Source organism: Rattus norvegicus, chromosome 8 (genome assembly GCF_021556685.1).
Source record: "Rattus norvegicus strain SHRSP/BbbUtx chromosome 8, alternate assembly SHRSP_T2T, whole genome shotgun sequence".
In the NCBI taxonomy this organism is placed as follows: Eukaryota; Metazoa; Chordata; class Mammalia; order Rodentia; family Muridae; genus Rattus; species Rattus norvegicus.
The window spans coordinates 70518599-70587500 of NC_141541.1; the positions used below are offsets into that span (position 1 = coordinate 70518599).

The 68902-nt window shown below is 48.4% G+C and overlaps 1 protein-coding gene, 1 long non-coding RNA gene and 1 pseudogene across 7 annotated transcripts; 1 reads left to right on the top strand and 2 right to left on the bottom strand.

The window, feature by feature from the left end:
* The first annotated feature begins 23065 nt into the window (after positions 1 to 23065).
* On the top strand, positions 23066 to 60178 carry Anp32a (acidic nuclear phosphoprotein 32 family member A). Of its 5 annotated transcripts, none has more exons than XM_087560546.1 (7): positions 23066 to 23326; positions 52732 to 52881; positions 53039 to 53161; positions 55031 to 55223; positions 56203 to 56300; positions 58713 to 58776; positions 58963 to 60178. In XM_087560546.1, the coding sequence occupies exons 1-7, from the start codon at positions 23246 to 23248 to the stop codon at positions 59022 to 59024; spliced, it is 771 nt and encodes a 256-aa protein (XP_087416672.1). In that variant the 5' UTR covers positions 23066 to 23245; the 3' UTR covers positions 59025 to 60178.
* Positions 23477 to 26513, bottom strand: LOC148004192 (uncharacterized; annotated as a pseudogene). Its single transcript, XR_015627759.1, has 2 exons — positions 25902 to 26513; positions 23477 to 23953 (listed from the first exon to the last, which is right to left on the bottom strand). The product of XR_015627759.1 is annotated as an uncharacterized LOC148004192, transcript variant X6 (transcript).
* On the bottom strand, positions 37177 to 41647 carry LOC148004193 (uncharacterized). Its single transcript, XR_015627760.1, has 2 exons — positions 38977 to 41647; positions 37177 to 38528 (listed from the first exon to the last, which is right to left on the bottom strand). It is a non-coding gene; the product is annotated as an uncharacterized LOC148004193 (long non-coding RNA).
* Positions 60179 to 68902: the final 8724 nt, after the last annotated feature.

Sequence of the window (68902 nt, forward strand, 5' to 3'; positions counted from 1 at the left end):
TCCTCTCTCCTCTCTCTTCTTTCTTTCTCTCTCCTCTCTCTTCTCTCCTCTCTTCTCTCTCTTCTCTCCTCTCTTCTCTCTCTTCTTTCTCTCTCCTCTCTCTTCTCTTCCTCTCTCTCCTCTCTCTTCTCTCCTCTCTTCTCTCTCTTCTCTCCTCTCTTCTCTCTCTTCTTTCTCTCTCCTCTCTCTTCTCTTCCCCTCTCTTCTCTCTCTTGCTCACTCTCTCACTCTCAAAGTTTATATATTTACATTTACGTGTATGTTAATGCACAGAACGCTGTGGTTCCAGTATGGTGTCCTCCCAAATGCTCTTGCGCTGACTGAACACTTGATCTCCATCTAGTGGTGCTATTAGGAGGAAGCTTCACTCACGATCAACCCACTGATGAGTTCCCAGCCGGCGGACTATTAGGAGGTAGGCCCCGACTGGAGAAGATGCCGTGCTGAGGGTGTGTTCGGAAGGGTGGACCTTGTCACTGACCCTTCCCTGTCTGTGTCTCTCCAGGTCTATGACGCCACCTGGTGGGAGGACAGAGCCAACCCCTGCACGCTGTCCTCACATCTGTGTACCACAAATAAGTGAGTGAAGTCCAGGTGTACTTTCTGTACCCAGGTTGCTCAGTGGCTTGTATTTCTGCTCTTTTCCTGCCTCTAGCTCTTTTTCCTCTTGTCTCATTTGTTCCTCCTCCCCTCCTCCCCTCCTCCCTTCCTCCCTTCCTCCCTCCCTCCCCTCCTCCCCACCTTCCTCCTCTCCTCCCCTCCTCCCCTCCCTTCTTCCATCCTTTATTCAACTCTAGAATCCACTCCCTTAAGCTGGCCCATGTTATTTTTGTGACTCTCCCTAATTCTGGTTCTGTTTAACTTTGTGTATTTTATTATACACTTTAACATTCTCACATAACACATATATACTCCTTTCTAGTTCCCACATAGCTTTGAAAATCTCTTCGGCATCTGAAATCTGGTAAATATTATTAACCTTTCTACTTTCAATTACTTATGACTTGATTTAGAATGTATGGTTTGATTTTTTGTATTAATTCTTTGATTTATATTTTTTTCTTTTCTTTTTTTTTTTTTTTCGGAGCTGGGGACCGAACCCAGGGCCTTGCGCTTGCTAGGCAGGCACTCTACCACTGAGCTAAATCCCCAGCCCCTTTGATTTATATATTAATTTTTTGATATGCCCTCTCATATTGGGGCATGTTAAAAGAGGATCTAACTCTATCCTATCTCAGCCTTCCAAAGATATAGTTGCTCAATGTTATGTGTGATTGGTAGAAACTTTCTGTTCCAGGAAACAAGGTTCTGAGGAGCTGTGGGGCTGAGTCTTCTATCTGCAGAACTTCCACCAAGGGCTCCAGAGAGACAAACAAAACCCAGGGCTAGCAAGATGGCTCAACAGGTAAAAGTGCTTGCACTAGCCTTGGTCCCCTGAAGCCACTTAAAAAGCCAGACTCAATGGCAACCGTAACCCCAGTATTACCACAGTGAGGTGGGAGATGGAGCAGGAGTTCATGGACAAGCTCACCTGGGACACAGAAGAAATGGCCAGAGAGGGCTGGAGAGCACTGGCTGCTCTTCCAGAGGTCCTGAGTTCAATTCCCAGCAACCACATGGTGGCTCACAACCATCTGTAATGAGATCTGATGCCCTCTTCTGGTGTGAATGAAGACAGCTACAGTGTACTCATATATAATAAATAAATATATCTTAAAAAGAAAAAAAAAGGAAAGAAATGGCTAGAGAGACTCTGACTCAAGGAGATAGAAGGAGAGAATGAACTCCTGAAAGTTGACCTCTGACCTCTACATACATTTCTGTGGCTCTGTGACACACTCTTGCATGCACACACACTCACATTAATAATAGTAATACCAATAATAATAAACACTACTGATTATTTGATGTATTTCACATTTTTAGCTTTTTTTCAATTTAGACACATTTTATAAATATAGCATGCATACATTTTTAAGGGAATAATTTCATCTTTTGATAAATATACACTACCACTTAATGATAAGTTATTTCTCCTCCAGCGAAATGAGCCAATTCAAGTCAGTTCAGAGTATATAAAGGCAGGACATTGGGAAGCTGTTCTCGGGTGGGTTCACTGGTCCCAAGGCCAGGGAAATTGCCATGGAGAGGGAGAGAGAAAGAGCGGACATATGCAGGAAGAGAGAAAATGGGGAGAGAAGAGAGGAGAGGTAGCTCAAAATGACTGGATTATATAGAAAAATCCTCTGGAGGAGGAGAAGCCCAGCCCCTGGACTGGAAAGTTCAGGACAGAGGGTAGGGTGTGCCAGGAAAGGACTGAGGGATTTTGGGAGGATGTGGAGGCCAGGTCCACTTCGGTCTGAATTCCAACAACTCTTAAGATGTAAAGCAGTCGGGGCTGGGGATTTAGCTCAGTGGTAGAGCACTTACCTAGGAAGCGCAAGGCCCTGGGTTCGGTCCCCAGCTCCGAAAAAAAGAACCAAAAAAAAAAAAAAAAAAAAGTAAAGCAGTCCTGCATCTGACAAAGTTGTGCCTGCCTTTCCCAGTGGGTCCCACGCCTGCTCAGCCACAACTACACAATGCTCATTACTATAGTTGAGCTTTGAGGGAACTCAACTTCGTACAAATGGAATCATAACACAACTCGCTTGTGCTTGGCGCCCGCTACTCAGAGCTTTTCAGATTCACCCGTATCAAAAGTTTATTTCTATTTACTGCTGAGTAGAAAACCGGTGTGCGGATAAGCTACAGGTTTTTTTTTAAATCTGCTTCCTTTATAAAAAACTTTATTTTTATTTTATGCATAAAGTTGTTTTGTCTGTGGCATGTATGTCTGTGTACCATGTGCATGCAATGCTCACCAAGGCCAGAAGAGGGCTTCAGATCCCCTGGGACTGGAGTTAACAGATGTCGAGAAGCTGCCATGTGGGTGCTGGGAATTGAACCCACGTTCTCTGACGGAAGAGTCAGGGCTCCTAACCTCTGAGCGCCCTCTCCAGCCTCTGCCTAGATTCTTAATAATGAACACGCAGACTCTTGAGGTTAGCACTATGCTAAGTAAATCTGCTAAGAACACACAAGCCCTTCGAGGATGTTTCTGGGGAGTGGAAAGGGTGGGCCAGAGGATAGATGTCACTTTGAGATTAGCACACACCATTTCTGGAATCTGTGCAGTTTATCCACCAACAGCTCAGGACACCTGCTCTGCACCTCTACAAGGGCTTGGTGTTAAATATTATTTTAATTTAGGCACAGACACACATTTACAAAAAATGTTTTTGTTTTGTTTTTTTGTTTTTGTTTTTGAGAAAGGGTCTCTTTGTATAGATAGTCCTTGCTGTCCTGGAACTCCCTCTGTAGACCAGGCTAGCCTTAATCTCTCAGAGATCTGCCTGCCTCTGCCTCCCACCTGCTGGGATTAAAGCCATTCTCCACCACCACATGGCCTTACAGAAAGTTTCAATGAGCTCCCATTGTTTTCTGGGGTCATTTGAAAGTAAGTTGCAACCCTGATGCTCAAATAATTCCTTAGTGTGTCTTTCATATGAACAGGGACATTATCATATATAACCATAAATACAGCCATCAAAATCCAGAAATTAGAGCTGGACAGGCACAGGGTACCTGAGCTCTGCTGAGCTATTGGTCAAGAAGTCTTCAGAAGCCTCCCAAAGACACAAGCTATTATTTTAAAAAGATTTATTTGTGGGCTGGGGATTTAGCTCAGTGGTAGAGCGCTTACCTAGGAAGCGCAAGGCCCTGGGTTCGGTCCCCAGCTCCGAAAAAAAGAACCAAAAAAAAAAAAAAAAGATTTATTTGTTATATATAAGTACACTGTCTTCAAACACACCAAGAAAAAGGCTTCAGATTTCATTACAGATGGTTGTGAGCCACTCTGTGGTTGCTGGGATTTGAACTCAAGACCTCTGGAAGAGCAGTCAGTGCTCTTAACCACTGAACCATCTCTCTGCCCCAAGACACAAGCTATTGTCAATGTTCTTGGTTGCCCACCATAACTAGACGGTAAGACTTTGGTTAAAGCACATGAGAAATCGAGTTGAAATCGAGCGTCCTTGCCTATGGCTAGCTGTCATGGTGCCTGAAGGTACTCTGTAGGTTGCAAGGGGAGGAAGAAAAGACATCATTATTCTGGACCTTATATGACACAGACCTGCACTGCAAGATGTACCCTGCACTGCAAGATAGCAGAAAGACTGTTACTGGGCTAATCGACCCCATTCTTCTTGGATTTGAGACCAAGAATTCAAGCTTGGCTCTCTGAATCTCATCAAGCCCATTGTTACGGAAGCTATGGGCCCCAAGGGGGAGCCTGCCAGTACTCACTACTGTGGTTATACTAAATAGTCATGTCAAAGGAATTGGCCTGACACCCTCTCCTGGCCTTCTCAGGAATGCAGGCATATGCACCTGCACATGCACATGCACAGAAACAAGCAAACAGGCAAGTAAGTAAATAAAGCTCTTGTGATTGTTTTCCTGGGACAGGGTTTCTCAGTGTAGACCTGGCTGTCCTGGAACTTGATCTGTGTAGACCAGACTGGCCTCAAACTCAGAGATCTGTCTCTACTGGGATTAAAGGAGAGCACCACTACACATAGTCAATGAAACTTAAAAGGAGGAAAGGAAAAAAGAGAAAAAAAGATGAGAGAGAGAGAGAGCGAGAGAGAGAGAGAGAGACAGAGAGAGAGAGACACAGAGAGAGAGAGAGACAGAGAGAGAGAGACAGAGAGAGAGAGACAGAGAGAGAGAGACAGAGAGAGAGAGAATGAGAATAAATTAAGAGCTGGGGAGGTGGCTCAGTGGATAAGAGCACTTACTGCATACACAAGCAGAGCTGAGGTCTAATTCCCAGCACCCACATGAAAAGATGGGGTTAGCTGAGTGGTTCCATCACTGTGGGGGGCAGAGACAGGAGGATTGCTGGGACTTGCTACCTGCCAGCCTAGCTCTAGTACAATGTAAAAGCTTGTCTCAATGACAGAGGCAGAGTGACAGAGTAGGCTGCCAGATGTCCTCCCTGGCCTCTCTGAACAATGGAATGGATACGATCACTTTCACATCCACGTCAACTACACACACACATTCCAGGGGCACACACTACATGCATATGGCGCACACACACACACACACACACACACACACACGTACACACACATGTACACACACACAGGCACACACATGCATGCACGCATGCACACACACAGGCACACGCATGCACACACACACATGCACGCACACACACACATACAACTAACATTGTTGCACATAAACATTGAGTGATTAGATCCCACTGAAGCTTTAGAATTATCCCAGTGAAGTTCCCAACAGCTTGTAGCCACTACGTCTCCTTAACTCAGGCTCCAGCATTCTAAGCTTTCCCTGAATATTAGTTTCTTGGTTGTTTTGAAACTCGTAAGAAAAGCATTTGGTAGAACAGTTCTATTTCAGATTTAAGTTTGTGAAATCTTTCAAATATACAATATATATTATGTATAATTTTGTGTGCAATTTATGTATATGAATTTTGTGCCTGCATACACGTTTGTGTACCGTGTGCACTACTGACGCTCATAGGAAGACAGAAAATGGTGTCATATCCCCCGGAACTGCAGTTAGAGAAGGTTGGGGGACACCATGTGGGTGCTGGGAGCTGAACCCAAGTCCACTAGAAAGACAACCAGTGTTCTTAACCACTGAGCCATCTCTCCAGCCCTGCGTAAGCTTTTTTAATAATTGCATTCTGGTTGTAAAATGTGAAGGAGAATTTCTGAAATGAAGCTGAGTCTGCAAAGGCTGATTGACAGAAGCTTCAGTGGTGTAGAGAGCATGGACTATGGCAAGCCGAGAGCCTGATTACAATTTATCCTGGGCTATCTTTAGCTTACTAATATAACCATTCCCTGTCCTCCTCTTTGTGAGACTTGTCACTGTCAGATAAAGACAGACCTAACACCCCAAGAGATTTAAAAACAAAGAAGCAAACAACAACAACCTGAAAACCCTCTTGGAATGTATTCATGAGCCCTAGTTTTCCACCAATCAAAGAGCTAAGAATGCTATCAGATAATATGTAAGGCTGATAGCAAGTTCTCTCCTTCTGGCTTTGCCTGCCTTCTTGATACACCCCTTCCCTTCACTGTATTTGATGAGTACCTTAGTTTATGATTTTTATTTATTTATTTATTTATTTATTTATTTATTTATTTATTTATTTATTTTTGCTTTTTTTGTGGTGTTTTGTTTTGCTGTTTTAAAAACAGGGTTTCTCTGGGTAATCCTGGCTGTCCTGGAACTTGCTCTATAGACTAGGCTGGCCTTGAACTCAGAGATCCAACTGCCTCTGCTTCCTGAGTACTAGGATTAGAGGTGTGGGCCACCCCTGCCTGGCTGACTTGTGTTTGTTATTACTATAAAAACATCATGAAACTCTTTTCTTACTGGAGCACGCCATTTGAGATAACCTAAATCTGTATTCTGTGCTGCATTCACTCACATTCGGCTCCAGAATAAATGATCTCTTCTTCCCTTTGAGGTGAGAGCTGTGTTTTTGTGCTGTTAGAAGCTTTGGTGTAGTTGTCGAAGAGAGCATGTGGCATGTGACTTTAATCTGTCTCTTTTCTGGTGCAGGTTGTAAACATGTGGGCTGAATTCGGAACTTTGTTCTTTATGTCTGCTGGGGTCTTTTTTGTTTTTTTGGATTTTTTTGTTTGTTTTTGTTTTTGAAGAGAGAGAGAGAGAGAGAGAGAGAGAGAGAGAGAGAACCTGCTGGTAACAGGAGACTGTTAAGAGCTAGTTTATGTTTAGACAACTTGGTACTGGTATGGATATCTGATAAGAATCAGCTAAACCGTGGCTGACACTGGACGTGAGTGTCTACACCATGGACACAATATCCAGAGACACAAAGGCAAACGGGGATGCACCCTGTTGTATAGCAGAATGACACTCTTGTGTGATTCTGTATATATCTGACCTCGTATGTGTTTGCTTGTAGGTCTATACTCATGGGGGTCTGTGCACCAGCCTACTACACACACTCTCTTGGCATGTGCCTGGGTCACTGCTGATGGCTGCCTGACTGGGGGTCCTTGCACTGGTAAATAAAACATAGCTTCTCTGCCTGGGGCTCTTCACAATCTCTTCAACCTCCTTACCCTGTGGCCCTCTCCTTTTCTCACAATGTGAAGGGCAGAGGACAACTTTCTGGAGTTGGTTCCATCATTGTGGGTCTCTAGGATTGAACTCAGGATCTCAGGCTTGGCAGCAAGTGCCTCTACCCACTGAGGCATCTCTAGGGCCTGGAGAATCTGTTTTTGTTCGGTTTTGGTTCGGTTTGGTTTGGTGCATACTATACCGTTTTGATCACTGTGTTTTTATAGTCCTGTTCCTTTTGCTCACGATCACTTTGGCTATTCGGGGTCTTTCATGTTTCAGGGTCTTTTGTGCTTCCACATGAATCCTAGAACTGTGTGTTTTTTCTAGATCTGTAAAGAATGTCTTTGACATTTGTATTTGTTGGATGGTTTAATTGAAGGATAGTGTGGCTCCGTATCGCTGCCTGACCTGGGACTCGCCATTTAGACCAGGTTATCCTCAAAGCCACATCGATCCTTCTCCTCTGCCTTCCCAGCACTGGGGTCACCATGTGTGCCTAGCAAACCCAGCTTGTCATTGGTATTGTCACCTGTTTTCTATAGAGTCTGTGGATTACTTTGGGTGATGGACATTTTAATAATCTTAATCAGGAAAAACACCTGAACTTCTACCTTGGAAAAAATATTACCTGTGTTTATATGTATGTGTGAGGACACATGCCACAGAGTGAGTGCAGAGGCCAGATTTAAATTACAACTCTGAAAACGTGGTTTTCTCCTTTCATTCTTTAAGTAGTTTCTGGGAATGAGAAGTCGGCTCACAAAGCCTTATTTCTTTTGTGTTCTCCAATTTCTTTCACTAATGCGTTGCGAGTGGCAAATCTGGGTGGTTTTGACTGCGGCAATGAAAAGATTTCACACTGAGGGTCAGCTATGACCCAAGCCCAGATTTAGGCTTCTCTGGCTTCTTAGGTAGAAACTTCTGTAGTTCCTTCCCCATGCCCTGAAAACCTTCCAGGGAGTCTGGACAGCACTAGCTCATTTGCGTTCCTCCACCAACCGGCTACTAAAGCTGGTATCTCTGGGATGGGGAGACATGTGTTTGTAGTATTTTTAATGGAGTCTTTGTAAACCCTGGTATATCTGATCATAGCCTTCATATTCTACAATCTGAGTGTTCCCTCCGGAAGGGCCTGAGTTTTTATGTATGGGGGCTGCAAAGATGGCTTACCAGTTAAGAAAGATTCCTACTCTTGCAGAGAACCAGGGTTTGGTTTCAAGCATCCACATCTGGGGTTCACAATCACCTGTAACCTAACTGGAAGGAGTACAGACCCTCATTGGGTCTCCATGGTCATTGGCACAGACATACCTAGGCACACAAATAAAACAAAAGTGTTATTTTTAAAAAGATAATTGTTCAGCTGGAGAGATGGTTCAGCAGTTGAGAGCACTGGCTGTTCCTCCTAGAGGTCCTGAGTTCAATTCCCAACAGTCACATGGTGGCTCACAGCCATCTATAATGAGTTCTGATGCCCTCTTCTGGCATGCAGGTATACAGGCAGATAGAACACTCATACATAAAACAAATTAATAAATCTTAAGAAAAAAAAAAGATAATTGCTTGAACAGTGGTGGCATGTCTTTGATCCCAACACTTGGGAGACAGAGGCAGGCAAGATCTCTGAGTTTGAAGCCAGCCTAGTCTACAGAGTGAGTTACAGGACAGTCAAGGCTGTACAGAAGAACCCTGTGTCTTAGTTAGGGTATCCATTGCTGTGAAGAGCTGACATGATCAAGACCTACTCCAACAAGGCCACACCTCCTAATAGTGCCACTTCCTGGCCAAACATATTCAAACCACCACATTCCACTTCTTGTCCTCCATAGGCTTGCTTGTTCAAACACATGAGTCTATGGGGGACATACCTAGCCATAACATAATGCAAAATACATTTAGTCCAACTTCCAAAGTCCCCACAGTCTATAGCAGTCTCAACAATGTTAAAAGTCCAAAGTGCAAAGTCTCCTATGAGTGTCATGCAATCTCTTAACTGTAATCCCGTATAAAGTCAAAATTAAAAAAAAAACATATCACATACTTCCAACATCACAGGATATACATTAGCATTCTAAAACATTGTAGTGAAGAAATATTGGACCAAAGCAAGACAGGAAAACAGCCGGGCAGGCTCCAAACACTGCATCTCCACGTTTGACATCAAAGCACTCTTCAGATCAACAACTCCCTTCAACTTAGTTGGCTGCAGCAGCTTCTTCTCCTGGGCTGGTTCCACTCCCTGTTAGCAGCTTTTCCTCAGCAGGTGCCACAAGGCTGCCACCTTTTTCACTAAAATAATAAGGAGCAGTCTCTAGGCCACATGCTAAAATTCTTCTCTAAACCTCTTGAGCTAGAACCCCACAGTTCAGAACATCTTCCGTGCTTCTATCAGTATGGCCCATTAAGGCCCACTTAAAACATTCAACTTCTCGGGGGTTGGGGATTTAGCTCAGTGGTAGAGCGCTTGCCTAGGAAGCGCAAGGCCCTGGGTTCGGTCCCCAGCTCCGAAAAAAAGAACCAAACAAAAACAAAAACAAAAACAACAACAACAAAAAAAAAAAACATTCAACTTCTCCCCAAATCTAAAATCCCAAAATACACATTTCCCCAAAACAAAACCATGGTCAGAACTATGGACTACCACAGCAATACCCCAGTGCCTGGGACCAATTTCTGTCTTAGCTAGGGTTTCCATTGCTGTGAAAAGAGACCATGACCAAGGCAACTCTTATCAAGGACAACATCTAATTGGGTCTGATTTATAGGTTCAGAGATTCAGTCCAGTATCCTCAAGCCGGGAACATGGTGGTATCCAGGCAGGCTTGGCACAAGAGGAACTGAGAGTTCTACATCTTATTCTAAAGGGAACCAGGAGAAGACTGTCTTCCAAGCAGCTAGAAAGAGGGTCTCATAGCCCACATCCGCAGTGACACATCTACCCCAACAAGGCTGTATTTATTCTACTAAGGCCACACCCCCTACTACTGCTACTCCCCAAGCCAACCATATTCAAACCACCGCTGAAGTGGAAATTTCTGGTTTCTTTGGAGACTCAGTTGTGTCATGTGATGTTTTTTTTCTGGAAACTGTCTTATGAGAGGATGTTTTTTTTTTTTTGTTTTGTTTTGTTTTTTTGTTCTTTTTTTCGGAGCTGGGGACCGAACCCAGGGCCTTGCGCTTCCTAGGCAAGCGCTCTACCACTGAGCTAAATCCCCAACCCCGAGAGGATGTTTTTGCTGAAGCAGACACACTGGGAGGATGTTTTACTGAGAACAGACATGTGGTGTATTTCTGGAAGCTGCTTGGAAAAGGGGCATGTGGTGGTTTGCTAGAGCAGATGCTTGAGAGAACACGTGATGTTTGGAAAGGGTATAAATATAGCCCAACAGACAGTGGATGATGCTGTGTGGTATTTACTGGTTTGCCTTACACTTCTTTGCTGGTCATTGTTTGTTGTGACTTCATAGAGAGAAACGCACCAAAAAATGTCTGTGGGGTTCCAGCAGCTTCTTGTGGTTTCCTCAGACTCAGGACGGCTGTCCTTGCAGTTTCTGCTGGGTTGACCTGCCGTTGTTGATTTGTGAATGGTGTTTGTGAGTGGATCGGGCTGCTGCTGCTGATTCGTGTGAGCTGACCTGCTGATATCCTGACAACACAGATTGGATTCCCTCCAAACAACTATTTCTAAACAGGCCCACATTCTCCTTTGACCCATTAACCTTTCCTTTCCACTACCTCTGGTGGGTGTGGGCTAGAAGGGAGGTAAAGATTTAAGAACCCTTATTAAAGGTAGCGTTTGAAAAATCTAAGCCCACACCCTCTGGGTGTGTGTGTGTGTGTGTGTGTGTGTGTGTGTGTGTGTAAAAGATAATTGTTTTTATATATTATAGGTATTAATTTCAGGCAGGTGGTGGTGAAACATGCCTTTAATCCCAGCACTTGGGAGGCAGAGGCAAGCAGATCTATTCAAGGGCAGTCTAGTCTACAGTGCTATTTCCAGTACAGCCAGGGCTACATAGAGAAACCTTGTCTGGAAAAACAAAGCAAACAAAGCAAAAAGGTTTTTTTGCAGTAACCCTTATTTTAGAGCTTTTTTTTAAATTAAAATTTATTTTATTGAATTATTTATTTTTTTAATTTATTTTTAATTACTTATTTTTGCTTTGGAGTTTTGGGTTGGTTTTTTTTTTTTTTTAAATAGGGTTTCTCTGTGTAACAGCCCTACATGTCCTGGAACCTGCTTTGTAGATAAGGCTGGTCTTGAACTCACAGAGATCTGCCTGCTTCCAGAGTGCTGGGACTAGAGGCATGCACTACCATGTCCAGCGAATTTTTAAAACTTTTAATTTATAAATGTCATTGAATATATTACTTTATTAGATTACATGTATATGTGTGGGTTTGTGCACACAAGTGTAAGTGCCCTCAAGAGTCTAGATGTGTTGGCTCCATTGGAGATGGCCGACTGCCCAGTGTGCATGCTGGGAGCCAACCTAAGTCCTCTAGAAGAGCTGCAAGTGGTCTTCACCAGTGAGTCATCTCTCTAAGCCCCTAATTTACTTTATTAGTGGTAGTGGTGGTGGGGTTGATGCATGTGTGCAATTGTGCGTGCCTGTGTGTTTTTGTATGTGTGTAAGTATGTGGTGTGTGTGCAGGTGTGTTTGTGTATGTGTGTAAGTATATGGTGTGTGTGCATGTGTGTTTGTGTATGTGTGTAAGTATATGGTGTGTGTGCATGTGTGTTTGTGTATGTAAGTATGTGGTGTGTGTGCATGTGTGTACGTATGAGTGTCGGGGGGGTGTATACAGTGGGGTATGTGTGGTCAGAGGACAAGTTTTCCAAGTGGGTTTCCTGCTGCCCTGTTGGGGGCGTACCCAGGGGGTCAGGCTTTTGTGGCAGGTGCTCCTACACACTGAGAATTCTTGCTGCCCCTGGAGCTGTTCTTCCTTGTGTGTGGATGGAACCTAGGGCTTCCCACAAGCTAGGCAAGTGCTATCCCAACTAGTTAAGGCTTCAGTCCCACGCTGAGTTTAATCTTTGCTAAATTCCTTATTCCTCATATAATCAGCATAAAACTGAAAATTTACACATTGATTTTCATATTGATAGGCCGTTTGGGGGAAGAAGAAAAATGCCAGTTCAGAGACAGATGGATGTGGAAGTGCTGTGCTTTCAAATGAGACTGTGAGACGGCCCATTTCTGTAATCATAGCACCCAGCAGGCAGAGAGAGACAAGTGAGTTCAAGACCAGCCTACTCTACAGGCAAGGGCTACATAGTGAGATCCTGTCAAAACAAAGCAATATCGAAAAGATTTCCTTCAAATGTTAATAAAGGGTGAATAGGTGTCACAAGATGGTTCACACCTCTAGTCTCAATACAAGAGCGCCTAAGGCAGCAGTGTTCAAAGTCAGCCTGGGCACCATATTCAGACTAAATATGCAAAATAAAATAAATGGAAGCGAACAGGGATCCCTATCAATGGCTCATCGGAGAAGGGCACTTGCTGTTTTTGTGGAGGACTGCAGGTCAGTTCCTGGAGACCACCAAACTCAGCTCCATGGGGACCAAAACCTTCTGGTTTCCAGGGATACTTGTACACATGTACACACACACACACACACACACACACACACACACACACACACACTACATCTAAAAGAAAGCCCATACTCAAAGGTAGTGTTTCCCAACTGTAATCTCAGCATTTGAGATACTGAAGCAGGAGGACAGTGAGGTTAAGGCCAGCCTGAGAGCTGCAGACTAAACTCTATGTAAAAATAAGTAAATAAGTAAATTGTGGGGGTGGTGAAGCCTTTAATTCCAGCACTTGGGAGACAGAGAAAGGCAAATCTCTGGGTTTGGGGTCAGTCTGGTCTAGAGAGTGAGTACCTGGACAGCCGGGGCTACACAGAGAAACCCTGTCTCAAAAAACAAAACAAAGATAGACAATCGATAGGTAGGTAGATGAGTGGATGGATGGATAGATAGATAGATAGATAGATAGATAGATAGATAGATAGATAGATAGATAGATAGATAGATAGAGTAAACGACAAAGAGGCTGGGGAGATGTTTCCGTCAGTAAGAGCCCCTTGACCTAAAGCATAGGACCTGGGTTCAGGCCCCTAGCATTCACAGGCACGCACTTCCGTAGCAGTCAGATGAGCTGTGGAGACGAGAGGAATGGGAGCTGTGCACCTGACGCTGGCACAGCAGAGCAAACAGAGCGAAGAGCCCTGCAATCTCCATTTCTTCTACAAGCTCTCAAGACAATTCAAATCCTGAGTAGAGCCTGAAATAAAGACAATTCTGGAGGTGCCTAAAATAAAACTCTCATAGTAGGAAGGCCTCTGTATTACAGTCCTAGAAACCAGAATTTATTTTTGTTCCCCTTGTGTTAGAGCTATTTAGCAATCCTTTCCCTCCAGTACCCTGATGCTGTATAACTGGAATTGATAATTCTCTCATCCAAATGTTAACCAGGCTTGACCCTGCTTAGCTTTCAAGTACAGGGATGTGGCCACATATGAACAAAGTTACTTCACTAGGGTCTTTACTCGTCTCTGTGTGGGTTGTTTTTGTTTGTTTTGTTTTGTTTTGTTTGAGATAGGTTTTCTCTGTGTAAACCTGGTTATTCTGTAGACCAGGCTGGCCACACATGTGCCACTGCTGCCCAGCTGTGTGTGTGTGTGTGTGTGTGTGTGTGTGTGTGTGTGTGTGTCTGTTTAAGAGAGTCTCAGCTGGAGAGATGGCTCAGTGGTTAAGAGCACTGACTGCTCTTCCTAAGGTCCTAAGTTCAAATCCCAGCAACCACATGGTGGCTCACAACCATCTGTAATGAGATCTGATGCCCTCCTCTGGTGTGTCTGAAGACAGCTACAGTGTAATATATAACAAGTAAATCAATCTTAAAAAAGACAGAGTCTCCTTAGGTAGTAATATAGGCTGACGTAGAAATTGAAATCCTCTTGTCTCCCCCTCTCCCTCTGCCGCAGGTCCGGGATGGCAGGTAAGAGCCATCTTGCCATGCTATTAGGTACTCACTGTGCTCTGCTCACACCGTTGGGTATCTTGATATTTTATATGGGCGTTGAGGATTTGAACACTGGTTCTGACTGCCCAGTAAGACAAACCATCCCCTACTTCTGTGCCTGTCATTTCTTGAGCCTCCTTATAGCTCTTCATTCAGAGTTCATTGGCATATAGTGTATGCTTTAAGGCACCTTCAACCTCAAGTTCAAAGATTCATTGTAAGTATAACATTATTCAAATTCATAGTTGATCTATAGGATCAGAAGTGGCTACATCACTAGGATTGAAGTTAATGAATTAGTGAGAACAGGCTGCAGTAACGAATCAAATGCATTACGACACACCACTATAGCTTGTCTTGGAACTGGTCCTGATAGTACACGCCTGTAATCATAGCTCCTCAGGAGGCTGAAGGAGGATCCCAGGTTCCAAGCTCTGCCTGGGCTACAGAATGAGTTCAGAGATACCCAGGGCTACTTAGAGAGACTGTCTAAAAATGACTACTACAAAAAAAGGGTACTTTTGGGGGTAGCTCAGTAGGAGAATACTTGCCTAGCATGTGTGAAGCCCTGGTTTCAATCCCAATGCATAAAGAAAAAAAAATCCCACAACTTTATGTATTTACCATAGTTTCTCCCCCTACCCTTGGTTTTGTCTTAAATTTATTTATTTACCTGCTTGTCTAGCATGTGGAGGTCATTGGACAACTCTTGGTTCTCTTCTTCCACCATGTGGCTTCCAGAACCATTCTGCTTGATGACAAGCACTTTTACCCAGTGTGTTACCAGGCTGATTCCCCAGTTTATCTCTTGATAGATAGATGAGTGAGTTGTTGGAATGGCTCTAGAGGACACAGGCTGCAGAAGGTTCTACCTCATAATACACGGTTGCTTGGGCCATTCTGTGGCCTCCATCCTGACATGCGCTGATCTCAGGCCCTGAAACGGCAGCCTCATTACCATATAGACTCTACTGGTTAGAACTCAATAACGTGATCCCATCTAGCTACAGGGGTAGCTGGGAAGCATGGTCAAGCTTCCTCTACTCAGGAAGAAGAGAAAATGGATTTCAGTGAGTAATTAACACTCTGTCGTGATTTGTATTCAATCATCCAAGGAGAGCTAAGTCCTAACACACTGAGTTCTTGGTTGTAAAGAACATTTTGTATTATCAGTAAGCAGGATCATTAGTGCCACGTCTCTGAAAAGAAGTTATTGGCACTGACAAAGAATAGCATTCATGCAATAGTTATGCCACTGTGGTGTCTTGAAAGAAATGTCCCCCATAGGCTCCGGTATTTGAACACTTGGTCTCCAGCTGGTGGTGCTGTTAAGGAACCTTAGAGCATGGAGCCCCCCTGAGGAAGTTTGTCCCAGGGGCAGGCTTTGGGAATTTATAGCTTTGCATAGCTTCTGTTTCTGGCTGTCTGCTTCCTGTGTGCAATTTAGATGTGATCCCTTAGCCTCCTGCTCTGGCCTCCCCTGCTGTTATGAACTCTGCTTCTGGAATCAGTAAGCTGGAATAAACTTTATCTACAAATCGGTTCAGTCCTGGTGTTCTATCACAGCAACCAAACATAATCAAAACAACCACACTTCAACAAATACAAAAATACTGAATTTCTACAACACCTTTTTAACCTTAAAAAATTTATTTAGGCCCTCCATGTATGAATGTGTGTGTGTGTGTGTGTGTGTGTGTGTGTGTGTGTGTTTTCTAGCTGAAATACAATGTAATATAACTGATTTGAAACGGTGTGTGAAGGGGTATATTTCAGCCTTGATATTGATTTATTTTTCAATTGTGGGGTTCAGGCAAATACTCTACCACTGATCTATAGCCCTAGATTCCTTGAAGCCCCAGCAAACTTTGAATTTTTTTATCCTCTTTTCTCAGCCTCCCAAAAAGCTGAGAGCACAGGCCTGGAGTTCGAGCTAGTATCCATTTCTACCAAGCACAAGCTCAATTAACTTTTTGTCCACAGGAATACCAGTCTTGTTGATGTGTCTGTGGGTTTTGCATTCATTTTGCCATCAATATTTCTGTTTTCCCCATAACAGTCTTTAAAGTGACAACATCCTTCCAAGCCTAGGGACCACTTGCCTACTTCTGGACATTACAACGTTCATACCCTTCTGCTTTGGTCTTTACCTAAGTCTGAACCCTGCTTACAGCAGCAGACTGAAACTTTTTATCTGTGCCATCTCATATCCACAGGTCTCTGCGGTCGGACAGGAAATGCCATAGGTTGATTACTCTTGTCTTTAGATTACCCTTTAGGAGTACATTACAAATTAAGACTAACTGATGGGTTGCTGATAGTGACTAATCCCAGCACTCGGGAGGCAGAAGCATGTAGATCTCTGGGAGTCAGAGGCCAGTCTAGTCTACAAAGCAAGTTCTAGAACAGCCAGGGCTCAACACAGAGAAAACCCGTCTTGAAAACTCAGAACAAACAATAACAAAGAAGATCAACTCTGGGGACTGGACTGGAGATGGTTTCTTGCAAAGTCTTAAGGTTCTCCCTGGCTCTGCCTTCGTAAAAACTCACTGCCAATAGCTGTGATGCTTTGTTTACTCTGAGGTAGGAAAGAGGGACTCAGATGTTAACTCTGTTTCAGGTCATGCTAAACACGTAATGAGGTCACTTTTCCAGTAAGTGCAGCAAACAGGAGAGACAGGGATACATTGAGTCACATGGATCTCAACCTTCCAGACAGGCTGGGAAGGTGGAGAGGCAGGATGATCTGAGCCTTAAGGTCATGTCAGATACTCAGTGACTGAACAAGGCCAGCCTGTTCTGCATGACCCTCCTGACCTTTACTCTGGAGACAGGGCATTCCTTTTTCGTTTGGTTTCCTTTAGCCATTAACAAAGTGCCTGGACAGCATATCCACGTGCTGGGCCCACATCTTGTCCCACACATTTCCCAGTCATGCATGATCTGCTTTGACTACAGCAGCACTGGGCCACACTGATCTAGACACAGATTCCATTCAGCCAAGTGTGATGTATTTATTACCTTTGCTAAGTTTACCTTTACTACAAGGGCAAGTAACACAATCCTAAAACACAAGAGGTGTGTAAGTTGCATTCAGATCACTTAGCCAGTCTAGCAGAGACTAGGTGTCCTTCTGCTGGGCGAGAGTCCTCAAAGTCCTAACAAGGTCATCTCATCTGGTCATATGCAAATGATTTCAACAATTTTCTATTTGGGTCGGCGAGATCGCTCAGTGAGCAGAATTGTCACCAGGTTTGATGACCTGAGATCCATCCCCAGGAAGGAGCCGCATGGTAGAGGGAGAAAACTGCCCCCTGACATCCACACACAAAATATACATTTTAAAAGATTTAAAAAAAACTTTATATTCAGGTTACAATCATCTAGAGTCCCCAGAGAAGGCTTAAGGCACTTGCAATACTCCTTTAGGATGGCCCAACATTTCAAATGAAAATATAGTACAAATTTATTAATCTATCCAAGTGTATTCAGCAGGCTTCCAACTCCAGGAGAGCAGTGCAGTGTACGCCTCTGGGTATTTGTAAGTTCAAATGATAGTTGCTATTAGAGCAGAGACTCTGAGGGGGCAGATAAGCTATGGATGCTAACGAAGAGGACTTGCAAATAAAAATGTGCTAAAAGCTCATAAAGTTTTATTTGGATCCCTTTCATTTATTACTGAGACTAGGTCTGGAACTATGTAGACCAGAAATTTTTCTATAGAGATGTAGTTCAACTCCATATCGATTAAAAATGACTCAAAATTAGTTTATATATATATATGTGTGTATATATATATATATTTTGTTTGTTTGTCATGATAGGGTTTCTCTGTGTAATAACCCTGGCTGTCCTGGAACTCATTTTGTAGACCATGCTGGTTTCAAACACTCAGAGATCCTCCTGTCTTCCAAGTGATGAGATTAAAGTCCAATTTTTCTATATTCTTTATCTGAACTGCCTTTAGTCACATTGCTAATTGACTTCACATTCCACTGTCTTTTTTCATAATTATTTCACATATGAATGTGCACTCTTATCTAGGAATTAGATAGTTGTGAGTCATTGTGTTGGGGCTAGGGTGGAACTCAGTCCTTTATAAGAGCAATCAACACTCTTAACCACTTAGCCATCTCTGCAGTCCCTCCATTGTCTTTTTGCTATTGTTTTCTTGAATGTTTCATGTAGCATGTAGCCCAGGCTAGCCTCAAACTCACTAGGTAGCAAAGGATGACCCTGAACTTTTTTTTAAAGATTTATTTATTATATATAAGTACATTGTAAAAAAAAAAAAAAAAGTACATTGTAGCTGTCTTCAGTCACACCAGAAGAGGGCATCGGATCTCATTATAGATGGTTGTGAGGCACCATGTGGTTGCTGGGATTTGAACTCAGGACCTCTGGAAGAACAGTCAGTGCTCTTGACCACTGAGCCATCTCTCCAGCCCGACCCTGAACTTCTGACCATCCTGCTCATATGTTCTGAGTACTGGATTGTAGGTACGTATCACTTTGCCCACTTTCTAAGATCTATTCATGTAGTAGTTGTCTTCATGTATGTATACGCACCACATGTGCCTGGTACTCAGAGAAATTAGAACGGGGCATCAAATCCCCTGCAACTGGAGCTTCAGACGGTTGTGAGCCACCACGTAAGTGCTGACAACTTGGCTCAGGTTCTATGCAAGAATAACAGTTGCTGAGCTGTTGAGCCATGCCTCCTGTCTTACTTTTTTTAATAGCCATATTTTATTTTAAAGTTTTGTATATGTATGGGTGTTTTACATGGATGTTTGTGTACCATGTGTGTTCCTGATGCCCTTGGAGGCCAGCCTTAGATCCCCTGGAAGTGGAGTTCTAACAGTTATAACTGCCACATGGGTGCTGGGAACTGAGCCCAAGTTCCCTGGAAGAGCGACCTGAGTTCTCAATTGCTGAGCCACTTCTCCAGCCCTACTTAACTTAATAAACAGTCTTAGGGAGCCCAGTCTGCTCCTACTTCCATGGACCGACAGGCATAGGCTATCATGCTTGACTTACTGAAACAGTTACCCAATAGCCCAGGGTGCTTCAAACTCATTGCGATTACAGGCATGAGTCACCATGTTATTTTTTTAAGTGACCTGTAATAACTATTTTTGGTTAGTACTTTTTCTCCATGACCAACTCGTTAACAAGATAACTATTCAATCATTAAAGCATTTTTTAAAAATGTCACCCAGGCTAGACAGATGGTCCAATGGGTAAAGGTGCCAAGTCTGATGACCTGATTTCAATCTCTGGGCCCCACCAGGTAGGAAGGCTGACTCCTGAATGTTGTCCTTTGATCTTCAGACATGTGAAGTAGCACATGCCCCCAGCAGCACACAAAAATAAATGTAATACACACTTTAAAAAAAGTCCAATGCTTCATTAAGCAATAGAAAACTATGAGTAGCTTTTTAGATTTTGGACTTGAACATTCCTTTGCTATTCAAATCAAAATGCAGACATCCTCACATTGTTACCATGGGTTTCAAAAGAATAATCTACATTTCTAAAAGCTATTTATATGTAAGGACAGAAGAGCACACAGGCAAGCTGGAGCCTTTCCATGTCATTGTCTCTGGGACCCAGGCAGCCAAGCTCTAGTGTAAGCGGAAGAGGGTTATGGCTGGGTTCCAGTCTAGATGCTTCAAGCTGAAGAATGAAGTTGAACTGTGCATTCATTAGCTTGACCAATAAAAACCAAAGGGCCACCATCTTCAGAGACTGAACCAAGGACTCCCGAGCTAAAACAGCAGTGATGGTGTGGTTATTTCTAAAAACAAGACTTCTCACCATGTTGGGCATGGTCGAGATGGCTCAGTAGGTAAGAACACTTGCTGCTCTTGCAGAGGACAAGAGCTCAGGTCCCAACACCTATGTCTGTTCACAAGTTCCTGGAACTCCAGAAGGACCCAACATTCTCGTCTAGCTTCCTTGGGCAACTGCACTTTTGTGCACACAATACACATAAATAAAAATAAAGCCTTCAAGACACACGGAGGCTAAAGACACCCATGGCTCTTATCTTTGGGAACAGGCTGCTCATTAGTTTGGGATGGATACTGAAGGTGCCCTTCTTACTTGAAGCCCACCCCTTTCTCAAATCAAGGCTCAAAACTTGATTTGCATCTCATTAATTCCCAGCTGGAATCAAACCCTGCCGCAGACTGTCTATTCCTCGCCATCTAAAGTCTGTTGTGGGTTCAGTCTGCAGTAAGGAACTGCACCTGTTCCAGGCCATATAAAAATTCTTCCAGGAGAGTTAGGGCTTCTCTGACTACTTCTCCGAAATGCAGATCAATTGGGAGCAGTGCCTAACTACTAAGATATACAATAAAACATAATTTAATATCCCTGTAAATAATAATTACACACACACACATATAGTCTTATAGGGCAAATAGCTGAGCTGTCTTCCTGTTTCCTAATAAAACCACCAAAGTCCTATTAAAACTTTCTTAGACAAACTACAAGAGGAACTTTCTTCCTCTAGCAATTGGGCAATACTCAAAGTCCTTTCATAGTTCAGCTTCTATACTGACCGACATCCAGTGAAAGCATCTTTCAGTTTTGTGGCACTAAATGCAAAAGCTGTTATTCAAAATTTGTAAAAGGAAGATGCTCCACAAACAAGTTATACAGAATACTGTCAGTGATTGGGTCACTGTTTTTTTTTTTTTCTTCTTTCTTTCTTCTTCTTTTTTTCCTATTCTAATTAGTCTCTAGTACTCTGGTTTCTCTTCACATGAAACTTCTGCTTTTTAAGAAAAGATTTATTTATTTTATTTATATGAGTACACTATCTTCAGACACACTAGAAGAGGGCATTAGATTCCATTACAGATGGTTGTGAGGCACCATGTGGTTGCTGGGATTTGAACTCAGGACCTCTGGAAGAGCAGTCAGTGCTCTTAGCCACTGAGCCATCTCTCTAGCTCAACTTCTGGATTTTTTTTTTTTTTTTTTTTTGGTTCTTTTTCGGAGCTGGGGACCGAACCCAGGGCCTTGCGCTTCCTAGGCAAGCGCTCTACCACTGAGCTAAATCCCCAACCCCAACTTCTGGATTTTTATAATTTTATTTCTGTATATTCTCTGTTAAGGGGAGGTGTATGTGGGGTTGGGATTCCAAGTAATTTTCTTCTGTTCCTGTCACTTGAGCTATTGGCTTCTACTTAGCAGAGGTAGTAGAATGGACACCTCTTTGCTTCAATGGATTTTGAGTTACTCCTTGAAAAGGACTCTCTCACAGCACTGACAGCAGGGACCTCAGCTATGATTCAGTGTTTAAGAAACAAATTAGTGGGCTGGGGATTTAGCTCAGTGGTAGAGCGCTTACCTAGGAAGCACAAGGCCCTGGGTTCGGTCCCCAGCTCCGAAAAAAAAAAAAAACCAAAAAAAAAAAAAAAAGAAACAAATTAGTGGGGCTGGGGATTTAGCTCAGAGGTAGAGCGCTTGCCTAGGAAGCGCAAGGCCCTGGGTTTGGTCCCCAGCTCCAAAAAAAAAGAACCAAAAAAAAAAAGAAACAAATTAGCATTTACCATCCAAAAGAACATGAACTTCAAGACTCCTGCTATACAGATTTTGTACACTACACCCTCTTAAAATATTTGTGATGAAAAGCTATTATTGCTTTAAAAACGTTATCATATCCAGAAACATGAACTGACACATTGGCAAAGAGGTAATTTGGGGTTCTTTGTGTTTTTAAAAGGAACCAACACAATTGAAAAATTCCAGTTACACAGCCTTTGTAAAAATTAACAAAAATCTAAGGATACGAAATGTTAGATGAACAACCTATAGAAATTACATAGTTACCCGATGACATGTTTTAATTTTGTACTCCCAGCTACTTAGAATAAACATTTATCAGCTTTCAAATCCATTTATTGTTTGATCTAAAGAACTAACTGAATAAAATGTTCAGTTCTAATGTATCCAAAATGATAGAATTATTTTGGGGATGTTTGCGTGAGAGTGTAGACGAAGAGAAAAAAGACACTATGATAAAGTTGTGTGGATGAAATTAAACATGTATCCCGTGATTTGTCCACAGCTACAGACATCCACGTAGTAATGAGGTCCTAGGGCTGCTTACAAGAAGCTGGAAACCCAGTGGGAACCAGGGTTGTAAAGGTTTCTTTAAAAACGTAACGTAGTCGAACAAAAACAAAACCCAAAGCAACTGGAAGACCTGGACTAAGTGCCCCAGTTAGCGACTCCTTGGCAACTCAGATCCAACCAAACGACTCTGGTGGACGATTAGAATGAAACGTGCAAAGCTCTATCTCAAAAAAACCTATAAAGCCCGTCAATTATGTTGGGCTCTGAGAATCAGCAGTTCCCAGCACCTTCCTTTTCCACTTTTTAAATATTTTATACAGTTCTGCATCTGCGGTCTTTCCATTCATTAATCGCCCTACACAAGATATCCCGGTGGCTCTCGGGGAATTGCTTCTTTTAAGGCAGGACACCAGACCGCCAAGCTTCTGGGGTCGAGATCGCGCCCTCGCTCCTCCGGAGGTGGGAGCGTCACGCACTTAGACTTGATTATTTAATTGCGGGGATGGGAGTAGACCCGGAGTGAGGGGTTGTGCCAAGGTGGGCACCCCGGGGTATGTGTGTGTGTGGGGGGGTGGGATTTGTCCTTCGTGCGCTCCAAAAATGCGCGCCCTCCTTGGGCCTGCCTTGCGCCCGCGCGCCCCAGGCCTCGTCCGCCCGCCCAGCACCCAGAGGATGCCCCCGCAAGGACCCCGCCCCTCCCGTGTCCACGCACCTGCGGCCCCGCCCCCGGCCACGAACCTTCAGGTCCACGCACCTGCCCTGCCTTCCCTCCCGCCCCCCGTGCGCAACCACCAAGGTGCAGCCGCGCTCCTCTTCGGCTGCTCGGGTATCTAAGGGGGTCCGTCTCCGGCACCACAGCCAAATGGCTGAGCCTCCCTGGCCCGCTGCGCAGGCCGCCCATTGGACCCTGCCCCCCGCCGCTACCACCACTATTGGCTGGCATGCGGAGCCTCGCCACTCGATTGGCTCCTGTTGCCGCCGCTCCACGCAGGAGCCGCAGGTCCCGCCTCTACGGCGATCAGGTTAGTGTGCGCCGCGGGTGCTGGGGGCTCGAGAACCGAGCGGAGCTGGTTGAGCCTTCAAAGTCCTAAAACGCGCGGCCGTGGGTTCGGGGTTTATTGATTGAATTCCGCTGGCGCAGGATCCTCTGCAGAAAGAGAGAGCGCGAGAGATGGAGATGGACAAACGGATTTATTTAGAGCTGCGGAACAGGACGCCCTCTGATGTGAGCATTTGCCAAAAATATCTCTGTCGGTCCATTCTCCTACTTTGTGTTATGTGTGCGTGTGTGTTTTGGGGGAAGGCACTTTTTTATGGAGTGGGGCTCGGGGGAGATGTGGGGTTTGGGGTCTGAATGCAAATGAATTGCAAGGTTGGATGGCGGGGGGGGGGGGTGTGCAATGCCATCGGAGCATGTTTCGTCCGCCGTCGCTGCTGCCCTTGGTGTGTGACTGACTACCTGTGCGTGTGCTCCCGCGTGTGCGGGTATGGGTGCGAGGGTGTGCGTGCGAGTGTGCACCCAGCGGGGGGCCGGCGGGGCGCACGCGTTCGGGTCGGAGGGAAGACGGCGATCTCACCCTCGTCCGAGCTCCCACGACGCGCATCTGGATGGAAAAGATGATCGAGGGGAGGAGAAGATGGGCTGCCTCCTGGATTAAACAACAAAAAGGGGGTGTTATATTTTAGAAGCGTAACCCCCTTTCCGCCCCCTCCCGCGCCTGCCCCCTCCCTTTGCCGTCTCTTTCGCTCGCTCGCACACAATAAGTTTTGGGCTTCGCGAGTCCGGTATAGTTTCTGATCAATGTAGCCCGAGGCCCCCGGGGAGAGCGCGTGGGGACCCGACTGCTGCGGAGTTGGGAGATGGCTCGAGTTTAAAGCGCGTCTTCGTTTCTCTGCGGGGATGAGGCGAGAGGTGGGGAGCCATATTTGTAACTTTGTCGTGTTCGTGAACGCGCCCTTTCTCTCCCTCCCTCCCTTTCTCTGCCTGCCTTCCTTCTCCTTTCTCTCTCACTCTTTCCACCCCACCTTTGGGCCAGATGCTGTCTTTTCTCCCTTCTTCCTCGCGGAAAGGGAGGGGGGTACCTTAGAAAAGGGGGAGGGATTGTGGAGTGTGCAAATGCTCAGATAATCCTCGCGCCTCCCCAACCACGAGCGTCGCTAATGTAAGTTGCCCGGAGGCTGCGTCCCATTCTGGCCCCCGGCTCACAACCCAGATGCCAGCCTTGGCACCCTGACGCCTCATCGGCACCAGACACCCCACCTTCTCGGTCCCTTCTTCTCTTGGGGTGGGCTCCCTGGCAGCCATTCGGCGCTTGGTTAATAAATGGGCACGGGAAACTTTATCAGAACCCGAGCTGCCCAGAGCTGGTGCCGCTGTGGGGACCGACCCAGTCTACATTCTTGCGGGCACGGCTGGCACGCAGCTCTGGGATGGGCAGTTCGTCTGACCGTAGCCGTTATGGATTGGGCAGCGGCGGGAGTATGGCAGGAGGAAACTTACACCGGTGGGAACGGGGAGGCTGGGCGCTAGCCCACTGCAAGGGGAAGTGAGGGTGGGTGGGTGACTCGAAAGCTACTGTTTATTTTTGTCTCCCTCCCGCTTTCACACTCATGTCTGCGAGTTGACCCATTCGAGAGACCCTAGGGTCTGGGGTGGAAACCCTAGCCGACTTCCCCTTTAGGCCCGGTCGTAGGCAGCAGGGGCTCGCGGGCGGGAAGATCTCGGGTCTAGCCTGAGGGTCCGGGGCTCGGGCGAGTTGGGGGCTCGCGCAGCACGTTGTGCTGACCTGTCGCCCCTCCAGCCACTTGGCCCCTCGAATCCTGACAAAGGCAGGCCTCGTTTCCTCTTTTCTCCTAATTCCTCCTTCTAAACCTGAGTAAGACTTTTGAAAACAAGCTCCTTTCTGCCCTCCGCCCATCCTCACGCAGCTGTGCACCCGAGACGTGCTACAGCCTTATGGCGCGCAGGGCGGGAGGAGGGGGCACCCCTAGCAGCAGGACTTGCCGCGGGGCTGCCCGGTTCGGCCGGTGGCATCCCGAACTAGCCAGGGTGCCGGATCCGGGGGGTGGAGGGGACTGGGTGTGGTGCTGGGGGAGGGGGCCGAACGCGACTTCCCGCGTACTTTCCGGGAAGACCCCTGTACATAGTTGGGGGGCTTCAGGGTCGCGGCAAGTAGGTGCGTAGCAGCGCAGGACCGGACCGAGCGGGCCACAGTACTAGCTGACCCGGAGCGAAACGGAAAGCGGGTCGAACCGGCTCTTTAAACTTCCCCGAGTGTGTGCGCTGGGGGAGGGGCGGGCGCTCTGGGCTGGGCGCGATTTCTCACGCTTCGCCCCCTCGCCGTGAGTCCGCTGCCCACTCGCCGGCCTCCGGGCTTATGGCGGGGTGGGGCGCGCGGGTGGCGGGGGAGGGGGCACTTGCTGCGCATGGGGGAGGGGAGGGCAGAAAGCTCTCGAAAGAGGGACAAAAGGGGTGGGGGAGGAGGAACTGGCTTTTTGTTGTTGTTTTGCTGGTTTTTTGTTTTTTTCAAATAAACGTTTTTGGAAAACAGATCGTTCTGGGGAACCTCCCTCCCCAGAGTCCCCCCACGCACCCACCTTCTGCAACCTCTCTCCCAAGTCGCTTCTCGAGGACTGGTGGCCGCGACGCCGCCGTACTAGGACGAGCAGCCATGTTTCCCGGGGCGCCCGAGGCCCACCCCTCCCCCACGGCGGCGGCGGACCGGGCTCCGCGGGGACCGTGGCGCCCAGCGGTGGGGGCTCGGGCGCGCACCGGCACAGCCTAAGCTCCGAGGCGCGGGCCTGGGGAGCGGGTCTGGAGAGGGCACGGCGGGCGGGGGACCATCGACCCGCTAGGATCTGCGGACCAGTCTGCTCTCGCCATTTGCACTGTTAGGCCATTGGGAGACCTAGCCCTAGGGTGCCCTGACATTCTCGGGGTGCAGGGGCGGCAGTCCCCGGCTATGTGCCGGTTGCTCGCCAGTCGGACGCCGAGCTGCCATTTTGTCACCGTGGCTGTTGTCGCGCTTGGGGGGGGGGAGCGAGAAGCTTGCGCCATCGCCCCGACGGCCGCCCTCTAGCGAGGTGGCTGCTGGGGGAGCTGGCCCCTGGGACACCCCCCCACCCCACTTACTCATTCGGCCTTATAGGAGCTCCCACCCAGGGTCCAAGGATCCCGAAGCTGTCGTAGCCCCGAAAAGGTGACAGTCTACCTTATCGAGCGCCCCCCCCCCCGCCCTAACTCCCTGCCCCCCCTGTTCGGTTTTCCGCCGTGGCTCCTGCTGCGCTCGGCACGTAGTGAAAGGTGGCCTTGAAGGCGAAATGATCGCGCTGGTGTTTGCGCCTTCAGCGGAAATGATAGGGTGGTGTATGGGGGTGGGGGTGAAACTGGAGGACGGGAGGGGCTCAGGCTCGCTAGTCTGGTGGCCCTCACTAAAGCCGAGGGCGTCAGCCTTCTACCCAGGAGGGACAAATTGTCCGGATGCACTGGGGAAACGCCCTCCGGGGCTGGGCCCTCTAGAAAGGTTGGGCGAGTTTCAGGTGGGTGTCGCAGCACCCTGCAAGCTGGGGGAGCTCTCTCGTTCTTTTTCCAATCCCCCACCCCGCGCCTTTTTTTTTTTTTTTTCTTTTTCCGTTTTTGTTTTGGCGGGGAAGATAGGTAACTACATAGTAGTAAACGCTACTCTAAACCGAAAGAGAAAAGGATTTTCTTTAAAAAAAAAAAAAGGAAAGAAAAAGTAAACTGTCTTTTTGTGTTGGCTTAAGACTCAGGCAGTTTTTTCGAAATGCTGGCCCCGATGTGGGACTCAAAGCGTGTGGTAGGCACCTCGCGGGCTGTAGGCTGGTGTCTGCACGGAGAGACTAACTTCCATGGAAGTGTCGGGCAAAGGCTGCCATCGGAGCCAGCGTCTACTTTGACCTCTGGAATGCATTGCATTTTTTCTTCTTCTAGGTTGACTTACTGCCTAATTGGGTTCAAGCAAGTGGCCGGGCGGTTTGCTCCAATTTATGCAAGCCAAGCAGGGATTGGGGGCAGAGAACTGAGCGTGGCCTTGGTGTGGGGTGATCATTTGAATCTTGTGACTGGCAGCTGCTGAGGCTTGTTTTGGATCTGAAGGTTCCGTGGTGAGTCTGGGTTCTGAAGCTACACAGACCCGGGCTTGAGTTCACCAACTACGAGGAGGTAGGATCCTGCCAACCTGCGATCTGGGACATATTCCCTTAGTTTACCCTACAAAGTTTTGTACCTGTGTCCTGTAAGACGGGACAGTTCTGTTTTATCAGTAAGTGACTATTATTGGCTTGAGTTGGCCCTTAGCGACTGCTTGGTATAGTCACAGATACTGGGGAGTGGCGAGGAGTAACTTAGGGCCTCTTGGAGGTTTAAAATAACAACTCCAACAATAATAGAGCTGCTCACACAGCTTCTTACTGTGTCTGGCATGTTGCTAAGTGGATTACAGACAGCAGTTACTTTACTCTCACAAGGGCACTATGTTAAGTACTGTTGTTATTCTTATACTAACCATAAGGAAATTGAGGCAAGGCTCCGGGTCACTGCTGGTCAGCGCAGAGCCGTGGTTTTAATTCTGTCATACTCAGCCCCTGTACTGCCTTGAAGCACTATCGCATGTATTTTTGTAAAGCACCATGGGGAAGAGCTTTTTCTCCTCCAGCCTTGGACCAAGGCCATGTAGTAGCAAGAGGGTGGGTTTGAGTTTGTTGGTATTGAGGACACCGGAAACAAAGCCTAGCTTCCTGTTGAAGCTTTAGGTGGGACAGACAAGCAGGGTGGATAAGCATTTTAAGGGAGAGCCTTACCCTGGATTCGCATATTAAATACACTGCTGAGGTATATCTGGCCTCCTAGATTACACTTCTGGGGAAGTGAGTAAACAAGCAGGAGCCCTTAGTGAGTGGTTATTTGGGATCTTATATAATGCCTTTACTGTTTTTATTAGTCTTCTTTGTAGGGAAAAAAAAATCTCAGGATAGAATAGGCAGGTCCTTAGTGTTAGTTTGTAGCTAATAACAATGCCAGTAACTCTGTCTTTAGCTGCTCACCTAACCCTGCCTGCAGTTCCTTAAGGAGAGCGAAACTCTCTGGGATCATTTAGGACTCAGAAATCACCTCCCAAGGCAGTCTGTGTGGACAGGAGAGAATGTGTGTAGTTCCTGCAGTTGACCAAGGCCCAAACATGACCTATATTACCAGATCATCAGGGGAACCGGTAAAATGCATATTCCTGGGCTCCATCGCCTGGGTGTGGGTTTTTATTACCAGGTCACCGAACTGCACCTAAGTGGTTCAGGTCATTTTATGCTGCTTGAGTTGAAAACACTTTGTATGTATAGCCACTAAGAGACTTGTGGATCCGGAAACAAACCTACAAAGTGCAGCACCCCTCACTTTAACAAAGTTGTGTTAATGAAAAAAATTGTATTTATTTTGAACTAGATCAATAAAAGAACCCGAGGGAGATGTGTATCCTTTTGTTATAAAAGCACCTGTGTGTTTCAGTTTTGCTTCTTGGAGTTTACTACCTGGACAGTTGTCCCTCTTTGTTTAGCAGGCAGTGGAGGCCCCTGGGGCCTTGTGCTTTGTTCTTTTAGGAATGTGGCAAGTCCCACATTTGACGGTGCGCTGTGAATTTTCCGAGACCTTCTGTATATGCGTTTAAACTATGATCCTCATAGAAATGGGCCCCAGTTCACCAGCCTCCTAAGTTGCTCTCATTCCTGGCTCCCTGTGGGGCAGCCCTCTGTGTCTCAGAGGTAAAGAGAATTCCAGGCTTTGAGGCCTACTGAAGGCAAAGCTGCCCTGTACCCAGTGACTGACACCAGGGTCAGGACATATCACCAAAAACCCCGGGTCACCCAGGCACCCCATCTCAGGCCTGCTGCTCTTCCCCGGCGCATGTTTCCTGGGAAGGCAATCCGCAGCAAAGCAGAAATGGCTTTAGGTTCAAAACCTTTGTCTAATTGCAGCTTCTTAAGGCCTGAGCTACTAAACAGAAGTGGGTGGAACGGGAAGTTCCCAACAGCAGTGTCAGACCCTTTGTCCTCCCTGGGCTGGGGCCACTTTCTCGGCCTCTCAAGGTGACTTACATGTGACTTCTGCCGTTAGCCATCTTTCTTCCTTGCAGCACAGTGGGAAAGGTGCCTGACTCAGTCTTAGCTCACCAGCTGTCTGCTCACCCTCTTCCTTCTATGTGGGAGCCCGGAGCTTGTTGCTGAGTGGTGGGGGTCTGATGGAGTTAACTTGGTCTAGCATTCTGGCCTGAATTCTGACGGAAGAAGAGGAAGCTCATGGCTTTGGTGTCTAGAAGGGCGTTTCCCTTGGAGACATCCCCTTTTGGGCTGTGTCTCTTGGGACCTACTCTCCTTCGGTGCCGGGCACCTGCTTCCCTCAGACAGGTAGGAAAACATGAACCTGACTTGAGTCCTGTACTACACTGGAATATAATGATACAACGGATACTGAGTTGTGGAGAGGGCTCTTGACCAGATCGGAGGTAGTTATTCAGAACATTTCGTTTAATGGAATTGGTTGAAGCCAGATGAGCAAAGCACCCATGGCCTTCCATGTCCATTTCCAGCCTCCTTGTGTAGAACCAGTTGTCCGGGTGATACAGGTGTCTCTGTTCTGCATCACACCCTGTCCCCTGTGTACTCCACAGCACCTTGCAGGGAGGTCCCCTCAAACTGATTTTGTTTTGCTCCATGCTGTGTAACTCCCCACCACCACCACCCCTGACACACCCAATCTACCATTTTCTTTACCACACTGGCTCCAGGCAGCAGGTCTAAAAGATGACCCTACTTGACTAATTACTTACTCTGGCATGGATTAAAGTCCCTGCCTTTCTCCCAGAAGTATTTGCATTTTGGGAGTCTGGTTTAGCGAGGAAATTATTGAGAATCATTAGAGAGTTGGACGCCCAGCTCGGTCATTAACCTGAGTCGGTCGAGTTGTTCAGCTTCTCTCGTCGTCATTCAAAACGGAGTGGGGGAGGGGGTAGGGCTGGGGTTGTAATTCAAACACTATAGAGTTCTCAGCGAGAATACACAGAGCCCTACGTTCTGTTTTCCGTTCTGCACAAACCAGATGTGATGTCGGCACTCACTGCAGCCCCAGCACTTCAGGACTGCAGGCGGGAGAAGTTGAAGGTCGTCATTCTGAGCACCATATCAAGTTCAAGGTTAGCCTGGGCTACGTGTGGCCCTGTCCAAATAAATACCTCGAGGGTGCTGTTCAGACTTTTTGAACCTACTAGTAACAGGATTCACGCTGGTGCCCAGCACATACGTATATACATGTTATTTTAAAAAACATGAACACTTTCGATTCGTTGTAAAGAAAATAGGATAGCTTAGACTCATACATTGGTTTCACTTTATTACTGTTTGGGAAAGATTTAAGGTTGGAGATGAAGGTTTCTTCCACTGTGTGGGGCTGGAGCATCCCTTCTCCTGAGCCTTGTATGGTCTCTGCGGTGACACAACAGGGATTTTCCCGATTTCATGGCAGCTCTGCTGGGTCCCCTGGTCTCCAGCTGCTCTCTAGTCTACCCCAGACAACCTCATGGTAAAAGTAGCCATTAACTTAAGCGTGTATTAGGGTTGGGGATTTAGCTCAGTGGTAGAGCGCTCGCCTAGCAAGCGCAAGGCCCTGGGTTCGGTCCCCAGCTCCGAAAAAAAAAACAACAAAACTTAAGCGTGTATCTTCCACGGTGCCTGTAGAGCTTTTTGGCTATGCTAGTTCTCCTCATTACCGTGTCCCCTAGCCCTTCTTTCTGTTGTGCACCATGAAGAACACCCACACTTTTCATTCACTGAGTCAGAAACTTTTAGAGAGGGGTGCCTGTCTCTCACTTCCAGTCCTGGCCAGCTGCCCCACAGTGTGTACTGGGGGGTCTCGGAAGTGAGGCTGTCATAGCACCCAGCCACAGGCTCAGGCACCAGAAGCCCCACTGCTGTGCAAGCTGCCAGCTGCTTTAAAAAGAGAAAGTGAGGCTCAGGAGATGGCTCGGTGGTAAAACACTTGCCACACCGCCTTGACCTGAGTTCAGATCCTCAAAACCCACATAAAAGCTGGAGGTGTGGAGGTGTGACATGAGCATCTGTAATCCAGGGCTCCAGACAAGAGACTAGGCAAGCTCTGGAAGCTTGCCACGTGCAACAGGAAATCAACAGGCCCTCTGTCAAACAAGGGGGAATTGAAGGACCTGCACCTGTGCCTGTCCCCTGACTGTATGGACACACGGACACACACACACAGAGAGAGAGAGAGAGAGAGAGAGAGAGAGAGCGAGCGAGTGCGAAAGAGGAGAGAGAGAGACATGACTTACATTAAAGTAAGTGGTACTTGTTTCTGTAGGAAATGAGGTTAGAATCTGGAAAGAGCAGCCCATGCACTGCACTGGCTTCCCACCATGGTTTCTATAGAGGTCGGTGTGTATCCACTGCCCTCTCCGGAAACACCTTTTCTCACTGCACATCTGCTGCTTCCGGCATCCACCCAGATTGCCTCCTGGTCCTTCACCCTCTCCCAGCCTAAGTCCCTCCTTCTGTGTGTGTGTGTGTGTGTGTGTGTGTGCATATGTGCATATGCATGTCTGCCATGCTCCTAGAGGAGGAGTTACTTCCCTCTGTCAGAGTTGGTAGCAGGCTCCTTCATTTGTTGAGCCATCTCTCCCCAACTCCACTGCTTGCTTCTCTGGTCTTAGAGCACTGGTCCTGTACTGGGGAAGCAATTTGTCAACCGAGACAGGAGGATCAAAAAGTTAGGCTGGACTATACAATCGAAACCTTGTCTCAAACAAAACAAAAAGTCAGACCCCCTTGCTTGAACCGGATCCCTCCATAGCTGCTGTTGTCTCCTGTCTTTTAGATGACTGTAACTGCATTTACCATCCCTGTCTCCTCTAAGTAGCTTCCTAGCTCTGGCTCTGGGAATCCGTCAGCTCTTGAATGAGTCTTGCGTCTTTGGAGTCCTGGACTTTTGTGGAAAACATAATGCCATCTTCCTGGGCCTGCTCCTTATGGTTCTGGCCGCATCTCATGTTTCTAATATTTTAAACTCAGTTGAACAAGGGACCCCGGTCCCCTAGGCTTCTTCCCTAAGATATCTTCTTATTAATAGATGCATACAGATACCACATGCATGCTCTCCTGGCTGTGATGTTTACCTCACAGTCACGCTTTCCCTGGGTATCTGAGAGCACCCTGTACTCAAGTCCAAAGGGAACCCATGGCCTCTATACCCTGTCTTCACCACCACCACCACCACCCCCTCACCTTCTACCTACACCGTGCGTCCTATTTACAACACTTTTAGTCCATCCCAGGTAACTTCCCCATTCCACAGTTCTGGTCTCTTTGAAGCTAGGATTCCAACTTCATCCCTATCAAAGCACAGGTGTCTTTTTTTTTTTCCCTGTGTGTAAAAATCACCATTGGGATAAAGTCTAAAAATCCTTCTGCTGGCTTCTAACTGGTCTTTCTCCTCACTGGAGCTTCAGTGGCTCCTTTCTTCCCTTCATTCCAAGCCACTCCCACCACAGTTCTCCCTTAACTCTCTCCTCCCCTTCCTGGGAAGGTCTAAATCCAATTCTTTTGTTGTAGAACTTTCATAGGATTTTCCCTTGTAATCTACATTCTTATTAATTAGCATCTCTTTCCCCTGGGAAGCCAGAACAATGCTGTGTGCTTTTAGGAACCTAGGTTTCCTTCACCCTGGGGTATCCCCAGTGCTTGGCACTGTACCCACAAGCATTCTCCTCATGTCGATGGAGTAAAGGAGCTGTACTCACGTGGTCTGGTTGCTTTCTGTTGTTGTTCGAGACTTAACAGCTTGGACTGCTCTAAACTTGATTTGTAGATCAGGCTGGCCTTGAACTCTCGGAGATCTGCCTGCCTCTGCCGCCCGAGTGCTGGTGTCTGGTCTCTTCCTAACACCCCGTCTGGTGGACCAGAGCTGGAAGCCCTGCTAACTGTCAGAAGAGTCCGATTGTGGCACCTCACGGTGAGGTGGAGGCTCTTAGCACTCTCACATCAGTGGGCTTCCGGTTTTTCCAGATGTTCTTTACATTTCTTAGGAGTTAAGAATTTAGAATCCAAATGCTGCCCTCTCTACCTCCCGTCTGTTTCTTACCGCCTGATGGATGCTGTTTGGTTATCTTTGCTGACTAAAACTTCCAGGTCCTGTCTGAAGGGTGGACGAAAGGATTCGGGAAGCAAACTAACTCCCCCCCCCCCCAACATATAGACCTAGCTAGTCTTATATTCCTTCTATAACCCAACGGAACCCTGAACTCAAGGCAGCTGTCCTGCCTCAGCCTCCCAAGTAATGAGAGTGTAGGCATTTGTTACCGCACCGTAGGCCTGAGTTATTATTTTTATTCTTTGACATACGCTCCCTGTTTGTGGTCCTCAGCTTTGGAAACTGGGATTATAGATGTGTACTCCCATCCCCCTTTTTCCTCCCCTTTTTTCTGAGACAAGGTGACCTTGCAGCTGGCCTTGGATTTATGGATTCATCATGCCCCTGCCTCAGTCTTAACAAGTAGCTGTGACCTTGGTGTGTGCCACTGCACCCAACCACTGTTCTGTCTGTTAATTATGGGTTGTTTACATGTAGGTATGTGTTAATATCTCAGAGAGCATAAATAAGGAGGCATTTTTAAAAATATTCAGAGTAGTAGTATTTCTTCCCTGTGCCTAGTGGAGTATCCTGTTCAGTTTAACACTTCAGTTAAAAGGTCAGTGTTCCAAATATTAATTCATTCCTTCCTCCTTCCCCCCTCCTCCCTCCTTTCCTTCCTTTTTCCCTTCTTCCTTCCTCCTTCCTCCCTCCTTTCCTTCCCTTTTCCCTTCCTCCCTCCTTCCCTCCCTTCCTTCTTTCCTTTCTTCCTTTCCTAAGACAGGGTTTCACTTGTAGTACTGATTGGCTGGAACTCCCTTTGTAGACCAGGCTGCCCTTGAACTCACAGAGCTCTGCCTGCCTTTGCCCTCTAAATGCTGGGGTTAAAGGTCTATGCCAGCACATCTGACTTGCTGGCTTTATTTTTAATTTGGTTGTGAAAGTCCATGGTGTAAAAGAAGTGTCTGTCCCATGCCCAACCCTGTCTCTGTGCTGCTGATCTTCCCACCCTGGAGGGTAGGGTGGAGGTAGTCACAGCCTTCCTAAGGTACCCAGCTCATCCAAGACCACAGCCGCATGGCAGCTTGATTGTGTGTGCGGATCCGTCAGAGTCCACTCTGTGCTCTGGAGTGTTCCAGGGGGATCTGCCCTGGGTTCTCCCTGCAGATAGCCTGAGAAGCCAGGAATGGGCCTAGTGAGAGGATCCATTCCCGTACCAGAGACTGGGGCCGATGGGCACCTGGGTGGTGTTTCTCTTGCTTTTCTGTGTCTGAGAATGCCACCAGGGAAGGATCTGCAGCAGGCTGGACGGTCAGCAATGGGAGGGAAGAATGAGAGTCAGAGGGTTGGGGGCTGTGTGTACACAGGACTCTGCAGCCAGCCACAGGGCCCAGGCCTAGATTTCTCCATTGGTCTGTCTTCTGCTAAAGTCATGAAGACTAGGGGTAACGGGGCTGGCAAGGTGGAGGCCAGGACCTGTTAAATTTAGAAAGATCATACATCTGGGGAAGGGATTCAGTTCCATTTTCTGCAACAGGTCCACCATCTTCCCTTGACCTCACAGGAAACCAACATGGTGTGGCTGCGAGGAAAATAAGAGGACCCCACGGTCATATTCCCTGTCCTTCAGCCATGTCCAATGTACTAGTGTTGGAATAAGGCTGGGTTAGTCTCCTAAGCCATTTGCACAGCCGGCTTACTAATTGCATTCTCTATGTGTGTCCTGGGTGGCTTGGGTGGAGCAGAGGTATGGGAGGACTGGATTGCAGAGGGCGGTGAGGCCTGTGTCTTGCGGTGGAGCTTGGGTGATAGACAGGAGGAAAGAATGTGGTTAATGACTCAGATTGCAGCCTCCTCTGGCATCAGAACTACCAGAGGAGCATCTGAGGGACTTCCCAAGCTCTTCCCCAACTGCTGAATCTGTCTCTGTGCGATACCCCAATGCATGTGTTTTTAAAGGTCTGGGGGGATGCGAAGGCACTGAAACAGGATGCAGATCTTCACAGCAGATAGGAAGAAACGGGCTAAGGTGGGGGGGGGGGTAAAGGAAGCAGAACTAAAGGATGGACTAGGCTGTAATGTGCTGGGGTTGCAAGGACCCACTTCCCGGCCTGTGTCTCTCCACCTCCACACAGTCTTCAAGTGCCCCTCCCACTTTCTGCTCATCACACCTGTGTCTATGTACCCGAGAGGCTGTGCTACCAGAGTTTGGCCAAGAGTGGACCTAGTGAGATGGCTTAGTTGCTGAAGTGCCTGCTGTGTGAGCATGAGGACCCAGGTCCCCAGAGCCCATGTAAAAGCTGTGCATGGTAGCGTATATCTATAATACCAGTATTAGGGGTATGGCAGAAACGAGGATTCCTGAGCTCGCTGGCTGGCTGGCTTGGCCCAGGCAGAGAGCTCCAGGTTCAGTGAAAGACCCTTCTTCAGAAAATTCAATGGAGAGCCATTGAGGAAGACATCAGGTGTTGATCTGCACCGTGCACAGGAGTCTCCTCCTCCTGGATTCAGTGGAAGGAGGAGAGCCTCTGCATCTGCCCAGGTGGCATACGGGATGTGAGGGCGTGGTCTGTCCCCAGTGGATTCCATGCCCATAGGGCCTTGTGGGAGTGTGTGCTGGTTGCTCTCCCCACTTCACCTGCTCAGTGCTTCTTGGTACCCTTGCAGGGATCTTCCGGAGGTTATGCAGAGTCTGTTGTGACTCCCCCACAGCTGAAACAGGACGGTTCCCTGGTGACAGGTCCTTTTCAGCCTCTGCCCAACCGCAGAGAAATGGCCCCATCCGGGCCCCATCCACGACTAGGAGCTGGCCTTCGTCACTACGTGTCTCCCCTTGGCTTAGGGATGGACATTGCCTGGGATAGCGGGCTATGAAGTGCTAGCCTCTCTCGCCAGCTCTGGGAGGCTGGGGGAGCTTCTGCAGAGGCTGGCCTGCAGCCATAGCAAGCAGCTTCACTTCTCGCACACCACCTAGTTTGTGGCTCTGTTACAGACATGCTCTATATGTCTGCCGGTGTATCTGTTCTTCTGGGGGTGAGTCTGGGGTGGTTTCTGGAGCAACACTCTGGGCTGCCGAGTAGGATGTGGTGGCAGGAGCCCAACAGCCTTGTCCTAAGCCACAAGGGTACTGGGTTCAGGGCACGTTTGTTCTCCGGGAGCATTCAGGAACTTTCTGTCTACTCTAGTAGCCTGCATGGTCACTGATAGTGGCACAAGACATGTTTACATCTGCCTCTGAGCTTGACCAGTGGCTGTAGACCCTGACCAGGTCAGAGCCTGTCTGAGGGGGTGGGGTGCCCACTGCACCGGAACACAGATTTGTATCCTCTGAATGCATTAGCTCCCTGAAAGTTAATCGGCATGGATGGTAAGCAGCCCTTAGCTGCAGGATATTTGATATTAACCAGTTTTATGCAGCTTACCCGGCATTTCCCAGGTGGCAAACAGCAGTGCGGGCCTGGAATCCCATCCCCCAGGCTGACCCCCAGCCTCGGCTGTTTCCACGCTTTCTTTCCCACACACAGAGATTGGATACCTGCTGTATGTGGTTTGTTGCAGGCTGTCTGGATGTGACAGTAAGCTGACAAGCACATCGCATGTCCTGAGCACACAGCCTCCATTCATGGACAGTCCGTTAATAAACCACAGCAAAGGCCCCACTAAGTGCCATGAAAACAAAGCTGTGGTTCAGGGAAGGCTTCGTGGAGGAGGTGACATTTTCATGGACAGCATAAGAACACTCTGAGATCCCAGGAGAGTAAGATGTGAATTCACACGCCTGTGACACCAGAGGATATGGCAAGACTGGGATTGGGGTGGACTAGAGAGAGTTCCAGGCTAACTCGGGCACCTTAGTGATATCCTGTTGATTAAAAAGTAGAACAGAGAGCAGGGCTGTAGCTCTGCGGCAGAGTGTTTTCCCAGCATGCACAGAACCCTGGTTCAGTCCGCAGCACTACACAAGACCAGGTTTGGTGATATGTTCCATCACTCGAGGCAGGAACATTCAAGGAGGGAGGGGGAGGAGAAAAAGAACGGGATGGACCAACACAGATGGGGTGACCTAAACGAACTGATACAGTTGTGGGGAATGATGTTGGGGCTGGCCAGTACTCCGTGCACTGCAGCCCTAGGCAGGACCTTGCCATGGTGGAATGTCTTCTTATTCTCTTGAGGCTCAGACCTTGAATCATCTGAACTTTGAAATACATTTTTTAGATTTATTAACTTACGTTTGTGAGTACACTGTCTTCATGCACACCAGAAGAAGGCATCGGATCCCATTACAGATGGTTGTGAGCCACCATGTGGTTGCTGGGAATTGAACTCAGGACCTCTGGAAGAGCAGACAGTGCTCTTAACTGCTGAGCCATCTTCCAGCCCCTGAAATACTTCTGTTAATTTACCTTTTCAGCTGTGACTGGGTGTGTTGGAGGGAGTGGACTCTGACCACATCAGCCACCCTTCCAGGCAAGACTGCTTTTAAGTTGGTCTTCTCTTTTCTCCATTTTGGTAACCACTGGCCTACCTGTCTCTCTCCCTCTCCCTGTCTCTTTTGTTTTTGTTTTATGGGTTTGTTGTTGTTGTTTGTTTGTTTTTCTTTTCTTTTCTTTTTTTCTTTTTTCTTTTCTTTTTTTTGGGGGGGGGTGGGTGGGGGGGACAGTTTCTTTCTGTGTATCCTTGACTGTCTGTCCTGGAACTCATTCTGTATAAACAGCTGGCCTTGAACCAACAACAGGACTCAAGTGCTGAGATTAGAGGCACATCCCACCACGCACGCCTGCCTGGCTCTACCCTGGTCTTTCAGAGGCTACAGTGGATCTGAATAACACCCATTACTGCTTTGATTCTGCCTAGATCTTTCCTGTCTTTACACTGGTGGGTGGAGGTCCGGGTGATTTGAGGTGGGCAAGTCTACGTGTTGATGCAGGATTCCTCATACCCCCTACACTGGTATTTGTGGGAGAGAACTTGATCAGCTTGTTGAATGGACCACCCTGGGCCACTGAATTTTACCCAGAGAGAGCTTCTGGCTCCAGGGAAGCTTCCTGCTGCTAACACTGTTTCCTAATACTCTGCTGCTGAGCTAGGAAGCACTAGGCTTGCTTCTACCCTGTGAGGGAAAGTAATGCCTTTTTTTTTTTTTTTTTCTGGTTCTTTTTTTTTCGGAGCCGGGGACCGAACCCAGGGCCTTGCGCTTCCTAGGTAAGCGCTCTACCACTGAGCTAAATCCCCAGCCCCAGTAATGCCTTTTAAAATTGTGTTTTGTTTGCTTGTTACTGTTCCACGCCTGTGTGCCACGTACCTTATTTAAAGGACAGGACTACTACGAAGTAATTAAGATTCTAACTATGTAACGGGTGAGGGGCTGAGGCTAGAAAGTTTGAGTGGGTGGCTTGGTCCAGGTCCAGGCTACTGAGGAGCTGAGCACGCAATCTGGAACCTTAGCTTTGACCTGCAGCTTCCAACCACTCTGGTGATTACCCGGAGGTTCTCTAGTTCGTCTTTCCGTCTGTCCGTCCATCCCACCCCCACCCCCTTCATCTCTGCCTCACTATGAACTTTGGTTCTCTTGGAGCTCTCAGGGTGTGCCAGGGTCTTGGGGAATGTTCTTTCCCTTCGTGACTCTGACATGCCTAATGCAGTAAGGTTTATGCTCACAGACGAGAAACATACCCAGAGATCTTGACCCATGTCTGGAAAGTAGGAAGAGAAGCATAGTTTTCCAATACAAGTAGGCTAAAGTGTAGGTAGGAGCCTATGGCCTGCCTCTGCAAACAGGAGCAGGGATGGGGATCAGTCGGCAGCCTCTTTAGCAAGAGCAGAGTAGCAGTGAATCGGCATGGCAACTGCATAAGCAGAGGCAACCGTAAGCAGAGCGCCTCCCTACCGTTGGGCTAAGCCCTCTCCTGGGATAAGAGGAGGCTTACTTGACCTTTACTAAGTGCCCAGGGTGAGTTTGGGGAGGTGCTTGTTGTTAGGTACCTGGTAAACATTACCTTTTGGATCTGTTAGGACATCCCGAGGTGTGGGTTGGGCCACTTGTTTTTGAGATAGGAAGACTGGCCCAGAGAGGTCAGATTGGCAAACCGGACCTCGTTTTTGTGTTGTAATGGCCTCTTTTTGCATGCCCCTTGGCTCTGGAGGCTAGGACACCATTTCCACTGTCACCCTGTCTCCTGTGGTAGTCTCCATATTGAGCGAGCTCTAGCATTTGAGGGATAAATGGAGGCTAAGTAACCTATTCAGAAAGGGTGATGCAGCCCTTAGATTTGTAGGACTCTGGACTGTGACCCTACAATCAGGGTGGGATTCCATTTAAGTACTTAAACCTAAGCCAGTGGATATTCCGAGGTTATTTATTACAGCTAAAGATCGGAAGCTACCCCAAACACCCCTACCCCCAAAGTCAGTGTTATAGGTTAGCTGGAGGGTAAAGGCAAGAAAAGTAAGATTCCAAAGTTCTGAACACACCCTGGAGATAGATAGGTGGAGTAGTCACTGGGCCAGCAGGGAGACTGGTGGTGCATTCGCTGAATTTTCTCATAGTCTGATTCTGAAACCAGAATGAGGAGTGTATTTCTAGTTCTCCTCCTCCTCTTCCTCCTCCTCCTCCTCCTCCCCCTCCTCTTCCTCCCCTTCCTCCTCCACCTCCGTCATCATCATCATCCTTAGACGACAGCTTCTTAGTCCAAATGGGGACACTCTGGCCATGAGCTTCTCTGACTCTCAGGAAGTTTGAGGAAGGCTGAGATGCCACCACAGCAAGGAGCCACCTCCGGGGTGTCAGCCCTGGTCTCCATCCCTGGAGTTTTCCCCCCAACACTGCCACGGTGTAACTCAGTCGGCCGCTTTCTCAGCTGAGTGACAAAAGATCCAGTAGAAGGTTCTAGAGGATTCTTGATTCCATATAGTGGGGAAGTCAAGTCTCAGGTTATCTACCTAGGTGAATTTTGATGCCTTTCTCATCAGCACGTGTTTCCTTAGTTTCCTTAGTTTCTGAGGGCTAATCACGAGGAGGAGTGGGGGTCTGGGGTGGACGGTACTCTTCTCTGGGCGCAGCATCTTGCTTGGTGAGGAACATGCTTGTGAAATGTATCGCAGCGATGCCAAGCCCAGCTCAGCCTCCCAAGTGCCTTCTACCCAGCCTCTGGCCTACTTCCATGGATTACTCGGCAAGGAGAGATCTTCCTCCCATTCTAGTGGTGAACTCCGAGTTGGTGAAGTCTTGACCAAAGTTCTGGGCTGGGGTTTTAGCTCAGTTTGTAGAGTTTGCCTAGCATTGCCTAGCAAGCCTTGGGTTCATCTCCATCCAGCACAGCTGAAACCGGATACACACCCGACTTCCTGGATCTTGGATGGTAGAGGGAAGTGGCTCAGAATCTGTAGATCTTCTTCAATTGCAATAGACTTTATGACCACCAGGCCTACGTGAGACCTTGTCTCTAAACAACAAACAAACAGAATATGTCTAGATTCTTAGGCGGAAAAGTCTAGAGCCAAACCAGCCTGACTCCATCTTGTTTGTCCCTATGCTGATGATGATCAAAGCAGCATTAACAGGATGTCCCCCATTGTGTGGCAGAGGCCTACTTAGCCCTCAGTAAAGTCCTTTTGCTCATGTGCCATGGAGCAACTGTAAAGGTCAGAGGTCAGCTTGTCTGAGTCAGTTCTCTCCTTCCCCTTGTGGGGCCAAGGGATTGAACTCAGTTCATCGGGCTGACAGAGGACTTTTTACCCACCGAGCCATCTCTCCAGTCCTCCCACCAACTCTTCTACAGCCACCTAGTGTCTTGGCCACATCTGTCCCTTCAGTTGTGAGAGCCCTCTCCGCTCAGATACTCTTAGGTTTAAGTATGTGCAGAAGTCCAGCCTTGGGAAGCCTTCGCTGGCCAGCCCTTCAGTGCTGTCCCCCGTCACTGTTGATTTTCTCTGTTCCCCTTTGAGCATCAACTGTGTATTACACAACCACTGGCTTAGGATCTGACCCCCCACTAGAAGGCAAGCACACATTGGTTGTCTGCCATGCTGTTCCTGACTGCCTAGCCTGGTGCCTGGTATACGGGGCCTGTGGTCTAAGCAGGTAACTGGACCACAGCACATGCTTAGCAGGGTTTCATAAGATGTCATTCATCGGGTTGGGGATTTAGCTCAGTGGTAGAGCACTTGCGCAAGGCCCTGGGTTCGGTCCCCAGCTCCAAAAAAAAAAAAAAGAAAAAAGAAAAAAAAAAAGATGTCATTCATCCGTGTACCGGGCGCTCAGCACAGTGTGGATGCAAAGCTCTTCGTAGAGATGGCTGCATAGGGTTTTGATTAGCGTGGGTCTCCTGCCTTCCTGCCTAAACATCCCTCGTCCCTTCAGTTGTCCACCACTCCCTTTCTCACGTGCCTTCCCACCCTGGTTGTCTTCTTGCCCTCAGTCTGCTCGTGAAGATCTGGAATTTACGGTCTGGTCTTGTAGGAGCAGCAGGGGTTTGGGACACTGCCACCAAGTAGTCTTCTTGGGTTTCCCCGACTAGTCCTAAAAGTTTCTGTTACATTTTCTGGGCAGTTGTGTGCTCAGACTTGGGTGTCCTAGTGTGCATGTGGAGGTCAGAGGACAACTTGCAGGAGCTGGGTCTTTCCACACACATGCTTCAAAAGTCAAACTCAGGTCATTAGGCTTGGTGACAAGCACCTTCAGCCACTGCGCACCCCCACCCCCACCCCCACCCTTGGTACCAGAGCTAGAACATAAGGCATGTTAGTACCTGCTAGGCAAGCCCTCTGTGCTGCTTAGCTTTGTGTGGGGGCCTGCGGTGACTGAGGGGGTGGGATGCTGTCACAGAGACTGATACAGCACTACCACCTGTTCCCGGCCAACTAGCCCCTCCGGGACTCTCTGACTCTCCGGGTCCTAAAAGTTGTAACATTTTGTTCTTTAGCATTTTAAGGTTAGAGCAGTTGCTAGGCAGTGGTGGCATGGCCTTTAATCCCAGCCCTCGGCAGGCAGAGACAGGCGGATGGATCTCTGTGATTTCAAGGCCAGCCTGCTCCACAGAGCGAGTTCCAGGACAGCCAGTGCTGTACAGAGAAACCGAGTCTTGACAAGAAAACAAAACAAAATTAAAACAGCTATAGACCCGTGAACAACAGCTAACTCAATCTGTATTCTATTTTTAAAATAATTAAGTATAGGTCAGGTTCCGCTAGCAAGACCAGGCGGAGAGAACGTCACTCTGGAGCTAAGCCAAACCTATGGTGCCTGGTTTGGCTTAGTTTCCCCTTCCTCCTCTTCCTTCCCCCTCCCTCTCCCCCTCCTCCTTCCCACTTAGTGCCCTCCCCTTCCTCCTCCTTTTGCCCCTTCTCCCTGTCCTCCTCCCCCTCCTCCTCCACCAGGAGTTTTACGTAAGTATTTGTCCACTTTAGGCAAGTTGAGTGTGTCTTGTTAGGCTAAGGGAGAAAAAGCTGTTTAACTCAGTTCTTACGCATAACCGTGGCTAATTGGTGTGGCTCTTCTGCATGGCCGCTGCCCAAACCATCCATTCCCTGTTGGAGCTTGGGCGCCCGGACTTCAGCACCAGGACTGGCTCAGCTCCTGTGATTGAAGAGGCTGCTTGTCAGGTCTGGTAGAGGTAGCTGAAGCCAAGGGCAGAAGTTCTCCTCTGAGGCTGACTTCTTGTGTATTTCCTTGCTTTTTGGGGTGTGTAAGGCCTGGCAGAGGTGGCCCAGCTCGAGTCTGGGTACTCCCCTCCCCGTTCCTTTTATTTGCTCCTGTTTCCTGCTGCTCCAAGGACTTCCCCCTGAATATCTGAGCCCTGGGCTGAGAGGACAGGTGACAGCCCAAGGTTTCCATCACGGACTAACTCTCATCTTTGTGTATGTAATGGTTGGTTCCCAACTCATTATGCAGCTGAGGACAGCTTTGGCCTCTTGATTCTCCTGCAACTACCTGCTGAGAGCTGGGACCACAGGCACTTCACTAGGCGTGGTTTATTTGGTGCTGGAGGTCAAACCAGGGATGTCCTGTCCTATGAGTCTGAATGCTCTGTGCCATTTGAGATGGGTCATGGGGGTCGGGGATGGTCGCAGTCCTTGAATGTCAGTCCATGGGTCTCTGAACAGTGAAACTGGGGAAGCGATCTCACTTGTATGGTGCAGTCAACATCTCAAGGTAGAAACCCCAGGGAGTGTGCCGGCCCGGCTTTCCTTCGAGGCAGCCGTGAGTCCACTAGTGGTCACAGTATCATTAGGTCTAAATCTCCCATCTGATTTCAGCAGCTAGTCACTGGCATCCCACAGCACAACTTTGGACTAGTGGGGTGTTTTGCCTCAGAAATCGGGGGGGGGGGGTCAGCCATCTAGAAGCTTCTCTAGAAAGATTGCTCACCTACAGCCTGAGTGGCTTGTTCCCATGTGACTGCTCAGTGAGCACACACTGATGCCAGCCCCTCCACACAGGGGACCTGGGAAGGGGGACTGAGTCCTTAGACCTGTGTGTGCAGCTCTCAGAGGGCTTCAGTGGACAGGAGCAGGCACCTGGGAATGGCAGTGTTTGGGGGATAATGGTCCACTATGTAACTAACATCACTGGATCAGTGGCCCCATGCAACCTTTCTGAATCCAGCTTTTCTGCTGTGCAGGCACAGTGCTACAGCTCCTTCGTAGGAGCGAGTGTGTCAACCCCTGGAGGTTTGCCAGGAATTAGTGTTGGTAAGCAGGGCGTGGGGCCTTGTTAGTGGAGGTGGTTCCTGCCCATTCCCCCTACCTCAGTAGGGGCTTGGCTGCCATTGGGTGCTTGCTCTCTGAGATGACTGACACCCACATTTGGAACCTCATAACCTGGGCCTCTGGGGACTAATTCCATAATCTCGGTGTGCAGAAAGAGCCTGGCTGATCAGTTTCTCCATTTTTCCTTATTACCAGAACAGTCTTGTACCTTTGCATGCTGAATCTTGAGCTCTTCCATGTCTGAGGTCCCTGTGCCTCCTTTCTGGAGCCCTGCCTGAGGGCCTAGCTGCCGGGAGTTCGAAGTACACAGACATGGAATTTTAGGATCTCATCTCTTTATTCCAGTCACACTGGCCAGTGTGTAGCCTGGGGGATGGGGCAGAAGCCCAGAGTGGGGCAGCAATTTCTACCAGGGCACACAGCAAATTCAGAGATACAGCAGGGCGGAAGCCAAGTGCAGAGACTGCTTGGTAGCCTCGGTTGCATTGTGTGTGAGTGCTTTTTGACTAACCAGCCCTTTTCTGGCTACCTGGACTAGTGCTCTGCCTCTTACTGTATGCTGGCCCCCACAGGAAGACCGGAAGGGAACAACTGTTAAGAGAATGGAGCCTGCTAGGTTTGGCCATCACCTCTGGCCTCCCATGCCTCTCTTTCCACCCCATCTCTCACCCCTGTGCCGTCCTCTGACAGCTAGTCAGTCGCCACAGCTGCTTTCTAGGCTGTTTCCTGCTTCTTTGGTAACTTTCTGTTGCCTGAAAGTCAAGCGGGAGCAGAGCAGGGCTAGCAGGAAAAAGGAGGCGTAAAAAGGAGGAATGTTTGCTTGGGGCAGGAGTTCGGCTCAGCAGTTAACAGCACTTGCTGCTTTTGTAGAAGACTCCGGTTCGGTTCCCAGAATCTACTTGTGGCTCACTTGCGTTTGTAACACGAGTTTCAAAATTTCTGGCAACTCTTCTGGCCCTTGCGAGCAAGCACACAGTGCACAGGCATGCGAGCAAAGCACTCATAACACATTTTTTAATCTTTAAAAAACCGAAGATAAGAGAAACGAAAAGGCTTGGGGTGGGGGGTAGAAGCTAGGTATCCTTTTGAGCAAGCCTGGCTAGCACCCGGCGTTTCCAGTGAGTGGAAGCGTCCCTAGCACCGACTACTCTTGCGGGGAAGCAAAGGCGAAGTCACCCGACTGAGCTAGGAGGAGTGGGGAGGAGCCGGCTACAAGAGCGAGTCACTGGGCTGGCGGTCTGGTGCAGTCGCAGCCTGCCCTGACGGCTGGACCTATGAGCCAGCCTGATCTTCCTCGGCCCGCCCTCCTGCCTCCAAGTAATGAGGATGGCGTCACCGCTGCCCGCGCCACGTGCTCCCCCGCCGCCTGCCTGCCGAGCTGCTTTGTACGCAGCAGCAAAAATCCGAGGCCCAGGGAGGCTTTCAAAACTTGGGGAGGGTTTTGTTTGTTTTTTAAAGCGAAGAAGGACCTTACCCCTATTAAGACTACGCAAGATGCTGAGAGGCGTGGAGACCCCAAGCCCTGGCCGCCACGAGGCTGCAGGAACTCGGGAGCTTGGTGGATGGGCTGTGGGTTCTCTTATTTTCGGGAATGGGGGTGGGAGGATGATTCTGACCTAGGACAGAAGGCGTTGTGTGGCAGAAAAGAAAAAAATGACCCAGCTCAGAGCCCAGCCCCCCTGCGCCTGGGTCCTCTGCTGAACTATCAATCTCTCCGGCCCACTTCCTCCTTGACCGTGGGCCATATTTTAAAAATTTAAGTAATAAGAAGGCAGGGGAGATGGCTCAGCAGTTATGAACACTTGCAGCTCCTGCAGAGGACCTGAAATCTGTTCTCAGGACTCGCATCCAGCTCCTCATGGCCCCCTGTAATTCCTCCGAGAGTGCCTCTGCCCCTACACAAGTGGCATTCTCTCACAGAGACACAGAAATAAAACTTTAAGATTTAAAAAAAAATCTATAGATGAGATCCTAAGTGTGGTGTTTGTTTTCACTGGGTATGTGTGCTCTTAGTGGGTTTTGTTTGCTTTCCGTTTTATTTGTATTAATGTGGATGTGTAATTAACATGTACGCAAGTGCCTAGAGAGAATGGGGCATCGAATCCACTCTCCCCAGCTGGAGTTACAGGCAGTTGTGAGCCTCTGACCCGGAGCTGGGTCCCAAACTCAGGCCCTCTACAAAAGCGGCAAGTGCTCTTGCCTGCTGAGCCATATCTCTAGCTCCTAAAATGTATTCCTTGCGTCGGGTTATGGTTGGAAAACGCTGACCTCTAATCCCTAAGATCCCTGTAACTTTCAAAATATCCAACCCGCCCTCCACCCCCAGAGCCGTGTCCCTTCCCTCACGGAACCTGATCGAGTTGTAGGTTTCACCACACGGGTTGGTCAGAAGATTTTACCGTTAAAAACAAACGCAAGTGTATACACATCCTTTATCTCTGCCTCAGACCTCGGTGACTCACACAATTTGGCCTTCTAGCTGGGAATGGAATCTGCAGCAGGGGATGGCCCATTTAAAAGCTGACCTAGTTAAAACCCAGGAGCACCAAAAAACACTGGGTCAATTTGATTTTGAGTCTTCTGTTCGAAGCCTGGAAGCTGGAGCCTAAATTGGTCAGGGACTGACAAGGTTGAAACTGAAGCTACACGGATTTATCCAATTCTCGTTCAGTAAAGGAAGCGGAAATTATGGCTGGAGGTTGGCGTAGAAAACCAGGTGTAGAGGTTGAGCCTAGAGCGTTTGTGTTGAACACACTCTACAGCCCGGGAGCAGATGGGAGGCTTGGGGTGCTGGACTAGAAGCCTGCAGCAGGAAACCTTGGAGGACTGGGGACTGGTTAGGAGCTGTTGTTCCCATAGAACATCTTTACCGTGGATACCATAGTAGAGCCAGTGGGTGAAGGGGTGATGGGTAACTTTTTTTTTTCTTTCAAGCTTGCAAAATTCTAGGCTGGACTCCTTATTGTTAATCTGGCCCTAGATCGTTGGCACTAGAATTCTGAGAGGAAACTGGAGGCCAGGAGAAGTGTGGAACGAGACCACTGGCTTCCACTCTTCTCACTGCAGTGATCCCAATCATAAAGTTATTTTCGTTGCTACTTCATAACTGTAATTTTGCTACAATATCTGTTTTCTGATGGTCTTAGGCAGATCCTGTGAAAGGGCCGTTCAACCCCAGAGAGGTGGAGACCGGCAGGTGGGCTAGAGAGAGGACTTGGACCAGAGCCACGTCTGTCTGACTAGAGTCAGCCTTCTGAGTTGCCATAGAAGTTCTGAAAAAGTAAGGGGCAGCTCTTAGAGTGTCCTTCCCCCCTGGGTTGTTGTTATTATTATTATTATTATTATTATTATTATTATTATTATTATTATTATTATTATTATTATTTAGAAGGCTGTCGTAGACCCAAGCTGTCCATTTTAACCAGAGCCAGCATCACAGCCATGTGACCTATACACATAGTTAGCTGTCACTGTTGTAGAATTCTGTGTGAGGCTTTGTTTTGTATTTTGAGACAAGAGTTTCACGTAGCCCAGGCTGGTCTCAAACTCACAGTGTAGCTGAGGATGGTATTGAACTTGTAATTCTCCTTCCTCTACCCAGTTTATGTAATATTAGGGGATCAAACAGGAGACTTAATGCATCCTAGGCAAGTAGGCAAGCACTCTATCTACCAGTTCAATGCTCTAGGTAAATTTGGAGCAAGGGACCCATCGTTTCATTTTGCACTGGGCTGTAGTTACGTAGCCATTCCTGACTGGGACAGCACCCCTCCTTGGTCTTTCTGGATACCTTTTATCTCTCCTCAGTGGACTCTTGGCTATTTACCAGCTAACTGTGGATTCTCAGCATGCCACCATATCTCTCTCTAATTCTAATGTAAATGCTCTCTCTCTCTCTCTCTCTCTCTCTCTCTCTCTCTCTCTCTCTCTCACCCCATCTTGGTTCACCATGGAGTCTGTGACCCTTCAGCCAACCACGAGGCAGAAGTGTCCTGTATAGAGAATTGGGGCCGTGTGTGCCGAGTGCTGCGACAGTTTGGTAGGGTGGCAGCTGATCCAGGCTGGTGCCTGACTGGCAGGCACACACCCAGAGCTGTTGCATGAAAGGTAGAGCGTGTGTATTGATTCCACCTGCCACAGTGCGCTGTTAATGCTTGGTGCATCAAGGCTGTCGTCACCCGTCACCCCCCCTCACCCCCCTTGTATTCCTAGTACTTATATTGTGTCTGTCCCAGTAAGAGGGACATTTGCTAAGCAGTGCTGTCCTGTGCATTCCCTCTAGGCTGATTATGGGGAAGGACAGTCTCTGACCTCTAGGAGGATCAGATGCTTAATACACGATTAAATGATTCATGCCGCCTCCGAGCTCCGTACCCAGCCTTGGGTTCTTAGAGCCAGCTACAGGGATGGCTTCCTGGGAGGGAGGTCTTGAATTAGATTAGGTTGTGAGGGTAGGAGATGGGGGAGGCTAGTAGGTCACACTTAGAAATTTGAATGCTCTCCCTGACACTAACCAGCCGGGAGTGTTTCAGAAGCTAGAGTTTGCAGTTTATATATAGGTTAGGCTGATGTCGCCATCCTTTTTCTAAGGAGATGGAATCTTGGACTTCAGAGAACAGAGATGGTATCCTGCAACCCAGATTAGGGGGTCTTGCATCCAGGGTGAGGTCGGTCACCAGTAGCCCAGGCTATCGCATAACCACATCCTCCCCTGAGATCACTGCCTTCAAGACAAACACGTCTGAAGTAACTCCGTGGCCATGGCCAGGGCTTCAGTGTTTGAAGAAAGGTCACATCTGAGAAATGTGTAAGGACCAGACTTGGTGGTTTTGAGACAAACAAGTCTTGTGCTGAGTGAATGTGTTTGTGTCTGTCATGAAGTTCAGCTTTCACTGGTGAGAAGTGAAGACAGACCCAAACCTGGGGTGGGGGTCAGGGGGTAAGGTTTGTTTGGAGAACAGGAGAGCCAGGCCAGGCTGACTTCTTATGAATGTGTGGCGCCTCCCTGCTGCCTGCAGGATGTGAATGCCAGCCCCCTCCTGGGTGTGACCTCTGGGGCAATGAAGATCGCCTCGTGCCTGGGGCTGGGTGATCCTGTGCGAGCAGAGTAGTCCTGGTCTCTGGGGATATTGTTGTATTAAGGGCTGGTGGAACTGGGAGGGAGTCTAAACCCAAAGTACAGATTTTCAGTTTAATTTTAACTTGTAGTTCGCTCTGCTCACACTCAGGACTTGGCAGGAGAAGTGGGTCTTTATTTTCTTTTTCTTTCTTTTTTTTTTTTAAGCACAGCACTCCTTGGATACAAAAGGGATGTTCACACATGGAAGGGCTAGAGAAGAGGCCGCCAAGGGCGGAGGAAGTGGGTTAGAAATGATAACAGTAGCAGGGAGAGTCCCCTCAGTCACAGGCCTTGGGAAGGGGGTGTGGGTGGAGGGAAGACAGGCAGAAGACTCACACGGGGGAAGATGGCTAGTTTTCGCTTTGTCCAGTTTGAGCCACTTCTCAGCCTGCGAGGGTTGAGCTTTCTACACAATACTGAGACCTTCGGGTCTATGCCCGGGCCCCTCCTAAACTGTGCAGGACACCCTTAACTCCCTGTCAGGAAGGAGATGGAGAAAAGCAAAGGAGATAGGGTGGGGGGTAGGGGGTGAGGAAGGCCACCTGAGACTTTCCCAGAGGGAGAGGAGACGGCCCCTACTCTTCAGGGCCTCACACCCCACTGGAGGAGTCAAAGCCCCTGAGCCAGGCCAGATTGAGCTTTGCACCTTGGTGACTGAAGAGGTGGATGTGCTGCCCACCCCCCCCAAACTGGTGAAACAGGAAAGGGCTGGAGGGAAGCCATTACAGCCATCGGGGCCTATGGAGTTGAGTGATATCTGGTCAGGCACTGTCCCGGTACCTTGAGGTGTCAGAAGTGCTTCAGGGGACCAGCACTGGACACCTCGCTTAGGCAGTCACCTGCTGGGCCTGAATTTCAGGCTGAGTATTTCTTTCTCTTACTCATTTCTTGAGACAAGTTCTTGTATAATCCAAGTGGGCTTCAAACCTGGCTGTGTGGCCAAATGGTGACCTTGAACATAGTTTGTGTGTTGCTGGGGGTCAGAACCAGACAGAACCAGAACCGACTGAGCCGCGTCTTCACACCACACAGGTGTTTCTGAATGTGGCTGTACACGGAGGGACTCCCCCTCCCTCCATGGTGTAGCTAGGGTATGTGTAATATTTAAAATGTGTCTGTTGTTGGGGAGGCTGGTCAGTGTGTGTGTGTGTGTGTGTGTGTGTGTGTGTGTGTGTGTGTGTGTGTGTGTGTAAACTGTAGCTGTGATGGCTTACCTATTGTCCCTAACAGGAGGGGCTCCCAGTTTGGGTGTGGTGCTGGGAGGTGGTGGGGACTGGCCTGGTCCACTGTAGAAATGCAAGGCAGCTTGTTCTGCTAGCAGGAGTTGGGAGGTGCCGTGCCCCCCACCCCCACCCCCACCCCCTGAGCATCCCCCATAGAGGCAACAAGAAATTCCCTTGATGGTCCATCATTACTTTCTTCATCCCAGGTCCCCTTACAACACTTGCTAATGGCATTAAGGGGAGAGGCTGTTACCACTCTAGGAAAACCACAAATGTCTGCAGCCTCTGAGGATATACGGGGATCTGCTGTTGGAAGCAGGGATTCCCTGGAAAACCAGTTAAGGAAGAAGACTGGAGCACAGGAGTCCAACACCTCATACTGTGTCCCTTGGCCCCACAGCCACTCCCTCCATTTGCTTGCTGCCCACAGCGAGGCCTCCTCTCTACCGTTTTCTTGCCTGAGGGGGAAGGGCTCCAAGGTTTTGTTCTTACAGTCTAACCAGTGAGGGCTTGACCTGGACCCGTGGCCTCTTAGATCCATCAAGAAGATGGAGCACGGCCAGGGCAGAGGCTTAGAGCTTGTGATTCAGGGAGGAAGGTGGTGTTCCGGGCTTTCTTCCCTTCAGGTAGAACTGTGAATCCCTGCTAGACTGTCCTGCCTGGAGTGCTCACTGTATCCACAGGAAAGAAGGAGGCAGGGCTCTGAGACCCAGGTACCCCATAGTCTCTGCCCTGACCATTAGCCTGGAGTGACCCTGTTGTACCTCTTCCCTGCAAAGTGGCTGAATACAAGCAGTCGCTGGAAGACCAGAGGAATCTCCAGCAAGGTCCTCTTAGAGGAGAAGTGCAGCCGTGGGTGGGGACTGGCTCGTGGGATCTTTATGCAGCGTGGCGGGGGAGGAGGGCAGTGGCAACCCTGTGAGCCACGTGGGCCTGTGGTGAATCCCATAGATTGAGGGTACAGCATAGCCAGTCAGTATTTTCAATGCTTGCCAGAGGCTGCAGGGTGGAAGCTGGTTCTGAGGCAGAGTCCTGGGGTGCAAGGGTGCGCTGGGACAAGTGCCATTGGGAGGGGTCAGTCTTCTCTTTTTAGACTCCTTTCAGCCAGTCCTGGTGCCACAGATCTCTAATCCTAACTCAGAAGCAAGTCAAGAGGGTTACAAATTGCAGACCTTTTAAAGGAAGTCCGGGTCCAACTTAGGCAATTCAGAGAAAGCCTGTGTCAAAATAAAAAGGGATAGAAAAAAAAATAAAACGTGAAATAAAGGGAGCAGATGTTTGCTCAGCATACGTGAGCACCTCTGCTCAACCCTCCGTTCCGTACCACAGGAAGGGTTCCTGGTATCACCAAGAGACTGGGTTCCCCAAGCACCTGGCTTGCCTTGGGGTACCTTGGTCTGCCTGCCAATCCCTTCGGCTGTTTGTGACTTCCCTGAGACCCACTGGCTTTCCCCTGGCCTATATCATCCTGCAGTGAGTTTGGTTTAGAACCTCCTCACCAGAGTGACTTTCACTGTCTCTTTCTGCTCTGTCAGAAACAGAGTCACACCTTCCATCCCCACCCTCCCTGCCCTTGGAGAGGGAGTGGGTAGGGACCCTCGAATTTCAGTGTTGCTGTCTTAGGCATGCAGGTTTTCTCCTCTTCCACGAGGCAGGGGCCAAGGAAAACATCCATGAACCATGTGGTCCAGTAACTGTGCCTTGTGTCTCTGTGTACTTAAGATTAAAATAACACCAAATGTTCAGGGCCACACGAGGCTTGTGGCTCTGTTCTTGGACAGCACCAAATATTTTCTTTCTGGTGGAACCGTCTCCTGGACAGTACTGTCTAGGCACAAGGACTTTGAAGAGGGTTCTCCGCTATGCTGCTGCCATGGTGGGCCAGGCCTCAGTGGGCAGGCTGAGGCCAGAGGAAGGAGGAGAGCAAGCATTAGTGTGTTCTGGGTAATCCATGAGTACTTGGGGGGCGGGAAGCAAGTGGGGTGCTGAGTGTGAGAAGTGAGTAGTCTGCCTCCAGTGGGTGTCTGGCCAGGACATTTGTAGGCAGGGATAGAGGTGTGCATATCCAATGTTCTGTCTGGGTCTTGCTAATGGTGGGATGACGGGGAGAGGTTGATCGTCCTTTGCTCTGAGGCAGAGCTGATCTGGATAAAGCAATTGATAGCCGTTGGGAGTTGGAGCACCTCTTTGACCCCTTCTCTCTGTCTGCTCACGCCACTCTTCCCTTTCTAGGTGAAAGAGCTGGTCCTGGATAACTGTCGGTCAATTGAAGGCAAAATCGAAGGCCTCACGGATGAGTTTGAAGAACTGGAATTCCTAAGTACAATCAACGTAGGCCTCACCTCCATTTCCAACTTACCAAAGTTAAACAAACTCAAGAAGGTAAACAGCCTGGGAGGCTGGGGTGGGGGAGGCTTTGTGCTCCGGGGAGCATAATTAAGGCAAGGCCAGGTGCTTGCTCCAACTTGCTGGCACGTTCTCTGGGGAGAGTGGCCCTGAGCCCGGTGTTAAACGCACTTTCCCTTCCTGCCTCACACAGCTTGAATTAAGCGAAAACAGAATCTCAGGGGACCTGGAAGTATTGGCAGAGAAATGTCCGAACCTTAAGCATCTAAATTTAAGTGGCAACAAAATAAAAGATCTCAGCACAATAGAGCCGCTGGTGAGTCCCTGGGGTCCTCCCCTTTCCTCAGGGGTGGTGGGGAGCCCAACTTTCACAGTTACATTTATTTATCACTGTTTTTCTTCGACTCTCATCCAGTGCTGTGAGCTAGTTGGGCACTGTTTCTGCTTAGTCCATGGAGAATTCAGTTGGACCAAGGTCACCCGGCCAGAATGGGCACCCAGTGTGGGGCAGGGAGTGGAGCCTGGTCTGGTGTGTGCCCTTCAGCCTGGGTTGTGCTGTCTGGGCTCACAGCCTGACTGGCTTGCCACCCTTTGAGAAGAGAGGAGCAAACCTAGATGTAAGCTGACTCTGGAGGTAGATCGGTCATCCTTTCTCCCAAGGCTTAGGCTAGTGGGTTAGGAATTAGTGCTGACACACAAGGCTCCTGGAGTGTGAGGCTGTGCTTGGTGGGAGCCCAGTGCAAACCTTCATTTGCATATGGAGAGAAGAGTGTCTATTGGTGACCAGTGCCTCAGAGACAGGATGGAAGACACTTCTGGTTCTTGCTTTACTCATTTTCCAGTTAGAAGGGGAAATTTTAGTCAGAATGACAATCTCTGCCACCACGTCCTAGGCGCAGTATTCTTCTGGTTTTTAAGGAAACAGCCTGAAAATGTGACAAAAAGAATCCTTTGGAACTAGAGAAAAGTCACAAAGCTTGACTTGAGGAAGGACTGGGGACACGGCAAAGGAGGCTGGGCAAGTCCACAAAGCACCCATCAGTCTCCGAGCAGCCTGAAGTCCTGGTGTCAGGTGGTCCTAACACCAAGTTGACATTGTTGCTTCAAGCTCAGACGTCACCTGTCTGTCTGTCTTGCTAATAAAACACACTGACCACAGAAAGTTCTTTCCAGGTCTCCCACTGACCTATGCGAAGGCAGGGCTGATTTTTTTTCTGCCTGGAAGCCCTGGCATCATCACCTTGTTCCAAAGAGAAACCTCTTCAGAGTTCTGACTCATGTGTGTTGGGAGTGTGTAGACAGCTGAGTCTAAAGTCTTCCTGAGGCAGTGTGGCAGGGTCACCACTGGGGAGCAGGCACGCACACATTCCCACTTCTCTGCACACAGGTCACATACGTTTCTGTGGCTTCCCATCCTGGTTATTGATATGATGTCCTCTGTCCTCCCAGATGCTGGGCCACCTCCCTGCCTTTGGCCCCGCCACTAAGAATCACCTGGGTCTATGTATAAAAGTGGTAGAGAATCAAGACTTTCTCTGAGGGGCCTACTCTTCCTAGTTTGACCTGGTCCCCATGGCAACAGGGACTCAGTATGGGATGGGTCTTTGAATGAGATGGGAGGTCAGGATTCAGCTGCATTTCTTTGCTAGCTGGGTGCCTCCTTGCTTTCTGGGCCTCCATTTTCTTACCTATCCAACATGATAGCATTGGCCAGGACTGGTCTGACCTCAGTGGGTAAAGCACTTGCTGTGCAGACATGAGGATATGAGTTCAAATCCTCAGAGCCCAAGTCACAGCTGGGAACGGCAATGCACCCCTGAACCCCCCAGTGCTAGAATGTTGTCCTCATGTGGGTCCCAGGGGCTGGGCCAGCAGTCTAATCAAAAAGATGAGTTCCAGATTCAGTGAGAGACTCTGTCACTGCATACATACATGCATATGTACATACATACATGCATGTGTGTGTAAAACAATAAAGATAACCAGAGTTGACCTAACTTCTACTAGTGAGTGTGTGTGCACACTTGTACACACGCGCACACCATGTACACATGCACAAGGGCATACCTGGCTTCCTTCTCTCAGAATTCTTGGGCTGTCTGTGGTGCCTTTCCTAGGGCGTTTCCCCTTCCTTCCCCTTTTCCATGGTTCGCCCTCACTGTTGACTACCTTTCTCCACTTGCAGAAGAAGTTAGAGAATCTCAAGAGCCTAGACCTGTTTAACTGTGAGGTGACCAACCTGAATGCCTACCGAGAAAACGTGTTCAAGCTCCTGCCCCAGGTCATGTACCTCGATGGCTATGACAGAGACAACAAGGAGGCCCCTGACTCTGATGTTGAGGGCTACGTGGAGGATGACGACGAGGAAGATGAGGATGGTAGGTGGCAATGGGGATCCTGGATACAGGAGCTTACTCTGGACAAGCTGGCAAACCATAGAGGGAAATGGACCTGGTGGCCTCAAGTCCCCAAAGGAAGGACAATGTGTATATCTCTATAGTGTAACCCCAGGCTTGGGAGGAGAAGAGGTCAGTTGTGGGGATGGGCTCCCCAGGACCTTTTCTCCTTCCGGGAGTCCAGGGTCTTCTGCTGGAGAGGCTGTGGCGCCCCCTGGTGGTTGCAGCGTGTAGGACCACTGGCCAGCATTGGGCCCTTCAGAAGCCAAGGGAAGTTGGGGGCTGTAGTCAATGTCAGATCCCTTGGGAAGGAAGGGGAGGCTAAGGGCCCCTCCTCCCAGCCCCATCCCGTTGTCTCTGCAGGTTCCTTTCAGTGAGCACCCTGCGGCTCTACTGTGGGGCTTTCTAGCCCAAGCAAAGCTAAGCACTCAGACAGTGCCAGGCAGTGCAGACATAAGATTCTGTTGTCCTTGTTGGTCTGGGGTCTTCTATGAGATGGTCATATATGTTCATATATTGTCAGCCTTGGTGGAGATCCTTTTCCCAATAGATTGTAAGTGTCCCCCTTTTGGACACAGTGTAGTTCTGTGATATGTGGCAGGGCTCTGTGGTACAGCCCCGGGCCAGCTTCAAGCCCCTGCTCCCCTACACAGACCACTTGTGGCCTTGAACAAGGCATTTCTCTGAAGAGGGATTAATTGATTTAGCCTCTTTGCTTCCCTGGGGCCCCGGAGCTTCTTGCTCAAACCTCTGTGTCTCTGTGGCCTTACCCGTAGCATCTTCCACGTATCTGACTTTGAAAGAAGGCTTATAACATGAGTCACTTTTTGTGCGTTTGGCCATGCGAACAACACCTCTGTGCATTAGAGCAGTCTGGTTCTGAGCTTTGGTGGGGGTGGGGCAGACATGGACCCTCAGTCATCTCAGTCCATGTTGCCTTCTTGCCACCCACCCCCCACAGAGGAGGAGTATGATGAATACGCCCAGCTAGTGGAAGATGAAGAGGAAGAGGATGAGGAGGAAGAAGGGGAGGAAGAGGACGTGAGTGGAGAGGAAGAGGTAAGGCGGAGGGGCTGGGCATTTGTGTAGTCTCACCTCTGACCTGGCAGGCGCCTGCCTCATTATCAGTCACAGCCACCCAGGAAGGAGCCATGATGGTTTATTTCCTGCCCACTGTCGGGGAAGGGAAAGGGAAAAGGAAAGGGATCTATTTCCAAAACTTTTATGGTACAGACTTTGCTGCACAGACATCAGCTGATGTTCTGGGGAAGTTGTTTCAGAGTAGGATGAGGAGGCTGGAAGCAGGGGCTCAGTGTGCTTTGGGTGGGGCCTTTCTTTGGATGTCAGGGGACAACTTTTGGGAGTCAGTTCTGTTCTTTTGCTGATTTCTGGGGATTGGACTCAGACCGCTAGGCTTGGCAGCAAGCACCCTCCCCTTGCTGAGCCCTCTTGCCAGCCCCCTACCTTTGGGGTTTTGTTTGTTTGTTTGTTTGTTTGTTTGTTTGTTTGTTTTTTGAGACACAGTTTCTCTGTATAGCTCTGGCTATCCTAGAACTCCCTTTGTAGACCAGGCTGGCTTCAATCTCAGAGATCCACCGGCCTCTGCCTCTTGAGTGTTGGGATCAAAAAGTGTGCATTGCCACTCCCTGGCTCCTGCTTGTTTTCATAATAGCCTCGTTCTAGCCCTGACTTGTGTGTGTTTGGACAGATTTCTTGGCTTTTTGGGTTTCTTGTAATCTGTGAGGTAGTGACCATGTCACCTCTCTCACTGGGTTATTGAGAGTATGGTGAGGGTATGGCAGCCATGAGTCTCAGGTGTCCACCTACACCTTCCTCCTTGTTCCATGCTGGGATTTGAGTTTGGGTCTCGGGGTCTCTCAAAGCAGGGTAATTTTCCATGAGTTGTTTAGAATACAGAATCTGTTCTTGCCACTAGTAACTGGTACACCAGGAAAGGTTTGCAGTGCACACTCGTGAACAGGTGCCTTCGGGCACACGTGCACACAGGCCATAGTCCCTCTTTCCCTCCTGGTTTTCCACCTCTTTGCTTGGTAGTGCACAAGTCCACCTGCCACACACCACCTGAGCATGTTTCGGGCCTGCCTACCCCAGGGCTCAGGAGGGTGGATGCCAGCAGAAAAGCCAGGTTCCCATCTGTTCCTGCAGTTTCTCTGTCTTCTGGGGTCAGTTCACAGCCCTACCTTTAAGGGATACTTGCAGGAGGGAACCTCTTTCCCTCGTACAGCTCCTGCCTGCTGTCATTAGAGCCCCACGTGTAGATTTTGTTCTATTTTTCTGTAATCTCATTGACCATCTGCCCTTTACCAGTACGTACGTACGTAAACACACACACACACACACACACACACACACACACACACACACACACACACACAGTCTTAGCAAACAGACCAGGGAGAGAACTATTCAATGATATAAAAGCAAATTTACTTCAACCATTCTTAGAAACAGTGAGCTGCCACATGCCATAGAAACCGTAGAAACCAGGCCTTCAGGTCCAGAGAGGCTACCAGCATGGAACCCTGGGAAAGACCCAGAACAAGGAGCCTAGAATGGGAGGATGACTTCAGGACTGGCTGAATCCCAAGCACATTGGATGTGAGGTCCTCAAGGGCCCTTGAGTCTATCTGCTGCACCCCACCCCTTCAGCTGCCCAGGCTTTGTTGGGGGGAGGGCCCAGGAAGGACAGCCAGGCTTGTCCACTTGATTCTTCATTTGCAGAAACTGGGGTCTTTCCCTTGAAGCTAAAACCATATTGAGGACAGATGCAAGAAAGGATGGCCTACTTTCAATGACAGGGCATCTGCCTAGGGAGCCTGGTCTCCTAAGAGCCTGCGCACTGTCAAGCTGCCTTTTTTCTAGGGACTGCACATCCAGTTTTTATAACACAGGGCAGTCCAAAACGACCCCACACCCAAGGTAACCACCAATATCTTACTTGATGTGGGAAATGTCTCAGGGCACATGTTGAAAGTCTTCTGACTCCAATGATTCCTTATACAAAACAGTAAGAAGCCCTACTGTGTGTTCACCCTGTGCTGTAGGCCTCATTGTGATGGGATGCAAGGCCTCCCTAGGCAGGGACATCTCTCTCTAACTCGTGTGTGTGTGTGTGTGTGTGTGTGTGTGTGTGTGTGTGTGTGTGTACACTAGCGTGTGTACACATACTTGTGTGTGCATGCAGCATGTGTGGAGGCCAGAAGTCAGTGTCAGTTGTGTTTCTCAGTCACAACCCACCTTATCTCTTGAGCCAAGGTCTCTTGTTGAACCTGGAACTCACTGATTGGCTAAACTGGCTACTGGTGAGCTCCTGTCTGTCTCCAAGGTGCTGGGATACACCTGTGTGCTGCTGGGCCCCGCTCCTATGTTCGGATCGATGGAACTGGGGAGCTGCCTCCCTAGACCCAGCAGGGGCACTTCTAATACCCTGCTGTCTGTCTTTGCCCCTAGGAGGATGAAGAAGGTTACAACGACGGGGAAGTGGATGATGAGGAAGATGAAGAAGATGCTGCTGGTATGTCAGCCTTCTTGCTCTCTCCTGGTGGCAGGCTGACCCCCTTGACTCTAGCATTGCTTTGGGCTTTAAGGGCCAAACAGTGGGGGACAAGGGGAATAACTCATGCTTCCTAGATATGCTCCGGTTTCAGGGCTGCCTGAAAGATGGCTGCCTGGTAACCATCCCTTTTCCTTGTTTTTCCAGAAGAAGAAGGGAGTCAGAAGCGAAAACGAGAGCCCGATGACGAGGGCGAAGAGGATGACTAAGGGGAATTAACCTGTTTGGGGAAATTCCTATTGTGATTTGACTGTTTTTACCCATATCCCCTCCCCCTCCTATTCCTGCCCCCCGAAACTTATTTTTTTCTGATTGTAGCGTTGCTGTGGGAATGAGAGGGGCAAAGTGTACTGGGGATTGCCGGGGGTGGGGTGGGGGTGGGAGGGGAGGAATAAAATACTATTTTTACTGCCACACTTTCTTTTCCCCCTTCCTTTTTCCTGTGTCTGGTTTTGTCCCCATAACTGCAATAGCTTAGTGCACACCAAGCGTTTGTTCTTACTCTCCAGAGAGGATGGCTTGGAGGTCTCTAACCTTTTCTGGTATGTCCCACATCCCCAGAGTTGATCAGGAGGCCGTGGCTGGCCTCCACCAGGTGACTCACAGCCCAAGAGCCGTCTTCTTCACTAACTCCTGTTCTGGTTCGTGTGGTCGCTGCCAGAGGCACCCAGCACCCTGGTTTGTAAATAGCAACCGAAAAGGCGTATTTTGGCACTGGTTTGGGGACAGTCCCCATCTCTCACCCCCTTTCCCCCTCCACAGATGTCAGTGCAAAGAGAGCTCTTGTTATTCTATGGCTGTGATCCTGAGAGCCAAAAAGAAAAGAAAAAAAAAAAAAACAGAAAACAAAACAACAACAAAACGCGGCAGGTTTAGGAGACACGTAAAATGGGAAAGAAGTGAACCTTCATGTTTCAGCTTCTTCAGAAAAGCCAACCTGTTCTATCTTGTTCTGTAAAATATTAGAGCAATTTGTTTTACAGAAATGGCAGGAGGACTCCTCGGGCGCTCCAGCTTAGAACCTTTTAACAAATCTAAGCTCTGGAAGCGCCCTGTGTGTCCTCTGGGTTTTTGTTCTGTTTGTTTTCCTTCTCAAATACATAGGAGCACGGAAAAGGAATGCAAGCTCGTATTTTCTTACCTGGTGGGACTCTGAAGTGGCCGCAGATTTCTCCTAGAGAGTGCGTGTGCCTTCAGCGTCCCCCTTCCAGATTGCTTTAGAAGTGACGTGCTGTTTCCTACCCTGTGTCTCATTTGTACAGATCAGCTGTAACTCATTTTTCTCCCGCCCCTGAGAAGAGCCAAACTTTGAGTTTTATGTCTGTTTGTCATTGATAAATTTCAATAAATCTTTTTTATACAATTTTGGGGGAGATGGCTTCTTTCGAGTCCTTACAAGCCATTGATCATCCTAGGATCAACTGCTGACCCTGGAGGGAAGTCATGTCACCTGCTAAACAGCTTTCTTACACGGAGGTTGAAGACTTTGTTCACAAAGCAAGCCTGGGTGGCATGTTCTACTTAAAGGCTACATTTTTTAAAGTGGGGGAAGGAGGAAAAAAGGGTACAAGACTTATAAATAAATACATAAATAAAGCACCCAGAAACCAGACCAACAATAAATAGCCCTTGGGTTTTTTTTGTTTTGTTTTGTTTTTTTAAATATCTTTGAGCGGGGTTGGGGATTTAGCTCAGTGGTAGAGCGCTTGCCTAGCAAGCGCAAGGCCCTGGGTTCGGTCCCCAGCTCCGGAAAAAAAAAAATTAAATATCTTTGAGCATCTTTGAGGTTTTTTTCATATTGTAAAAGAATGTATACTTAAACTCAGGAATGTATAAAACATTATTTAACACACCCTAGGCTTAACAGCTGGTATTTATTGTATTACCTTTTTATTTATGGTCCTGGGTCTCTGTTCTTGGGGTTTTCTGAAGTGCTAGGTGTTCCCTGCTAATCTCATGTCTGGGTTCTGATTGGATTTATTGTAACCAAACAGGTAGATTGTTGGATTATTTCTAGTTTCTCCCGCAGCATCCTCCTCATAAGTAATAACACTTAAATATTAAAAAAAAACTATTTACAGCGTGTGTGTGTGTGTGTGTGTGTGTGTGTGTGTGCGCGCGTGGGCACGTGAGTGCGCGTGCACATATCAAGACAACGTTGGGGAGTCCGTTCTCTTTTCCCATCGTGTAGGTCTCGGGGATTGAACTCGAGGCGTCAGGCTCCATGGCAAAGACTTGCACTCAGTGGACAGTCTCCAGCTCACCAACCCCAAGTACTTACACCATTGTATTTTCCTTTTAAAAAATCGTTTTTTCAGTAAATCGTTTTTATAGTAAATCACACTGGCTGACCTGGAACTCTGTAGGTCAGGCTGGAATCAACCTCAGAGAGATCTGCCTGCCTCTGCCTACAAAGTGCCCCTCACAGATTCTGCTAGTCAACTCAGACAAGGTGCTCATTGGGGCAGACTCTCCTAGCATCTTTGTAGTGGTTGTGTATGAGATTGCCTGGTAGGTGTACTGGTTGCACACCCCATAGCAAGCGTTGCTGTCTTGCAATCCTGACTAGATTCCAGTAACTCTTACATGCTTCTGAGAAGACTTGGGCCTCACCTCACCCTGACACCTGCTTTTTTAGACAAGCTACCTCTGGCTCCAGAAGCAGGGTCAGGTGGTCTCCTGCAGGCTAAGCTTTGTGGTCATGAGAGGGAGCCGGGCAGGCAGGTCCACACAGGAGGGTACCAAGAACGTGGTAGTGATGTATCAGGACAGATGCTGTGGACCCCAAACCCCCAACCCCACTCTGTGGTGGCTTTAATTGGCATAGTGTAAGTAGTGAAGAACAAGTTCTGCAGGCAGCCTCCAGGGCGTTCCTTTCTGTATCAGGCCAGGTATTAGATCCATCCACCATTGAGGAAAGTTGAAAGTTATGGGGAGATGCTCAGTATAAACAAGAGGGCCAAGTCCCATCTTCAGCATCCATTGCAATGAGCTGGATGTGTTCTGTGCTACTTGTAACATAGCACTGAGAAGCAGACAGGCAGATCCCTCGGGCTCACTGGTCAGCCAACCTAGCCTAAGCGGCAGGCCCCAGATCCTACTGAGAGACCCTGTGTCAATCAAGATGAACAGCTAGGAGCACCCACTGAGGTTGACCTCTGGCCTCCACACGTTTGCACATAGGAATACATTCTCTGCCGCCCCCCTGAACTATCCCCCCTAAATGAGGAAGACTGGGACTGAGCATCTTGAGCATAAAAGGTTAAACCCAGGCCTTTATTAGTTTTGTTGAATGGAAAGGAGGAACGGTGAACCATTTCTGAACCTTGACCCTGTCTGGCCAGCCCAGAACTTCAAACTCAGCCAGTCCAGCTGGTTCTCTTAGAGTCTGAGTGAATCAGTGTCAAACAAAAGAACCCCAAGGAGCTGAGCTCATGACTGGTCCCAGAGCCAACCTTCTTGTCCTTATACTAAGTCCCCCTAGCCTCCTGTGTCTTTGACTTGTGGTGCAAGACTACTGGGTGAGGCATCATGAACTGGTTCCTCAGCTTACACCAGCACGATTAGGGTCACCAGTGTGCTGGTAAGTGCTATTTGGATGAACCCCAAGAGGCTGGTAGAAGTCACCCAGCCCTAGCTGTCCATAGTGGCACCCACCTGTAATCCCAGAACTTGGAAATTGGCAGCAAGAAGATCAGAAATTCAAGGCCATGCTTGCCCTATATAACAAGCTTTTGGACAGCCTGGTCACTTGAGAAATTGTCTAAAACATAAAACAAAAGCCTCCTAGTTCATTCTCTCGAAGTTCAGGGAGGACAAGTGATGGACCCAGGGTCACATGACGGGAGTGGAAGAGCCCAGCGTCAAGCCCAGGATAGCTTTTCCGAGATCTGGGATCTGGTACGTTCCTCTGCAGTGATGGTGGAGGGGATGAAGTGCAGTCTTCCCAGCAGGAGGCAACCCTACAGGTTTCCTATGGCCATAGGACCCATCACGAGCTCTCACATCCCATGCAGTGGGTTTCCTATGCCGACTACCGGTGGAAGGTCCTTCATCTCCTAGTCAAGCCGCTGGAGAAAAGACAGCGGGCGTGACCTGTAGCGTGGCCTCCAGGCTTCACGCTTTCAGACCGCCACTCCCTCCAGTCTCCTAGATTGCACAAAGATGGAAACTGAGCTTCAGGGGCAAGGTGACTCTGCAGCTAGTAAGTGCCTTAAAACCCCAGGTCTCTGACACTAGACACATGGCTCTTATCCTGTGTGAGAAGTGCTAGCGGATGCAAGCCAGAGGTGAGCAATTCAGGCCCTCATTTGCTGACTTGCAAAGGCTATTTATATCCTAGTTCCAAAACTCATTGTTCACATTTGGAAGGATTCCCGCCCTGGGTCCCTAGCAAGCAGCTCCTGTGGCAGACTGGGCATAAGCAAGGAGTGGCCGGACGGAGATGGAGACACATCTGAAGCCAGCCTAGAAGGCGCTAACAGGGTAGAGACTGGAGAAAGACAAACTCAGGGGGGACATTGTCAGTGGGACTCCAGGAGAGGACACAGGGACATAACAGTTCCTCTTAGTGGGGCACCACTGGACTGTGGATGGACCAGTGGGTATGAACATTCTCTACTTCAGATGTCCAATTGGATGATGTCCCATGCCCTCTCAAGGACAGCAGGTGTCAAGGAGGCTCTGCCTGGTGGCCAGAGACATGTGTGGATAGTGGTAGAGATAGTCTTGTTATTGTTTGAAAGACTTAATGTTTTAAAGTGTGTGTGTGTGTGTGTGTGTGTGTGTGTGTGTGTGTGTGTGTGTGTGTGTGTGGTGTGTATTCATGAGTGCAGGTGCCCAAGGAGGCCAGAACAGGAAGTCAGAAACCCTGAAGTTTACAGGCAGTTGAGGGCCACCTGGAGCAGAGGCTGGGAATCAAACTCAGTTCGTTTGCAAACAGTAGTATGTACTCCTAATTACAGGCACCTCTCCTGGTCCACAGAGACAGGAGACCATTCTGAGTCCGTGCATGGTGGCGAACACCTTTTATCTCAGAAGGAAGGAGGAAGGAGGATCTCTGAGAGTTCAAGGACAAGCATGACCTATCCCAGTCAGGGCTACAAAGTGAGACCCAGTCTCAAACAAACAAACAAGCAAAAATCCACCAACAACCAAAAACGAAGCACATAGATCTTGCTGCACAAAACTGGGAGGAGCCTGGTTGTGGAGGTGCATCTCCCAGGGAAAGACAGCCTGTAACCAGAGCCATCAGGGTAGCTAGCATCCCAGGCTCCACTCAGCCTGGGCCTGACCAATGCAGAGCAGGTCCCTCCGTGGTCCTCGAACAATTCTGCTTTTCACTCAGTAGAATTCTATTTGGCTCATAATCATCCTCACTATGAAGACTGCACACATGTAAGTTCTCAGTAAAGATTGGGTGCTTAGTACTGGGCACAGTAATTGATGCTCTGCCCCAGTGTTCCCAAAGATTTTCTGACTGGAGTCCCCAGGGTTTGAACGATGGCCAGGTCTTACCCCATGGGAATTCTGGTTCACTCTAGATTGGGACCTGAAAAACCCAGGACTCAAGGGTTTAACAATCCCCAAAGCAGTCTTGCCATGTGCGAAGTTTGGAGAGTGGTATATTAAACTGAATTCTTCCAATGACCTGGAGAGAAAAGTTTGATTGTACCACATTCATTCAGTTAAGGGCAGTGAGGCTCAGAGACATTGAATGATCTAATTTGTCACACAGTCCACAGGTAGCAGAGTTGAGTTTCAAACCTGGGTCTGCCTGATTTTCATAGCCCCTATAGAGAGTAGGTGAGAGCAACTGGCTGTATGCCCACAAGGTTGGGAGATACTGGGGGAAAAAACAAGGGGAAATAGAAAGTGAAAACTAATTTTTTAAAGTGGTGCGCCAACGAGATGAGTGTGTGTGTGTGTGTGTGTGTGTGTGTGTGTGTGTGTGTGTGTGTGGCGGGGGTGGGGGTGGGATGGGTGTAAGGGCATTTGCTGCCAAACCTGGGACCCTCTTGGTTGGAGGTATGAATCAACTGTGAAGGCTAAAGTTAAGTTTAAATTACTGAGCTTAAGAAATCTGTAAAACAAAAATGCCTCTAAACTGTAAGCTCCACTTGCTCAAAGACAAATGACTTCTTTGGGGGCATTAAGAAAATGTCTATAGTGGCCTGAATAGGTAAGGACCCCATAGACTCAGATGTTTGCACGCTGGGCCAAAGGGAGTGGCACTACTAGGAGGTGTGGTCTTGTTGTAGTGGGTGTGGCCTTGTTGGAAGAGGTGTGTCACAGTGGGAAGCTTTGAGGTCTCCTATGCTCAAGCTACACCCAGTGCGGAACAGTCTCCTGCTGCCTGCAGATCAAGATGTAGAAATCTTGGCTCCTTCAGCACCAGACCCCAAGCTTCCATGCTTCCTGATAATGGACTGAACCTCTGAAGCTGTGAGCCAGCCCCAGCTAAATGTTTTCCTTTATAAGAGTTGCCTTGGGGGGTTGGGGATTTAGCTCAGTGGTAGAGCGCTTGCCTAGCAAGCGCAAGGCCCTGGGTTCTGTCCCCAGCTCCGGAAAAAAAAGAAAAAAAAAAAGAGTTGCCTTGGTCATGGTGTCTGTTCATGGCAATAAAACCCTAAGACAATGCCCTATACCCGCATCTTATGGAGGCCTTTTCTCAATTGAGGCTCCCTCCTTTCAGATAACTTTACCTTGTGTCAAGTGGACATAAAACTAGCCAATGCAGACAGAGTCACTTCAGGAGTATCAGTTGATTTACTGTTTGCTTCCCAAAACTTTCCTCAAAATAGTCATTATCCGTTCAGGGTCACCTATGCAGAAAGGCATCCATAGCATCAGAACTCATAGTCTCCCGATCTGAATACAGGCTCGTCTCCTCAGTTCTCAGGGCCACTCCTTGTGGCTTACAGTTGAAGACAGCAAAATTCATCTTGACTATTTTCACACTTTTCCCCAAGATTCAAGCTCTCAGATCCAGCGCAGTCCCCTCTCTCATCTCTGCAACTCTCTCCGCTTCCAAGCCAGTGATACAATATTCCTATATCCCTGGGGACAGATGTCTCACAACAAACATGTTCTAAAACTCAAGTATGAAACTCAAGAATGAGCTTCTTGCTGCTCACAGAGTGCTGGCTGTTTCCAAGCATCAACAGTAGTGTCTGATGCTTTAAAACTCAGGTGAGACTGCATAGTTCAAGGTGCTAAACTCTGGCTGTCCTGGGCCAGTGCCAGGAGGTATATGTGACCCTGGACAAGCTACCTCTCATTGCCCATCTCTAGAAGGCTCAGGAGGTCAGGCCATACATTCTGCTAGGGATGGTGCAGGAGAGAGTTATGAATGACATAGGTTAGTGGGGAAGCCTGGGATCTTAGATTTAAATACAAGTTTGTCTTGTGATTGCTATTCTTGGTGGTCAACTTGGATACATATGAAATTAACTAAAATCCAAAAATGAGGGCACACCAATGAGGAATTTTTGCTTATTTCAATGTAGGAAGATCTACTTCAAATACAGACCTTTTAGATTTTATTTATTTATTTTATGTATATTGAGTCACTGTCTTCAGACACACCAGAAGGGGGTATCGGATCCCATTACAGATGGTCATGAGCCACCATGTGGTTGCTAAGAATTGAACTCAGGACCTCGGGAAGAGCCGTTAGCACTCTTAACCACTGGGCCATCTCTCCAGCCCTCAAATCCAGATCTTGAAGAGGAAGATAGGATACGCATCTTTAATGTGGGCCATACTTTCTGCTGGAAATCCATATAAGAGTCATGGAAGAAGGAAGCTTTTGTTCTTTGCCTGCTTGCTCTCACCTTGTTAGCAAGTCCACCCTCCACCCCCTGCCCCAGCACTAGAGCCTCCTTCTTCAGGATTCCAGTGCACACTGAAGACCAGCAGAGGCATCTGGCTTCACGGCCTGGGTAGCTACTAGATTCTTAGACTTTCTGTTCACAGGCTGCCTTTGTTGGGTTAGTTGGATTGGAGCCTGTAAGTCACTCCAATAACCCTGACTAATAGAGTCTTCCACAGAGACAAGATGCACCTCATCCATTGTAACCAGAGAGCAAGAGAAAGGCCATTGATTGCCTAAGTGGGTTGATTCACTGGTGGGAAATTGGAAGGCAGGTACCTGTTGGCCTTTGAAGAAAAGGTAATCCGGTTTCATCAATAAGACACAGGTACAGGGTGCGGGAGGGGGTAAAAAAAAAAGACACAGGTACAGTGAAGGGTGGGATAGGGGTAGGGGCTTGAGGCGGGGACAGAAAGCATGAGGAAGTTGTTCTGGTAGCGGAAAAGCAAGCACAAAGCAACAGAAGCTTGAGTGTGGCTTTAAAGGTGTATTTAGGAGCTGGGACTATAGCTGAGTGGGCAAAGTTCTCACCTAGCATGCATAGCGTTCAAGTTCCTTCCCCAGCACTGCAAAAATTCGCATGGTAGTGCACACCTGTAATCTTGGCACTTGGGATGGAGGCAGAAGGATCAGAAGTTCGAGGTCATCTTCAGCTGCATACTAAGTTCAACATCAGTCTGGGATACATGAGACCCGGTCTCAAAACAAGCAAGCAAGCAAACAAACAAACAGTAGCCCCCTACAGTAGACTCTTTGGAGAGTTACCAGGGTACAGTTTGAGTCCTAAGCTGGTTAAGGAGGTGAGTCAGGACTGACAGGAAAGAAGAGGGAGAGGACAGTAGAGGTACTGCAGGTCAGAGGTAGAGATGTCTAGAGTGGAGAAGGGAGCCTCATTGGTAAAGGGTACCTTCCTTCAGAGGTAGAAACAAAGACTTCAGGAGTTCGAGGTCAGCCTCAGCCAGTTCCTAGCCAACCTGGGCTATAGGAGAGCTTTCCTCAAGAAGTGTTGTAGCCCTTCCCCATCTCTCCGTCCGTGTTTCCACTACATCCACCTGGGTCTCCCCTTTGAGGTGAACAGCTTTGCCCAACCACTCCCTTCCTCGTTAGCTTCCTACCTCAGCACAAGCCCAGAAACAACGGACTCAGTTGACCACAGATCAAAAGTTCTCAGGCCATGAGCCAAAGTAAATATTTTGTCATTTTAAGTCACTCATTTCCCTCAGATATTTGTCACAGTGATAGAAATAACGTAGAGTCCAGGGTAGAGGTGGGAAGAAATGAGGCAGCCATGGAGAATGAGAAGAATTCCCAAGTCCAGGCGTAGGAGTCCGTGAAAAAAGGATAATCCCTCCCCACCCCACCTCCTGTGGCTGCTTCACTTGAAGACTGCCAGGGAATAGGGTCACCCAAGAGAGGCAGAAGCCACCCGGAAAGAGCTTCATCAGGCAGTGTGTGATGGAGAAGGTCTGCCTTGGTTAACCCATGAGCTACATGAAGTGTATTAGTTACTTCCCTCATCACTGTAACAAAAGCCAACGAGGACTAAGGGTGGACGGCTTGTTTGACTCTCAGTTTGAGGGTAGGTTGGTGGGTAGTCATGGCAACAGGAGCGTAAAGTAGCTGGTTGCAATGGGTCCAAAGTCAGGAAGCAGAGAGAACAACTCTGGTGCTCTGCCTACATTCTTCTTTTTATTCAGTTCAGGGCCCAGGGCATAGAATGGTGCCATCCATATTCAGGGTAGGTCTTAATGTGGGGAGAAGACGAAGTCAGGTCAGTTCCCAGGCTGTGAGTCTTGGCACCCAGAATTTTACTTTGATGGCGATTCTAAATTCTATCACATGAGTAATCAAAATCAACCCTCAACATTTGGTTCCTAAAGGTTGAAGTGTAAGAGTACGAAAACAAACCCCTTCTGGGCCGAGGAGGCGAGGCGCTTCCTGTTAACGCTAAAGACCCAAGTTCTGTCCCCGAGACCCCCATGAAGAGAACCAACTACAGCAAATTGTTTTCTGACCTCCATGTGTTCACCGCGGCATGTTTGCATTCCAAACACATCACACGTACACTAAATAAATAAATATGTAAATGTAATAAAGAAAGAAAGTAGCCTTTGTTCTGTCTGCAGTTTCCACTGGGCGCCGTGGCAGAAAACATACTACGCCTTCCCATTCCAGTGGGACAGGTGCTTACAGAGTGCTGGTGGGTTTGTGTTC

Bases quoted from the DNA above. Each gene is read 5' to 3' on its own strand.
- Anp32a (XM_087560543.1), top strand. From the start codon at position 26,625: ATGATCGCGCTGGTGTTTGCGCCTTCAGCGGAAATGATAGGGTGGTGT. The intron at 26,844-52,731 runs GTGGGTGTCGCA...TTCCCTTTCTAG, and splicing joins AAAGGTTGGGCGAGTTTCAG to GTGAAAGAGCTGGTCCTGGA. The intron at 52,882-53,038 runs GTAAACAGCCTG...TGCCTCACACAG, and splicing joins AGTTAAACAAACTCAAGAAG to CTTGAATTAAGCGAAAACAG.